The sequence below is a fragment of the Populus alba genome, chromosome 5 (genome assembly GCF_005239225.2).
Source record: "Populus alba chromosome 5, ASM523922v2, whole genome shotgun sequence".
Lineage (NCBI taxonomy): Eukaryota > Viridiplantae > Streptophyta > Magnoliopsida > Malpighiales > Salicaceae > Populus > Populus alba.
Genome location: NC_133288.1, coordinates 4,413,860 through 4,482,986, shown reverse-complemented (window position 1 = coordinate 4,482,986; position 69,127 = coordinate 4,413,860). Strand labels below are relative to the sequence as shown.

Sequence of the window (69,127 nt, the reverse complement as noted above, 5' to 3'; positions counted from 1 at the left end):
TTTTTTTAATCAATTTCATTTATTTATTTTTTCATTTAATCTTTAAATATTTTTTTGACCTATCTAATCTAATCAATTAAATTATGTCAAGATAACTAGAAAGGAATTTAATTTTAAACCTTAACAAATCTAATCAATTAAATGATGTCAAGATAATAGAAAATAATTTAATTTCAAATCAAAAGATTGATTTGATATAATGATACTGTAAAAAAAAACCTTTATTCTCTTAACATTTTTCTGACAGGCAGCTGAGCACAGACAAATGTAGTGTTGTTTTCATCCTCAAACACTCTATATATATATATATATTTTTATTTTTTTTCAAATGCATTAATATCTAATTTGTTAAATTTGTTATGAATGGGCAAAATGAAAAGACAGGGAACTAGGCGGCTGTTTACACTTTGGGCGAAAAGTTCACTTCTGTTCTCCACCTCGAGAAGGACAAACAAGGAGAGGGGTTTTCACCAACTTGTTATAGATGAGGAAGGAAGGCTATTTGAAGATGTTCACCATACAGAACAAACAAAGATCTTTAATTGGAAACGATGCGTACACTTTCATCACAGTTTCTGTACAAAAATACCAGCTAGCTCTTTCTTCTACGACCAACAAATCTGGCAGGACTAAACCCAGCAAGATCAACAATGGTGGACTGCCCATCTACTATAAGCTCAGCCATTGCAGCCCCAGTAGCCGGACCGTTTAAAATACCCCAACAGTTGTGCCCAGTGGCAACATAACAGCCCTTTACCCCGGGAATCTCCCCGATTACGGGAACACTATCGTCAGTGCATGGCAAGAAGCATGCTTGCTCCGCCTTCAACCGTGCCTCTCCTTCTACCAAATGGCTCGACACCGTACTGGCTACTCTCTTTAGCACCTCTAATGACTCTGGGTCGCCCACTATCTGCTCTGGATCCTCCGGCACCTCAACCTCGGATGACATTCCGCACAAGTACACCTCCCCTATCATTCAAGTCATTTATTTTACTGCTAACTGGCATCATTTATTATTCCCCAAAAAACATAAGAAGTTAAAATGGAGTAAGAAAAATACCTGAGGGCCGAGGATACACTTCAGGGTCCATGGGCTTTCCACCTTGGGCCGGATAATAACTCAGAAAAAGAGCATGAGGGGTTATGGCATCAGGCTCTTTAGGCTCCAAAACAATACTATGGGCTCTAAGCCCATAAACTCTAAACAAAGAACTCAGCATCTCAAACTTCCCAGACCATGGCCCAAGTGCCAAAACAACTGAGTCTGACTCAATAACTCGCCCCCCTTCAAGCACCACTGAGTCTACTCGCCCTCCCTCAACCCCAACACTCTCCACTTTCCCTATCACCACTTCCACTCCGTATTTCTCCACCGCTTTTGATAAAAGAGTTTTTGTGAACATCTGGGGGTGGACTTGCGCCGTTGTTTCAGTTGACCCAATGGCCCTAAGGTCTCGGGCAGGCCCATCAACCCAAGAAGGCAAATTTTGAACACGCGAGGATTGACCCTGTTTTCCTGATTCGGTGATTGTGAGGCTTAGGGTAGTGAGTGGACGGTAGCCGTAGGATTCAGTGCCGTTAAGTTCTTCAGCAAGTGAACGGTGAAGATTGAAGCTGGCACGGGCAAGAGAAGATAGAGGCCCGCCGTCGCACCAATCTAAGGCGAGGAATCCTCCGGACTTTCCTGATGCGGCGCAAGCGACGGATGATTTCTCAATTAGCGTGACGGCGGCTCCCTTCTTGGCAAGGAAATACGCCGTGCAAACCCCGATTACGCCACCGCCGCAGACGGCTACGCGTTTTGGTTGCGGGTCCATGAATGATGGTGATGGTGGCGGTGGCGGAGAGGAGCAGTGAACTGGGGTTGTTTTGGTCTTTTTGAAGGTTTGAATAAGTGAAGAGAGAGTGAAAGTTGTTGGTGATGGCAGCGATGTCGCCAACATGGTTGGGTGCCGTTTGTTTTTGTTAGATATGTAGAAGCTTCCTTCATATCTGACACGTGTACTATAACAAAAGAATATTTGATGATTTGTTTTTTATTTTCTTATATTTGAACCTGAGCCCAGTTGAGGTGATTTTGGACCTCGGCCCATAATTTTCTCAGAAATTCTGCAGATGGGATTTTATTTATCATATGCATTTTTTTTTTTGTTGTAATTTGTGATTCGAATATTGAAGTCTTTTTTTCTTCTTCTTATTTTTATAGAATAAATATTAAGAATTTCTACCATGTTTTCAATTAATATTGTTTCAATTGATTACTGTTTCGAGGATAAAAAAAATAAAAATTGTGAGATATAAACATATTTAATTGATTGGTAGAAATAAAAAATAAAAAATAAACATATTTTCGATATATTTTTAGAATGAATTTTATACTTTCAAAACAAAAATTATATAAGTGATATGTTCTTTATTTTTATTATTTCTGTCTTTTTTATTATAAGATAGTGACTAAACTTTACCTAAAATATGTTTTCAGCGTATTTTTAGAATAAATTTTTATATTTTCAAATAACGACATATTAATTTATTATTTTAATTTTTAAAATTTTATTTTTTTAATTTTTTTATTCAAATCCCCCATTCTTTTATTTTATTTTATTTTAGTATATTGTAAGAAGTTTAAACAAAATTTTTCTTAGATTCAACTTGGTTTTCACAATTTATTATATTTGTAATAATAAAGTTATAATTATATTTTGAAAGGTTCCTAATACCACCAAAAATCTAAATTGAAATGTGAGAGAATGAACATTGATCTTGCCACATTATTATATATCTACACCTTTTAGTGTTTGTTAAAGAGCTTTCGCAATCATTGTCGTTCACATGCCAAAGGACAAGCCTTGACAAACAAGTTTGGATCAAAATTAGAAGCAGCATATCAACAAGCTCTTGAAACTTGTTTTAGCCCATAAACATCTTTGTTAAGCACAATACCTGAATGATTTTGAGAAACATACCCAGTTCGCTGCTCTGCATAAATGTTCTTATCAAGCTCAGGAAGACTGCAAAAACTACGTGGATAAATGGAAAAACGAAGACGTACAGGACGTGTGATTATTCTGCATTTGGATATATGCAGAGACAGAATTAGAAAAACACTTGAAGCTTTGATTTATCTGTACATGCCTGAACTGGGAAGCTAATGTGCCATTTACAAAACAAGAAATTTACTGAAAGAAACTAAAACATCACCAACTTTGTTCAAAATTTAACAATCCCAAACATGATTTTATTGTTTTCTTCCCACATTCAGACGGACAAACCAGTCTTCTTTTACTCTTCCATGCGGATGATACACCTGAGACCTTCTCCACTAAGCATGTAGTCAAAAGCCTTGTTGATTTCTGAGAAAGGGACCTCATGGGTGATGAATTTCTCCAGCTCAAGCTCCTGTAACACCACAACTGCTGAGGTTAACAATTGATTGCATCAAAACTGAATAAAGGAATAGCTACTGTTTTGTTTCTTCACACAAGAGTTTCAAGATCCAAGCTATGGTGTTGAGCCTGTGTTTGGTAGTGTGGTGGAACCTACTCTCACATTTACAAAACCATTGGTATATACATTTAGATAGTAGCAGCCAGAGCTATCCCCAGTAATCAATTTCGATCATTTTAGTTGATGTTTTGACCAATTTTACCTTCAAATTTCCACGAAGAAATCTCACAGGAACCATGATTCTACTACATGTACAGAAACAGATTCGTATACTGCATACCGAGTGAGATTAATGGGAGCTCAGATATACCTTGTTCATATACTTTTCAACCACTGAAGGAATGTCGGAGCGCGGTTTGTAGTTGCCAAAGAAGGTACCCTTGAGAGTCTTCTCATTCAGGAAATTCACTGGATGGGTTTTGAAAGAATCATCTTTGTTGGGCACACCAACAAGTACAGCAACACCCCATCCCTGCAGAGCAAGCAAAACGTCAAGAAAGTTAAGCATGTTAACTCGGTGATTCTCCTCTTGACTTTCGATTCAATGACTGAAAAGAATTCATCGGAAATTACATCATGGACACATTCAAAGGCAGAAATCATGGCATTGATACTTCCAGTGCACTCGACACTTCGATCAACTCCTCCGTTGGTCATCTCAGCTATCACCTGAAGACATGGAATCAAATTTAGAACAGACCTGAGAGATCCATACACGCTTGTTTCTCGAAACATTATCCACTGTCTCACTAACCTCTTGAACAGGCTTCTTATAATCTTTTGGGTTTACGAACTCCGTGACACCGAATTTCTTGGCTGTTGGCAAAGAACAAGAATGAGCATCAGAAAGCAGTTACAAATACAACAGAGAGAACGTGATTCAATGGGCAACATTATTACCAAGAATCAACACTCAAGCTACTTAATTCTATCAGTTTCATGTTATAGGCTATTTGACTGTGCTCAATATATATCAGTCAATGTATAATTTTAGAGGAGCACTCAGCAGTGGAAGCATTGCAATTTGATCTCAGTAAATGCTGATCCTCTCACCTTCATTGAACCTATTGGAATTCAAATCGACACCAATGATTCTTGAAGCACCAGCAATTCGAGCCCCTTCAGCAGCCTGTGATATAGAAACAACACGAACAAGTTTTGCATCAGCATCCACATTCTGAATACGAAAATTGCTCGCTAATCTTGTAATGGAAAAGAAACTTACTGCAAGGCCTACAGCTCCTAGTCCAAAAATGGCTACTGACGAGCCTTTCTTCGGTTTGGCAACGTTCAAGGTGGCACCAAGACCTACAGGTCAGAAAAAAAAACAGATCTTTATTACATGAAAGCTACAAATACTTCATCCATAGAAGAAAGATTGAATTGGATTTCGCCCCTAACCTGTAGAAATCCCACAGCTGAGGACACAAACTTTGTCAAGAGGAGCAGCCGGATTGATCTTGGCAAGACAGCCAACATGAACCACAGTGTACTCACTAAAGGTTGAGGTACCAACAAAGTGGTAAATGGGCTGCCCTCTAATTGAAAATCTAGACTTTCCATCATTCAACATCACACCTCTGTCAGTGTTGATCCTCAGAAGATCACACATATTACTCTCCTCTGATTTGCAATGTCGGCATTCTTTACACTCTCCTGTGAAGACAGGAAGCACATGGTCACCGGGTTTCAGATCTGTCACCCCCTCACCAACACTTTCGACAATCCTACAAGAAAAGAAAATATCAAATTAGTCTCCCCCATTCCTCACTATCAACATAAAATCAGTTTATCGAAGCAGCACAGAAAGTAATGAACTAATGGATCAAATCCATACCCTCCTGCTTCGTGGCCAAATATGCGAGGAAACAATGGGGCTTGCCCCTGCAACATGACAAATTAACCATGATAGTTATATTATCAATCTCTAAGAACACAAGAAGGAACCACCCAGATTATAAAAACAAATCATAATAGAAAGTGCTAATCACCTTGGCTTCCCAGAAGTAAACATCAGTATGGCAGAGGGAAGTGAAGAGGATCTTCAAACGAACCTCCATAGCTTGTGGTGGAGCCACCTCCACTTCCTCCATCACTAATGGCTTTCCAGCTTCCCATGCCACAGCAGCTACAGAAGATTACACGCATCCCATTATTTAAGTGACAAAGGATAACGAGAAATGTTAAAAACAAGAACCAAGTAAAGTGGCTTTTCTCAGTTACCTTTGCAACGAATGACTTGACCAGCAGTGCTTGACATATTATTCTTTCTTGTCTTGAACGAACTTTAAGTTTCTTGTGTTGTGAAGAGAAAGGTTTGTCTCTGTGGGTTCTTATAGTAGCAGAAGCATGTGTGTCTCTGTCATGCTTATGGTCAACCATTGATTTAAAGTATTTTAAAGAGAAAAACCATCAACGATCTCTGCTGTTTTGTTGTGTCCTCTGTATTGGACATGCGGCTCCATGGTCTCTTGATTCCCTGTTTCTGTTTATTCTGGTTTGAGCTAACTACAATTAAGTCCTCTATAGTTTTTGACACTCAAAATATAATTTATATGCTAGGCGTGAGGAAACCTGGCTTTCCCTAGTAATATGCAACCAGGGACTTGATTTTAAGAAATGATAGTTAGATAGTAAGATTTCCATAGTTTTAAATTCAATTTGAAACCTCCATCATCATCGGGGATTCATTTCTATTTAGACTTGGTGGTTTTATATTTCCAGTTGTGGTTTTGTGATTTATTCTTAGTTTATCTTGCGGTTTGTTAACGGCGAGTTGACATATATATATATATGCTAGTGGGCATTGTGCATTGAATACACACACACACACAATGCCCGCTAGCATATATATTAATAATCAATCTGTTTAAGGAGAAGGGTTAGTTTCTAGTGAAGTTGGATTTAAGAACTCATCTTCCCCTTGACTCTTTCCATCCTAATCTTTCCTCCATGAATAAAAAAATCATTCTATCATTGTAACTCCTAATCAAATTGGTTATTTTTTATTATTATTAATGTTGATATCTGGATAAAATTATACGCACCTCAATTAATTCTATAAATTATGAAATTAATGATTATATAAGCTTCTAATAATTATCATATTAGTAATTATATAGTTCGAATATAAAATCATAAGAAAAATAATTTTTTTAATTTTAAATTTTTATCACTAGACAACTTGCTATTTAATTAAAAACAACAAATTAGTTGTATTTTTTTATTGTTATTCTTCAAGGTATCAACAGGTATCGAGATGGGATCTTCTCCCAAGAAAATTTGTTGTATTAACAAGAGACCACTTGCTTAAGCAACCAGAACATTTTCCACTCAGGCCAGCCTTTATTGGGAATCAAATTAGTTCATTTGAAACAACATAATCATATTACCAAAAAACATATAGCATGCAGACAAAATACTGTACAACTAGAGAGATATCACTGTGAATTATAATAATAAATTGAAGATTTTTTCATTCACCAAATAAGCATAGAAAACTAAGCTTAGGGATAAAATGGTATTCTCCACGTGATCCATTTGTCCATATTGTTTTGATTAGGGATACAATGATTTTTTTTTAATACTATTAAATGCAAAAAAATTAGATAGTTAATCTCTAAGGGTTTTTTTGAGATTCCATATTTTTTAGTATTGTGAATTTACTAAAATAACTTTAGTTTTAAGATTTAATAAAGCTTTTTTTTGGGGATATTTTTAAATTTAAATTTTGTTTTTTTATAAAAAGTTGCTTTGAGGAGTGAATTAGTCTTTCATAATAATTAAAAAATATTTAAAAAAACCCTATCAAGTGCATAAGAGAAGCCTCATCACTTCAGCAATGCATACGCTATCATTACAAAGAATAAAAATTTACTTTTATCATGTCATTTAATTTCTCTCAGCATTCTCTTCCTTAAAAGATGGTGGGTGTTTGGTTTTGATAGACGAATTATCACTGGTATTTTTTTTAAAAACTTACAAAAATTTTAAAATTTTAGAGCAATCTTGTTGATTAGGTATATTTAAGTATTAGTTCTTATTCTTTTAATTGTTTAATATTTGTTTTTGGTCTTTTTGTAAGTTTTTTTTTTTGTTATTTTCAATTGTATCATTCAATCTAGGCTTTTTGTTTTTAGATTTTTTAAATTTGGTCTTGATTTTGTTTTCTCATTTGTTCCTTGTTTTTTTTTTTTTTTAATTTGTAAACTTTCAATTGTTTTCAATCTCATCTTTTAATCAAAATTTTTTATTTTTATATGTTTGGTTCTCATTGTCTTTGGTGGTTTATTCTTTAATTATTTTATGAAATTGATTTTTCTTTTCAATTTAACCGTTCAATCTAACATTATTTATTCTCTAATTATTATTTTTTCAAGTGAGAATTCCAAAGTTGACGCAAAATGTTTACTTTAGTCCTTTTACTTTCCAAATCATAACTTTTTGGCCCCTCTAGATTTCAAGTATTTTAATTTTGTACAAAACTTTATTTTCTTTATATTTCAATCATTGGTTTGAGAGATGAGAAAAAGTCTTGTCAAATTTCGGTACTAGAGAGAATATTGATTGATATTGATTTCGACCATAAAAATAATTAATCTTAATGTCAAGGAATGTTATTCGATCAAAAAAGTTTCTTTAAAATGTTTTTTCATATTCGATCAAATTATCTCTTTAATGTCAAATGTTTATTCGATCAAATTATTTAAAGAAAATAAATCTAACATTGGAAAGTTTTTGAATTTAAATTGATTTTTTTTTTGTTATTTGAAGGCATAAACAAACTTATTTAGGGTGTTTTTTTTTAATTTTTTAAAAAATAAATTAAAAAATAAATTTTTTGATTAAAATACTTCTCCCTCGAATTTTTTAGTGACTATTTAATCACTAAAACCAAGGCACTATCTTTTAAAACAAAAACTACTTTTAAAAACAAATAATCAAAGCTTAAGCCCACTTGCTTGAGTTGGCAGACCCACTCCTTTTTATTTATTTATTAAGGCCTAGGTGCTCTACGTCACTTAGGCCTGTACTCTTGGTATTTAATTTTTGGGTGTTTTTTATGTTTGATTAATTTTTTTAATTTTAAATTTTAATTTTATCATTTAATATATTTTTTAAAATTGTTCTTTATGAGTTATTTTATATTAAGTTATTCTAATCTAAATAAACATTTTACTATTTTTATTAGTGTTTTATTTTGTACGTATTTGATTTTATTATTATTGATTGAGTTAATTTTTACACCGTTTACTTAAAAAAAATAAAATTAGCCACGCCTCTTTTGTTTTTTTCATTAAAAAAAGTTGATTTGACCCGCTCGTTATCTAAGAGGCCGTTTGGGATTGAGGTGTGACCTGCTTTTCAAAAAAATTCAAACTTTTTTTTTTTTTTGCTAAAATTGAGTTCGGTTTGTACTTTCTAGATCGTTTTGATGTGCTGATATCAAAAATAATTTTTAAAAAATAAAAAAATATTATTGGCATACTTTTCAGCACGAAAAGCTATTTGAAAAGCAACAGCCACACTCCCAAACACCCTCTAAATAAATAAGAAAGTGGCTGGACCAACTCAATCATTTGTCTCACACGAATGGAGTCAACAGCATCAGCCTCCTCCTTCCTTCTCCTCCTCCTCCTCCACCATTCTTCAGCCACAACACCAACCCTACCTACCTCAAACTCTAGTTTTCCCAATGAAGCACTGCCTACAAAATCTGGGTACCTCCCAGTCAACCCGATAACCAACTCAGCCATTTTCTACACTTTCTATGAAGCTCAACACCCAACTTCACCTCTCTCTCAAACCCCACTTCTCATCTGGCTTCAGGGTGGTCCTGGATGCTCGTCCATGGTTGGGAACTTCCTCGAACTGGGCCCTTATCGTGTTGTTTCTGATTCCGAAGAACAAAACGTTACTCTTCAGCCCAATCTAGGCTCTTGGAACCGCATTTTTGGCCTCAGTTTCCTTGATAATCCTATAGGAACTGGGTTTAGTATTGCTTCTAAGCATGAAGAGATACCAAGAGATCAAAACGCTGTTGCTAAGCATCTCTTTTCTGCAATAACTAAGTTTCTTGAATCAGATCCAGTGTTCAAGACTCGTTCGATCTATATAACTGGTGAGAGTTATGCAGGAAAGTATGTTCCTGCAATAGGACATTACATTTTGAAGAAGAATATGAAGCTGCCTGCGTCAAAGCAAGTGAATCTGAAAGGTGTTGCTATAGGTAATGGGTTAACAGATCCTGTGACACAGGTGAGAACTCATGCTGTGAATGCTTACTTTTCTGGTTTTATCAATGAGAGACAAAAGAGGGAATTAGAGGAAGGTCAAAAGGAGGCAGTTAAGTTAGTTAAAATGGGAAATTGGAGTGCGGCAACGAATGCAAGAAGTCGGGTCTTGAGTTTATTGCAAAACATGACAGGGCTAGCTACGATGTATGACTTTACTAGGAGAATGCCTTACGAGACAAGGTTGGTTACGGAGTATTTGCAATCTGTCGAGGTGAAGAAGGCATTAGGTGCAAATGAATCTATAGTTTTTGAGCACTGTAGTAAATTGGTGAGGGAAGCATTGCATGAAGATCTGATGAAGAGTGTCAAGTACATGGTGGAATTCTTGGTAAAGAATACCAAGGTATTGTTGTATCAAGGGCATCTTGATTTGAGAGTGGGTGTGGTTTCCACTGAAGCTTGGATTAAGACAATGAAATGGGAGGGAATAGGGAAGTTTTTGATGGCTGAAAGAAAGATATGGAAAGTGAACGGAGAGCTTGCTGGGTATGTCCAGAAGTGGGGGAGTTTGAGCCATGCCTTGGTGTTAGGGGCGGGACATCTTGTGCCTACTGACCAGGCAATAAACTCTCAGGCTATGGTAGAGGACTGGGTTTTGGAAAGAGGAGTCTTTACTCATGAGCAAGAGGAGGATTCTGCATCAGGATTGTTGGACGCACTCTGAAATTAGTATTTGAATCAAATTCGCATGGATTTTTGAGGCTTTCAGGCAATTGTTTGTAGTGAATATCAAGTGAGAATCTTTGTTTCCTCGAAGCCTTTTCAACTAGATCGAGGAAATAGATGAACATTGAGAACAATGTTCATCTATGATTTAATGTGTCCAGAGTAATGGACTATCATGCTGGAAATATATAGTGATAAATACAAGTCGGACTATGATTTATTAATGCCAGAAATAGGCAGTTCTTGTACAAGAAAATCAAAAGCGAAAGTAAAGTTCTAACAGCCTTGTTTAATTCGCAATCTGAAACTTGAATTTCTTGGCTCGTCTCACACTAAGAACAGACCATTCTTATGCATCCATCCGGATGATACACCTGAGGCTAGCTCCACTGAGCATGTACTCAAAAGCCTTGTTGATTTCAGAGAAGGGGACTTCATGGGTGATAAATTTCTCTAGCTCCAGCTCCTGCACATATTACAACTAGCGAGGATAACAGACTGTTTTGCGTTGTGATATAATGCTTCAAAACCAGAGGAGGAATGGCTGCTTTATTGCTCATGTTCATGTTCTTTATATTAAAGCAATTCACTGTTAAAGATCATTCTAGCTGATAGTTTGAGAAACTTCACATACAGATTTGCTTCCGATCTACACTAATAGAAACCACAATTCTGCTGGCTGTGGAGAGATGATTGGGAACTGAATTTGATTAGTGGGGACTGAAGTTACCTTGTTCATATATTTTTCTACGACTGAAGGAAGGTCGGAGCGCGGCTTGTAGTTTCCAAAGAAAGTACCCTTGAGAGTCCTCTCATTCAATATATTCATTGGATGGGTTTTGAAAGCGTCATCTTTGTTCGGCACGCCAACTAGAACAGCAACACCCCAACCCTGCAAAGAAATCCAAAATGTGAAACAGATTTAGGTGTTTTTGATGTCTTTCGGTTTTTTATTTCTTCTCAATCGGCTAATGGCTAGAACAGTTTTCACAGGAACTTACATCATGGACGCATTCAAATGCGGAAACCATGGCACTGATACTTCCTGTGCACTCAACACTTCGATCAACTCCTCCACTAGTCATCTCAGCTATCACCTAAAGACAGAAAAATCAAAATTAGAGCTGAAGCAATAGGTTTGCATGAACCCTTTCCCACGAACATGATTTATCTTCTTACAAACCTCGTGGACAGGCTTGTCATGATCTTTTGGATTTACAAACTCGGTCACACCAAACTTCTTGGCTGTTGAGAGAAACAACAGAAATGAACATCAGAAATCAGCTGTTGGATAGCATATTAAGCACTTCTTATTAGAATATGTCAGCACTATCACCAAGGAACAACGGCAAAGATACTCGATGATATGCATCTCAGTTACTTGACAGTGCTAAAGTCCTCTGTGCAACATCGTGTGTTTACTATTATGAACATCATTTTCATCCTCCCTCTCTCTCTGTTTTTTTTACGTCTTTGCAGTAATTGAGTAGATTTAGATACACCATATGTCTGCTACATAATTAATTAAGTAATGCAGCCAACAAGTTAAGCCAGGAATGGATAAAGAACCCAAAAAGCAAATGAAACAAGAATAGGATTGAACTAAATGTTTGGTTTACCTTCTTCAAATCTGTTGGAATTCAAATCAACACCAATAATCCTTGAAGCGCCAGAAATCCGAGCCCCTTCTGCAGCCTGATCATGTCAAATAATAGAACCAGTTTTAACATAAGCAGCGGCCTAGCATCTGAATTCAGAAATGGATAGAAAAAATTCCCTAGTTTAGTGCTTTGGAAAAGAAACTTACAGCAAGGCCAACGGCTCCCAGTCCAAAAATGGCCACAGAAGAGCCTTTCTTTGGCTTAGCAACATTCAAAGTGGCACCAAGACCTACAGCACAATACCAAATCCTCATTTAAAGAAGGTAACAAATTCTTTATTCATATAAGAACAATTGAATTGCTGTTTTAACCCAACCTGTAGAAATTCCACAGCTGAGGACACATACTTTGTCAAGTGGAGCAGCTGGATTGATCTTGGCAGCACAGCCAGCGTGAACCACGGTGTACTCACTGAAGGTGGAGGTACCGACAAAATGGTAAATTGGTTGCCCTCTAATTGAAAATCTAGACTTGCCATCATTCAGCATCACACCCCTGTCAGTGTTGATCCTAAGAAGATCACACATATTACTCTCCTCTGATTTGCAATGTCGGCATTCCTTACACTCTCCTGTGAAGACAGGAAGCACATGGTCACCAGGCTTGAGGTCTGTCACACCGTCACCAACACTCTCAACAATCCTACACCACCCCAAAAGAAAAGTGGAGACGTGAGCAAAAATTATCAAATTAGTCACCCCAATTCATCACTATCAAAATAAACAAAAGCATAATCCAAGTTCAGCAAGCAATGACTAATGGCTCAAATTCATACGCTCCAGCTTCATGACCAAATATGCGAGGAAATAATGGGGTTTGCCCCTGCAATTTTAAAACCAATGTTATAGTATCAATCTCTGCAAGCACAACTAGAAACGCTAGCCCATAAACAAGATCACATGCATGGTTAAGTAGCAATCACATACCTTGGCTTCCCAGAAGTAAACATCAGTATGGCAGAGAGAAGTGAAGAGAATCTTCAAACGAACCTCCATAGCCTGAGGTGGTGCCACCTCCACTTCCTCTATCACTAGTGGCTTTCCAGCTTCCCATGCTACAGCAGCTACAATACAAACATTCAATCATTTATTAAAAAAAAATTGGAATACATTGACGTATTAAAGCATAGTTCAAAAAAATTGTATCATATTTTTAAAGGACAAAATTACAGTTAAATCAATCAAATTCATAATCCAGTTTTCTTCTTCTTCTTCTTCTTTTTTAAAAAATAGTAATTATGATCGAGTTCTCTAATTCTCCACACAATTTGATCTCACCGTCTGGTTGAAAACAAGATTTTCCATAAACAAAAACGAATCTAGCACTGTCAAACACGCAAAAACAATCTCATTTCCAAGATTTAAGAAGGCAGAAGGAAACATGCTCTGTAATGGCAGTTTGTCTATTACCTTTACAACGTATGACCTGACCAGCAGTGCTTGCCATTCTTCGCATAACCTGACCAACAGTGCTTGCCATTCTTCCTCGTTATTCTCTTGACGCAACAAACTTTGTTTTCTTTGATTACTTTCCTCTGTTTCTTGAGTTCTGAAGTAGCTCTGTGGGGTATTTAACTATTTATAGCGGCAGAATCTAGTACTCCAGTTGGCTTTAATTTTCTAACAGCTATATTCTTATGAGAAATTCCAAATACATTTTAAAGATGTTCGACAACCAATGGTAAATGGCTGAAATCCTCCATAACATCTGTGCAACAGAAAATGAATGCAGCACATATCATGGAGAATCATTCGATTCTTCCTCATCACATTTTCGCTAGAATCTCCTTTTCTGCGTGCCTACATGATTTTTATTCTTTTCCAAAATACGTATGTGTGCTATTTCCATAGTTTTAAGACCCGGCCCGGTGGTCGACCCGGTCCAAGGCCCGGGTTCCGGGTTTTGATCGGGTCACCGGGTCTCGGCCGGGTCGGCTGGGTCAAAAAAAAATTTTAATTTTTTTAAAAAAAAATCAAAACGACGTCGTTTTAGCAAAAAAAAAAAACAAAAAAAAATAAAAGTCAACGGGTTTGGGGCTAGATGTTGACCGGGTCTTGCCGGGTCAACCGGGTCGACCCACCGGGTCCCGGGTCGACCCACCGGGTCGACCGGGTCTGGCCGGGCCAATTCCCAAACGGGTTTTGGCCTTCACCCGGACCGGTCCCATGCCCGGGTCGGCCGGGTCCCGGGTCGACCCGCCGGGCCGGGCCGGGTTTTAAAACTATGGCTATTTCTCCTGTTAAACATCAAAAAAAAGAAAATTGTTTCCTGAATTGCTCAACCCACATATCAAAAATAAATTTTAGACAAATATTTTAGCAAAGGATGGATGAGGGCACGAGATTGATTCTCTTAATAAAAACAGAGCTTGTGTGGGCTTGTGATTACCAGTCAGTGATCACCGCTAGTTTCGTTTGCTGTAAAGGGAAAAGAGATGTAGGGTGTGATGAATAGATGGAAGCAAGCAAATCCAGGGTCTCCATTGTATGTTTTGGCTCCCATGGAACACGCATGATTGTTCCCTGGTTTTCCATTTTAAAGAGATTCGAGGCTTCACTACAGATAAAAAGGTGGCGTAACTCATAAAGCGGCATCCAAAGAAGATGGTTCTTGTCATAATTTTAGGATGTGGCTCTATCTAATTAAATAAAATGTTGCATAAATTAAAGGGTTTTTTTTTTTTTTTTCAACTAAAGCAAAAGCTTATAGAGAAAGACGAATATGTATGTCCGAACGAGTTCTTTATAGATTAAGTCAAATTAGATTTTCGTCCAATTGGTACAAACCACACGCCTCTTATGTGTATTTATTTTATCTAGTAAGATGGAAACCTAATCTTACTAAAAAAAGACCCCATTAAAGTTTAATTCGCGTTAAATTTTTAATTAAATTAAATAAGATATTAACTTAGTCAAACTTGATTTATCTTTGACTAGATCAACATTAAAAAAAAAAAACATAATATTATTTTAATAAAAAATAATTAATTTTAGTTTATCCAATAATTGATCTCATAGCTTAATAATTTGGGTCCTTTTTTTAATTTGTTTTCATGCCAAGTCTAACCACTATTATAAGTAGTAAATACCATTTGCATGGAGTCTCAAATGGGATATTGATGAACAAACTTGGAATAGGTTTAATATAATATTGTGATAACTTTTATGATTATAATTTTTTTTTTAAAAATAAATTTAAATAAAATACTTTTAGTTATGAATTTAAAAAAGGGGGGGGGGTTTAAAAGACATGTTTAATTAAAAGTGTTGTAAAATGGGTTTTTGTATGTAAAATAAATAAAAAAAACAGATCTTAGTAATTTTAACTTATATAAAATAAGAATCTAAAAAGTAATTATTTATAAATTTCAATATAAAAAAACAAAAATTATTTAACTAATCGGACTTTTTTTTTTTTCTCAAAACCTACTTAGCCTACTCTTAAGAGCGTGTTTGAGAGTGTGGTAGCTATTACTTTTCAAAGTGTTTTTCACTTAGAAAAGCATGCCAATCATAGTTTTAAGACCCGGCCCGGTGGTCGACCCGGTCCAAGGCCCGGGTTCCGGGTTTTGATCGGGTCACCGGGTCTCGGCCGGGTCGCCGGGTCGGCTGGGTCAAAAAAAAATTTTAATTTTTTTTTAAAAAAAATCAAAACGACGTCGTTTTTAGCAAAAAAAAAAAAACAAAAAAAAATAAAAGTCAACGGGTTTGGGGCTAGATGTTGACTGGGTCTTGCCGGGTCAACCGGGTCCCGGGTCGACCCACCGGGTCGACCGGGTCTGGCCGGGCCAATTCCCAAACGGGTTTTGGCCTTCACCCGGACCGGTCCCATGCCCGGGTCGGCCGGGTCGACCCGCCCCGGGTCGGGTTTTAAAACTATGATGCCAATAATATTTTTTTAATTTTTAAAAATTATTTTTTAGATCAGCACATCAAAATGATTTGAAAACATCAAAAACATATTATTTTAAAGCAAAAAAAAAATTCAAATTTTTTGAAAAACATTTTTCCACCGCAATGCCAAACGCCTTCTTAGAGCCCCACTTTTGTTTTCTTGAAAGAAAAACTCAAAGGGCCCAAATTTTGGGCCGTGTGCTGTGAGTGAGAGTGGGAGTGGAGTGGAGGCATAGTGAATAGACCCACCCAAGAGAATATAAAACAAGTCGATCCAAAATTATACTGTGTCTCGCCTTAAATCCACTCCAACTTTAAATTTAAAAAACCGGTTAATCTAAGAATTGATTGATTCAGAGTCTGTATGGTAACTCGGTTGTTCCTAGTAAAAAACTTAGGTTGATTTAGGGCTAAAATGATTAAAATTTAATCCTCAACCTGTTAATTTTTTTTTTTTTTTAAATTATGGTTTATATGAAATCATCTTGATATTATTTTTAAAAGAAATTTTTTTAGGATCAATTTTCCTGACCCATGATTCTTTGTCTAGAGTCAACCTTGAGTCAGATTTTAAAACTATAATAAAAAAATATGTCTAATTAAAAAATATAAAGATAAAAATATAAAATAAATATGTCTCTAGAACAATTTTAAAATCAATTTTTGAAATCTCAAAACATGGAGTACATAAATATATATTTTCTTTGTTTTCACTATCTTTATTTTTTTTTTTTAATTTCGAGACAGCAACCAAACACTATCAATAATACTTTATCTCTTTAAATAATAAAAATTGAAATCTTAAATCACAATTTAAGAAATAAAACTATTATGAATTCTCTGATTTTAACTTAGATGATATATCTTTGATTAGAATGGAGATGGATTTAAATTAGATGAAAAAAATATATGTTTAATATCCTAATGCAAAATTTCAAATTTTTAGTCTCATTTCTAATAAATATAAATTTAATTGGCTCAAAACATCAAAAAAACACAAATTTAACAAGCTCAAAAAATCCTATTAAATGGAATCTACATAAGTTATTGCACGAGCTCAACATGAACGGGTCTAGACAACCTTCTTAGGCCCATTTCCCTTAGATATAGTGATTCCTCTAATATTTTATATTATTCTAATACATATTATTTTGAGTGAAATACAACTTGAAATACCATATTAATTTATAGAGGTGAAATTACTCTTCAGCCTCTCTTCTTCATAAAAAAGATAAGATTCATAGGTTATAAATATTTCATGAATCCACAAAGTTCAAGATTCATAATCTTTTTATTCTTAATATTTTTAGCACATGTATTTCAGAGTTTATTTCTCTAAAATATTTTTACACTTTCTCTTTCAAAAAATTTATTTACAGCATATGAGAGTCTCTACATTCACCAAATAACACATTTTGAAGGGAGAACATAAATGCCAGGTGGAAGTTAATTTGTTAATATGGTATAGGGTTTTTTTTAATTAAAAATATATTAAAATGATATATTTTTTTTAATATTAACATATCAAAATTATATAGAAAAAGATACTTAAAAATATCAATTTAATAATTTTTTATATAAAAAGCAATTTAAAAATTACTTAAAAAAACATTTTCAACCATGCAAACAAACACTCAATAAAAGTTGACAAGTAAATCTAGTACATATATTTCAAGAAATTAATGACAACGTACGATCAATTGTATATTCTTTCTATAAACTATACATGATTTCTATGATTATACTTAATCAATGTTTCAAGATAAAAAGAAAAGATATAAAAAATAAAAATATGCTTGGCTGGAATAATAAAAATAAAAATATATATAAAATAATAAATTTTCATAAATTTGTCTTTTATTAAAATAAAGAGACAAGCAACATATCTCATCAAATATTGTTTTTGTCTTTTATATTTCGATACAGGCAACATAACTTTTGATATTTTCAAACATTTACTATTGAATTATCAGAAGAATCCAACACTACGTCTGTTGCGAAATTGGACTTTGTAATAGAAAAGCTCCCTGTGATCGAAACCTTAGTTAATCAATGGGTGTCACCATTTCTAATTCTCTGTCCATGACAACTTTCTAATGGTTTACATCAATGGTATTTAGTGGTTAGAAACCATTCAAAGGGTGTCATAATTACTACTTCTATCCATGGCAACTTGCCTGATCAGTTGCCTTCATGACTATTCAACTCCATTGCCTTGGACGAAAACATCCTTTTTTTCCCTGACTCCTAGGTAATGACTCGGCATAGCAGTGTATAAAGTTTGTGTCATAAAATTATATAAATTATATTTTGATATTTTATCTAAAAATTTATATTATTGGGTTGAAATAATATTTGATATGGTATGATCAGAGCTTTAATAACCAAGCAGTCATGAATTCAAATCTCACCACTCTCATTCTATCTAATAAAAATTAAACATAAGATAGTGTGAGTTTGTACAAGTTCAAGCTCAAAGAGATTTTACTTGAGAGAATGTGTTAGAAAATTATATAAATCATATATTAAGGTCTCACCTAACCATTCAAAGAGTGTCACCGTTACTACTTCTGTCCATGGCAACTTGCTAATTAATGGTTTACATCAATGGTATTTAGTGGATCGAAACCATTTAAAGGGTGTCACCATTACTACTTCTGTCCATGGCAACTTGCCTGATCAGTTGCTACCGTGAACGATGATTCAACTCTATTGTCTTGGACGAAAACATCCTTTTTTTCCCTGACTCCTAGACAATGACCCGGCATAGTAGTGTATAAAGTTTGTGTTATAAAATTATATAAATTATATCTTGATATTTTATCTAAAAACTTATATTATTGGGTTGAAATAGTATTTGACATGGTATGATCAGAGCTTTAATAACCAAGCAGTCACGAATTCGAATCTCACCACTCTCATTCTATCTAATAAAAATTAAACATAAGATAGTGTGAGTTTGTACAAGTTCAAGCTTAAAAAGATTTTACTTGAGAAAATGTGTTAGAAAATTATATAAATCATATATTAAGGTCTCACCTAACCATTCAAAGAGTGTCACCATTACTACTTATGTCCATAGCAACTTGCTAATTAATGGTTTACATCAATGGTATTTAGTGGATCGAAACCATTTAAAGGGTGTCACCATTACTACTTCTGTCCATGACAACTTGCCTGATCAGTTGCTACCGTGAACGATGATTCAACTCCATTGCCTTGGACGAAAACATCCTTTTTTTTCTTGAGTGACTTCGACAAGGATCAATATTTGGGTTTATAAAGTTCGTGTTAGAAAACTATATAAATCATGTTTTAATGTTTTATCTAAGAGTTTATATTATTGAATTGATATAGTTCCTTGAAATGATATCAGAACTTTAATGACCAAACGATCATGAATTTGAATTTCACCACTCTCATTTATTTAATAAAAATTAAGCACAAGATAGTGTGAGTTTGTATAAGTTCAAGCCCAAAAAGATTTTACTTGAGAGAATGTGTTAGAAAATTATATAAATCATATATTGAGATCTTAAGATGTTAAGTTCGGATGATTCTTTGATATATTGAAGGGGATCGTTGGGTAAATTTAAACCAAGTGGACATGATATCTTGTGCATGTTTATGTAAGGTAAGAAGAAATTATTTATAAGACTTATTGTTCATTGGTATTTAAAAAAAAAAAGGATGGATTCTTGAATTGCAATTTCATCCTATGTTTGCTGATTAATATGATTTATTCTTAAATATCAGACTATTTTTCTTGATAAGGAGTGGAGTTGAAGACCCATTACCATAGTTTTTAAACTCGGCCCGGTTCAAGACTAGGATTCCAAGTTTTGACCGGGTCGCCCTCAATCCTTATTTTAAAAAAAAATCAAAACGACGTCGTTTTAGTAAAAAAAAAAAACAAAAGTCAACGGGTTGCAACCGGGTTTTGCCAGGTCAACAGGGTCATGACTTTTCCTATTTTTTCTTCAACCCAGCCCAGTTCCAGCCCCGAGTTGGCTAGCTCTCGGGTCGACCCGCCGGGCCGTTCCAGGTTTCAAAACTATGCCTATTACCCAGTGATGGATCCTAAATAATATTTTAATGAGAACAATATCATGGTTAAGCATATAGTTTCATACCTATTGTTAGCACTCAATTCTAGCCACGTTGATATTGAATAATAAATTGATTCTATCCATCAAGGTGTATATAATAAGTTAAATGTTTGAATTTTTTTTTAATTTTGATAGTTTCTAATGTGGCGAGCATAATAATAATACTATTACTTTTAGATTTTATTTTGAAAATTCTTTTTTAAGAATATGTATTGTGTTGCTTGAAACTACATGGAGGAAAAGAACCTTATAGCTTTGGAAAAGAAGAAAAATTCAAAACCAATTTCAGATGCAAAGAATGAAATTCTCTCTTCTTTTTTTCTTTTTTTCTTTTTCAGTCATCTTTCTCTTGCTATATATTCTTTTGGATTCTATGGATGCAAGCTCTGTGGACTCGCCCAACATATTTGAATGCCTTCACTTAGACGGCACATATAAACAAATAATATTCCTTAAGATGCTTTATAGTTGGAGAACAGCTTGTCTCTGTTAAGCAAATCTTCGAGGACCTGTATTTCAAGGTAGTGATTAGCATATTGTTTTTTAATTTATTTTATATTAATACATATATCAAAATATTATATTTTTTATTTTTAAAAATTTATTTTTAATATCAATAAATTAAAATGATCCAAAAATATAAAAATAAAAATAAAAATTTTAAATACAATACATAGCTTTTATGAGAAGAAAATCACAGGTTACTTCATATGTTGAGGGCTTGGATTAGTTGTAGGTTTAGAAGTCCTAGTTAAACACAGTGCTTTTTTTTTTTTTTTTGACGCAATATTAATTAAGTATAAAGCTAGGTGGAGGGAAAACATTGTTTTCTTATATTCATTTGAATTATAATAGTAATCCATGCTATTTCTTTTGTTATTGATTTTTTTTTTTAATTTAGATATGTTTACAGGATTTAGAGTTGATAATTTTAATATTTGTTTTATATGGTTATTATGATATCAAAAAACAAAATATCTCAACATTGCGGTATAGTCTATTTTAAAAATAAATTAAATAAAAAATAATTTTTAAAAAAATTAAGTTATTAAATTTTGTGAAATCAATGATTCATTTTACGAGTTTGACGAGGTAATCTTGATTACTCTGATTGATAGGTTTAGCATATTAAAAAAATATATATATAAATAATTTAAAATAATAAATAAATAAATTTACAAAACCGATGTACCAATAGCATCTGTGATGAGTACCCTTTCATTGATCATAACCCCTTATATTCTCAGTTTTTAAAAATAATAAAGCACCGACCATATTTGAATTGTAACGTGATTTTTTTTTATAATGATAAAGCATTGATTTTATTATATTTTCATTTTTTTAATATAAATTTATGGTTTCATTAAGAAAATATTAAAATGACTTCTTATGATATCATGCACTCATCAGATGACCAATCATAGTTCAACAAGAAATTATATTGAGCTAAAAATATCCAAGCCGAGAAAAGAAAAAAACAATCCAAAACATTTATATTTATTTATTTTAGCCGGAGTGGGAAGGTAACTGATTCCGGGAAGTCACAAGGCAACTTTTGAAATATTTTTATATAACAATAAAGTAAAAAAAAAATAAAATTGGTTTAAGGCACACGGGTTATGCTTTAATTAAAAGTGGGCTACCTCCTGATTTTGAACACAAGCGTTTCGAGCGAGTTTGTGACGTGGCGCTCGCGAGTTTGCCCTATCAAAAGCCTTGTTCTTCTTCTTCAAAGACTAATGAGTTCGCCTTTTTAATTCTCTCCCTTACAATCTGCTGGCGTTTTAGGATAATTTTTACATAAATAAATAAAAAAATCTAAAATTTTATAAATAATATTTTTTCCCAGAAATACATTATAATAATATATTTTTAATTTTTTTTATATTAATACATCAAAATGATCTGAGAATACTACAAAAATATAAATTTAAAATAAAAAAATATTTTTTAAAACGTAAAAATAAATAAGTATTTAATATCCAAAATACCATTATAAATTTTAGTTGAAAAAAGAAGAAGAGAGACATGAGTAATTAATATACATGGATATTTTTATAGTTTTATTAAAATAAAAAATTGGGTTGATCCTAATGTAAAAAATAAATTGCTCAACATAAAAAAGAAAAATATTATCGCGTTAAAAAAATTTCCATGTAATTATTCCTGTGATAAAGATCCGGAGTATTTGAATCCGAATGACAATAAAAGGAGCAGAATTTATTGGCCATCATAATTAATTAGAATTCGAGATATTAAATATGGGGCTCCGAACAAAAAGATTAACGGAGACTGAAGCAACATTTCAAGGCGCGTGGTTTTTCTCTCCCTTTCGGTTGACAATACAGAGGGTCGTAGACCGCGGGCTGGCCACGTGTGGAATTGACGCCCAGAAGCCAGTTGAATTAGTTAGCTTTTGCCGCCACGTTTAACCCACAGGAAAAAATATTAATATTTCTCTATAACTACTCTATAATTTTCGAGCATTCTCCAGATAAATAATCCATTTATCATCATCGGATCTTCTTCTTCTTCCTCTTTCATCAAACTCTTGTTCATCATCAACCCAGTTACCATTCACACATCATCGTCTAGCTCCAGCTTCTAGTTCTGTAACATGGAGATGGAGCTTGAGCAATCCATGCAGAGGGACACCACTCCTAGCGCTCAAGCTATGCCCTCGAAAAATACTTGGACTTCTACCATCTTGGCAGACGACGTCTCACCGTCAGCTACAGCTACTGGTACCAGTAGTTCTTCATCTTCTTTGATATCATCTTCTGCTAAAGATCTTTTCCGGTGCTCGAAATCGTTCAGGACACTAGATATCGGTGCTCCGAAGAGCAACGCCACTGATAAAAAGCTAGCATGGTTGCGCTCTCAGATCATTGGTGATGGTGTAGAGTTTGATTCTCCCTTTGGAAAGAGGAGACTTACCTATGCCGATCATACTGCCTCCGGGAGATCTCTTCGCTATATCGAGAATTTTATCATCAACAACGTCCTCCCTTTTTATGGTAACTTCTTATTATTGCTTTCTGTGTTTCTTTTTTTCTTTTTTTTTTGCTATATATAGACTTGATAGTTCTTCGTCTTTCCATTTTCAAGTCAGCAAGAGTAGGATTCACGCTTGAAACCAGCTTCCATAATCCTATTTGAATATGCAAGATTTAAGACCATCGTAGTTTTTTAACATAAAACCCAAGTCCCTGATCATAGATAGATAGGTTGAAACCAGTTTAATTAATTTTTTTATTTTATATAAAAAAATTAAACTAAATTTAACTGGATATTTTTACTGGATGAACAAGTTGCGAGTCAACCGAATTTTATTTTATTTTTAATTATATTATGTTAAATCAATTCTTTTTTTTTTTTTGTTGAAAGTATGTCAAATCACTCTCTAAAATAATAAAAAATGTATGTGGATAAAGAATGTTGAGTTTCTTCAAGCACAGTTTGACCAGAACTTTTGTCAAGTAAAGAAAGTATATTCACATGATGTTAATCGGGAGATTTTGTATCTTTTCCTTCTTTTTCTTGCAGCCATTTGCATAAAATAAATCTTTTTTTTTTTTTAAACGATTATGAAGATCTTTCGTCAGCAAAGACGCTGCCACAATTATTTTCTTTTTTGGTCTAGATAGTTGTTTATAGTATCTTCTTTTGGGTGCGCGCGCCCATATTATCCTAAATATTAAAGAACGTGGGAATTTCCTGTAGTGGTTGACATTGTACATCCACCCACAAAAGAGTGTGGGTCACGTTATATATTTTTTAAAATTTTATTTTGATTCTCAAGATTTTATTTTGTGTAATTTAATTCTAATTGAAAAAAATTATTTCTGATTTTTTAGTCAATTATGAAATTAAAAAAAATGAATTTTAATAAAAAGACACCAAACATAATGGCATGTGAAAAGTTTTAGAAAAAAATACATTTTAGTCTTTTAACTTTAAAAATTACATAAAATTTTAAAATTTTGGTACCTCATTTTCTCTAATTTAATTTTGATATAAAAGTTTATTTTTATTATTTTTTTAGTTTTTAGTTAAGAAAGAAGAAAGAGAAGTTGCCTGATTTCAGCAGTAACAAATAAAAACATTGTTGACATTGATTTAGACCACCAAAACAGTTGGTTTCATTTGATTAGAAGAGTTCATTTTAGATGTTTTTTTTATCTTGAAAGTTCATGAAAAACAAGATCTAATATAAGGTAGATTTTTTTATATCCCAGCTTGTGAGATTAAATATCATGATCCGTATTTGCCTTTTAATTTTTCTAATTTTATAGTTTTTTTCATTTATAAAATATATATTTCTCAATTTATTTGATTGCGTGTATACCTAAAATTTTTTATTTTCACTTAAAAATTTATTAGATATCAAAACATGTATATATTTTTTTTTTTTTGAAAAAAAAATTCTAGATCGCAAGTATCTAGTGTACATATTTATATACAGAGCCCTGAAATATATATCTCTAAATTAATGTCAACAGATTGGTTTTGAATTTAATTTATGTGCAAACATAATTTAATGACACTTGGATTTCTACCATTCACTTGAAAACAAACAGTTTTATAACTTTCTTAATTAGCTTTCTTGTTAAAATAAATTTATTTTCCGGTCGTTAATTATTAGGGATTAATGTGTACAGGTAATACACATACCAGTGACAGTCAAGTGGGGCATAAGACCACAAAAATGTTGCATGAAGCTGCCGAATATATCAAAAAGTGCTTAGGCGGTGGCCAAGACGACGCCGTCATGTTTTGTGGCTCAGGCACAACCGCAGCCATTAAGAGATTACAAGAAGTAATGGCCATTGCTGTGCCATCAACTTTGAGAGATAGGCTAATTAAATGCCTGAGCAACGAAGAGAGGTGGTTGGTTTTTGTTGGTCCTTACGAGCACCACTCGAATCTGCTCTCGTGGAGGCAAAGCTTGGCAGAAGTCATAGAGATAGGTTTAGACGACAATGGCTTGATAGACATTGAAGATCTAAGGCGACGACTTGAATCATATAAACATGCAAACAGGCCTATTTTGGGTTCCTTTTCAGCTTGTAGTAATGTGACTGGGATTTTCTCGGATACTCGAGGAATTGCTCAACTTCTTCATCAACATGGTGGTTTTGCTTGTTTTGATTTTGCTGCAAGGTAACAACAAATTTATTCTTGTTTTTCCTTCTCCTTTTTTAACCATTTATGCCTGAAATGCACTTATATTGTGTAATTGTTTATTGCATCATCAAGCACTAACTTCCTGGTTTATACATGTATATATTTATGTAGTGGTCCATACGTGAAAATTGATATGAGATCCGGAGAGATTGATGGTTATGATGCGATTTTCCTTAGCCCACACAAATTCCTAGGCGGGCCCGGATCACCGGGAATACTTCTGATGAGCAAAGCCCTTTATCAGCTAGGATCCTCAGCTCCATCAACTTGTGGAGGTGGAACTGTTGATTTTGTAAATGGCTTCTGTGAAAAGGTAAGCCTTGCATGCTTCCTCTATTTGCTTCATATATATCAATGGGATAAAAAGTGGGATGTCAGCCTAAATTGAAGTTTCTTCATCAATTGCAGCACACATTGTACTTGAATGAAATAGAGGAGAGAGAGAACGGAGGAACTCCTCAGATAATTCAAACCATTAGAGCAGCGTTAGCTTTCTGGGTTAAGGAATACATTAGCTACAGAGCGATTGAAGAGCAAGAGAATACGTACATCGCAAAGGCACTCGACAGGCTTCTCCCAAACAAGAATATATGGGTTTTAGGTAACACAACTGCTAAGCGACAAGCTATACTGTCCTTCCTCATATACTCCACCACAAACTCTTCGTCACCTCGTATGATCCATGAGAGCAGCACAACTGATAGAAAAAACACCAACGATGAGGTTCTTTACATGTGGGGAGAGGTGGGAAACAAAAGAGACAAGCCTCTTCATGGACCTTTCGTCGCAGCACTCCTTAACGATCTATTTGGTATTCAAGCTAGAGGTGGCTGTGCTTGTGCTGGTCCCTACGGTCATAGCTTGCTCCTTGTCGACGAGCCACGCTCCCTAGCCTTCAGATCTTCCATAAATAAGGTAGATAGTTCTTTTAACATTTCTCGACAATATTCAATCAACTGCTGCTAAAGCACCGATGATTGCTGTGATTTCACTAAATGTCAACGTTTGATTCCATTAATGTAATTCTGATGCTTCAATTGCAGGGTTATGTTGGAGTAAAGCCAGGTTGGACAAGAGTTAGCTTCCCCTACTACATGTCCAGTGAGGAATTTGAGTTCATTCTTGCAGCGATTGAGTTTACAGCCATTTACGGCCAGCGATTCCTTCCTCTGTATCACTTCAATTGGAAAACAGGTAGCTGGACGTTCAGAAACAAGGAATTCAAGAACCCAGTAGACAAAGAAAACAATAATGGTACCAACAAGTTTGCGTCATATTTTACGAGGGCTCAACACATTGCGAATCTGCTTCCCAAATTCCCTTCCCAACGAAAGATTCCTCGGGAAATAGACCTTGACCTCTTGTATTTCCGAGTCTAGTACTACTCCACCTCCTGCTGTTGGCTACTACTGATTGTTCCTGTGTGGAGTCATGCTGGCATGCCAATTTTTCTTCTATTGAGGTATTAATTAGTATCACATTGATATATATATATATATCAAGAAAATATACACATTTTTTTTTTAATTCTTTTTATAGTTTATTGTTGCTTGCTGCTGTCTATCAATAATATTTCTCTCTCAACTATGTACTCAAATAAATGCATGTTTAGAATTATAGTGTAGGTTCACGGGTTTGAGTCCGTGAGATTAATCAAAAAACACTGGCTATCAACAACGTTAATAACAAATAAATAAATAAATAACTCATTTAACTTCCAATCTCGATACAACAATGATTCATTAGAAATCCTCCATCTTAACATACTTTCATCGCGAAATCTTAACTATCTCTTAACATCCACAATCCTTACCTGGTTTTTTACCAGTACTAACAAAATTCGGATTTTGAAACAACAAGAGGAAACATGATTTTTTTTGTTTTGGTTTAAAAATAAAGTGAGTGGGATGCTAACCAAAAAGGTCAAGAAAAGTGAGCAGTTGATTTGGAAGAAAAAAGATACTGGAAAAAAAAAAAAGAATGTGGGGGAATAATGGGTTTGCTAGCCTGGGAAGAGGCAAATGGAAGAATTGATTGAAAGGGAAATTTGGAGGCCAAAAGGGAGAAGAAGAAGACGACGACGACGACGACGGCGACCGAAGGTAAAGGAAGTGGGTGTTTTGAGAGAAGGAAAACGTGCCGGAGAAGTGAAGAAAGTGACAAAAATAAGAGTTTGGTATTCCAAAAAATAGCAAAGTGGCTTTCAAGTTACAATCACAATCATACCCTTTTAAAAGAGTAACACTATTTTCACGTGGAAAATCAGTGGTGTAAAATGTAAATCATCAAGGTGTTTTACATAGCTTATGTTTTTAAATACTTTTTAAGAATATTTTTAGTTGTACAAAATATTAAATTAATTTTTTAGTATTTTTAATGTGCTGGAATAAAAAAACTAAAAGAATATATTAATATATTTTTAAAAATAAAATTATCTTTAAAAAAATACTATACAATTATCATGATATTAGTAAAAAAATTTATCATTAAATTGATTCCTTCCTCGTATACTCTACTAAAACTATAGTAGGAGTGATAGTAAGGATAGAAGGAATATGGGGTTCTTTACATGTGGGAAGAGACAGGAAACAAGAGAGACAAGCCTCTGTTGCAGCAGTCCTTAATGACTTACTTGGTATTCAAGCTCGTGGCGGGTGTGCTTGTGCTGGTCCTTAATGGTCATACTTTGCTCCATGTCAATGAGAGCTCCTCCCTTGCCATCAGATCTACCATTGAAGAGGTTATAGCTCTCCAAATATTTGCTTTCATTTATAAGATATTCTTGTTTTTCAATCACTTGTAAACAACATTAATATTTGAGAAAATGTCTCTGCAAATCCATGCTAGACATTTACCAGAAAAACGCTATTCAATTATTTTTAATTGCAGTTGTTATAAATATAATGGGATGGTAGCAAATTGAAGATGATTGACTAATTCACCAGTTTTTTTAATTCTGGCAAGCTTTGACTTGCTAAAATTCAAATAATTGATTTGCCTGGATATCTAAACTGATAGCAACCAATTAAAAATCGACCACTGAAAAAAGTCTTTCCATTTCCCACTTCCATGGTGGCCCTTGTGTAGTAATCATAGCATACAACAACAGTTGATACTGAACAAATTGTCTGCTGATGGATTCACAATTAGCACCTGTATCTTTGAGATTGACTGAATTCAACCCTTTCTCAGATTTGACAATCCTGCTTAATCTTGGAAAACTATGATAATAATGCAAGTAAAAGACCTGTTACCATGGAGACATAGCCTTTGTGAGATTGCAAGTCCACCTGCACATAGGAGCTGAGAGTCTCAGACCAACATATTAGTATACAAAAATAATGTGCTGCTACTGTTTCAACAGAAAAGAAGCTTCAATCATATTGTAGAAAAAGATAAACAGCCACAAAGTTAGCGAACAAGACTGGCAGCAGGACCATAAACTGTCACCAAAAAAAGAAAAATGCTCAGCGGATATCATAACAACAAAGTTGTTTCTATACCAACATGCTTTGATTCCTATTCCATGCAACACTTAACTTGGTTTGACAACTTGTCCAGCCCAAGTATGTGCTCACTAATTATGTTCTTGGGGGGAGACAGTGAACCCAACTTCCAGGTTGATCCAGCCTCTGGCAAGCGTGGAGGATTCAAGGGTGGTGGAGCTTGCTGATGATTTTTCAAGACTTTATGCTACTTATCAAAAGGATAAGATTTTACAAAATAAACTCTTAGAAAATGCAAGTGGTTCAAACCAAAATTTCCCACTACAATTACAGAGCAATAATAAATAACAGAAAGTGGTTTAGTTTTATTTCCTCTTCATTTTCCCCTGAAATTTTTGAGGCCCATTCTTCATGGCAAGAAGCAACTGCATCTTGCCTATGGAACAAGTTTATGTAACCGACCAAAAAGGAAAAGGAGACTGTAAGGGAAGGGAAATGTCTTCTATGAGTTGACTGCAATGGACAGTGTGCATCATTTGCTTGTCTTTATGCATTTCATGAAACTCCACCACCCAGAAAGACAATGGAAGAAAGAAAGAAAGAGCATGAGAAGTAACTGAATACAAACAATGAAGAAAAAACCCCCACCTTTTTTATATCTAAGAAAAAACCCATCTGTTTTCAAAGGAAATGGCTGGCCATCAAAAGTTGTGGCCTCTCCTTGTCTTCTTCAATCTCCATTGAAGCTTCAGATCTTATTTCTTGAACCCTTTGATCCCAGATACCATCCATTAGCTTCCAAGTTTCATCACTGACAACTTGTGTCTGTTCACGAAACCATTTGAAAAAGAAACAGTCAGCATTGCTAGCACAACAATGAATTTAATGTGGACTACTGGAATTCACACTACTTCATTACCTCCATAGGGCGGGGTGCACCAAAGGTTGCAAACCCAACATTTCCAGGTGCAAATGTAACCCTCCCAGGAAGGGTAATCCCATGGATCCCCCATCGTCCAGCATAAATTAGGGCTCCATATTCATCAACAGGATTTACAGCGGGCTGAATAATGAGTAATAGAATACAGAAATTAAAATGCTTGAATCATCATAAATATCCCAATCATCAACCCTTTATTATTTAAACATCTAGAAACTGTGGTATGACAAGTTAACTGAACAAGCATGAGAGCAGAGAAGGAGAGGAGCTGCCATGAACCTTGATGTTTTTTGCAACTTCTCCTTCCCTGGTCTACCCTTTTTCCTTTACAGGTTTTCCTTTATCTAAACAAAACTTGTAACCTAATTATTTTCATCACCACTTATTTGAGATATTGCAAGTGCCATCAGAACTTGATGTTGCAGTATAATTTGACCTATCCCCCTTAAAATGTCTACAAGTAAATGTAAGACATCGTCATATAAACATGTTTTTTATACTCTGCAAGCACTTCACAAGTTTAATATTGTGTAACATGTCCCAAATTATTTTTAAATGACACAAGAGAACAACTGGCACAAATTTCTGCAGAACCAGACTATAAAACTAAAATCAAATAAATCAAATCAGGATAGTAACAGTCAAGATAATAGTGTTTTAAGAAAATTCAAAAAGAAATCGTAGACCAATTCTAAACTCAATTTCTGTAATAAGCAACTTGAAATAATCATATTCAAGGATAAGGTCAAGAACTCACTTGAGGTATTCGAGGAGCTCTTTTGTATATGTCCCAAATTTCTGACGCTTCTATCTGTCCCTTCTCAAGTAAAATGTCTGCACAGAATGAAGGAATGAGGCCAACAGATATCAAGCATTTCACATATAGAACTGCCTCAAATGACCAAGTTTCAACAAATAAAATATTAACAAATTGATAAAGCCAAAAATGTAACCTGTAATTGTTTCTACAGCTGAATGATACTCTCTCAGGACAGATGAACATTTGTCCACAGCGTATCGCATGTATTCATCTCGCAGAGCTTCAAGTTTAGCTGCAAGCTGTTGTGAAAAATAAAAAATAAAAAAAATTACAAATGCAATATATGCATTCAGAAAATCTATTCAAAAATGTGCATAAAGCTCTAACAGATTTGGCAATTGGTTCCCAGAAATATACATTGGGCACAAGATCATTATGTTTCCTGTAGAATGCTTTCCCAAATGCTGTCATCCCAGTTTGGAGAATAAGAAATTCTGCATGGCGTGAAGCTTCCAAGGTAGCCTTTGCGGAGATCCAACACATGTTGTTTATCCCAAACATCTCCTCCTCAATCACTCTAGCTGCATCAAATTACCAGTAAAACTCCTTATATGCTTCAAGGGGAAAAAAAATACAAAGACAAGGAAAGGAAAGAAGAAACAACAATAAAGCCTTTTAATACACAGTCCATGAGTATGATTCAGTGATGAGACCTGATTCAGAAGACTGCTAAATAGGAGTTAAAGCATAAATTACAATCAAGGCCAACAGTCAGAAGGTGCCTAAAAGATGAAGTATGCGGGAGACTCTTTCTAATTGTTTTGTGATTAAAATCTTTCCCCAATAAGACTCCACATGCAGTTCCTTGGTGTTTTTCCATTTGTTTTTGTTTGGCACTTTTTCTTTATCTAGTGAAATTATGTAAATGTAAGACTGTTATATTAAATAATTGTTGAGGAGAATTCTTGGAAGTTAAAGCAAATCCTTAGGTCAGTATTTTCCAGATGATAAACTCCCCCAAAACTTGAAGCTTAAAGAAAATGTTAACAGAAATTAAAAAAAAAAAGAAGAAAAAAAAAGAGGATATTTAGGATTTAAACTCAGAGCTCGATAATTAAACCAAAATTTAAACCTTGAGTTTTTTAAAGCAAAATATGATCCAATTATGCAGGGAAACAAAGATTGCTTGATGGGATGCTTGATTTAAATGCTCTAGGTAGGAAGAATAAAAATTCATTTATTTGCTTTCAAAACAGATTTCCTTTTATAAAATGATAGAAAAACAAACAAAAACATATCCAAAAGTCCACAGCATTGATCCATAAAACAGACTACATTAATCTGTTTTAAAACAAATGCTAAACATAAATGCATGTAACAATGATATTTTAAGACTAGAACAAGATTCATGTAACCTACGAGCACATGCACGCACTATAGAGTTCACATAATCTGATTTCCTTGCAAAAATCCTTCCTGCAGTTTCTGCATAACGCATATTAGGCTGGCTGGTGATAGAGTTTATATCAGTCTGCAGGAGAAGATACATTCAAAAACATAACTGTCAGATATCTCAACACTTGATCACAAAATACAACCCTGGAGCATATTCTTCAATTACCTCTGTGAAAGGGCGGAAGGGATCCGGAAGGTAGCATGCAAGAATAGCAACAGCTGCTTCTCTGTATGCCAATCTTAATTTCAATTCCTCAGGAATTTCAGTACTATCTTCTTGTCCTGTTTCAAATGTGCCTTTTTGCTGCACAATCACATAGCAAATGAATTGAGAAAAAGAGAATGTTGGAAGTGGAAGTAAACATGGTTTTCACATTTATTTTAAGAAAAAAATTGTTATTTTGTGCAAAAAGAGATACAGAAAAAGAGCAGCCCTAACCCTCTTCAAGGCCTCTAAAAGTTCTTCTCGCCCAATATAGTCTAAATCCTTCCTGGCAGTCAAAATTCCAGCTTCATTCCTGTCATTCAGTTTATGAAGAAATTAGCATCTCCTTTTACTGATATTCAATCAGAAGTAGAACTGTGCATAGTCAATATGTAGAACTATGCGTTAGGCATTACGCACAGTATGTTCTGCAGCTCTGCCCCAGTAAAATCTTCTGTAAGCTCAGCAATTTCCTGCAGTAGAGTGTCCCTTTCCTTTTCTGACTGAAAAAATTTATTTCTAGCATGCACCTGCACAAGTTAAGTCCCAGTGATGATGTCAACACAAATTTAGAGATCTTGAATTTTTTATCATTTTGAAGAAATACCTTCAATATTGCCAATCTGCCATCCTTAGATGGCAAACCAACTCTCACAATCTTGTCAAAACGTCCTTTTCTCAAGAGAGCAGGATCAAGAATATCAAGTCTATTTGTTGCTCCTATAACCAGCACCTGACAAACCCAAGATTAGCTGTTTATCAAAAAATTTCAATGTCACCAGCCCAAATAAATAATACAAGCACACCTGTGATGTAAATTCCTTAAATCCATCCATCTCAGTCAGTATCTGAAGCAGACCTTGCTCTCTCTCTGCACCACCCTACACAAACAATTGCATGGATGCACTGAATTCAGGGAGAGGGAGAGGGAGAGATAAAAGAATTATGTTCCAGTTTGTGTGCAGAAGTCACTGATATATCAACAAAGGCTTATAAAATGTTAATTGCTGTGCTGCTCGACCAAACTTCAACTGCTGGATATCACAATGAATAAGTAAATAAAACAAATACACTGCAATATTTCCAGTTTTTTTCCTGGTCATTTATTGGTCTTGTGGCAGGAAGGTTGAGAGACTAATTTGTTAAGTTCTGCTGTGAATTTTATTGCATGTTGCTATTAAAGTCAGTATGACTTTAAAAACTAAATGGAAGCTCCTTAATTTCCTTTGCAGCTGTATAATTGCCACTGAAGCTCCTGTATGTTTTTGTTCATATCATTTCATTAGTGAAACTTAATGAATGCAGGCAATAGTACATACTATCTTACCCCACCAATATCAGGTCCACCACGCTTGCTACCAATGGCATCAATTTCATCAATAAAGATGATGGAAGGAGCGAATGATCTGGCACTAGCAAAAAGATCCTTGACACGAGATGCTGCCACTCCTACAAACATCTAGAAAGTCAACTTCGTTAGTTAGACAATTTTCTTTTAGTTCAAAGAGTTCAAAATGACTAAAATGGGAAAATGGAAGAGATTTAATAAGAGTGAAAGTCAAGAATAAGAAGCAATGCCAATCACAATTGCCAGGCAGTTGTTACAAACGAGTAGCACAGAATTTATCAAACTTGTGAAGTAGTTACATAAGCAAAAATAAGTGGTGCTTCATGAAAAAGATAATTAGCTACTAAGGAAGCATCGTGAACTTTATCCTATCAGCAGAGGCTGACAACAGAAAACAACCAAAACCATGAAACAAAAGAAATGGCTATTCCTTTTAGATGTAAAGTATGTCCACACCTCTACAAAATCTGTGCCATTTGCAGCAAAGAAAGGCAGTCCTGCTTCACCAGCAATGGCTTTAGCGAGCAGTGTTTTACCAGTTCCTGGAGGCCCATGGAGAAGGACACCTTTTGGGCAATAGATACCTTTATCTTGAAACTCTTCATCATTCTTCAAAATGCGTACAATCTCTTGCAGTTCCCTCTTTATATATTCCTGGCCAGCAAAATCATCAAAGGTAACACCGGTGGTTTCTTCTGCTGATATAAACTTTGCCCTGGTGGAAAGGAAGTCAGAAATTAGACCCCAAGTGCATCATTGCAGGGGGGAAAAAAACCAAAATGCCCACAAAACCATCTAAAGTTGTCATGATTTAATTGCAAAACTGTAATAATGTTAAGACATGCAATAGTAACCATTAAATAAATCCCTTTTCCGGAAACAACAATATTTGAAACAATTAACACAGAAACCATAGAGAATACATGCATGAACAGAAGTTTCAAGGGAGCTTGGAAGATCTAATCAAATTTGAATTAATTTCCATAAACAGAATAATGATTCTTTTGAAAACAACTAGTAAGAGATTTCTAGATAACACATGCAAGCCTGTGGACCATATAGTAGATGAAAATGATCACTGGATTGTAGTCCATCAATTAACTTTAGTGTTACCAAAGTTCTAAACTGGCAATGGATAATAGATAACAATTATTAGGACACCAACTCTCCACACTATTATTTTCTTGATTTTAAATTAAATATAGTTTAAGCAAAGCTTCTAAATTCTGACAATTTTCCACTTACCTACTCTTGCCTAATGACCCAAGTGCGCGACGCTTGAGTGGCTGCCTAACTGTTTCGCTCGGCTTTCCCAAGTCACAAGGTATTAACTTCGCATAAATAGGTCTTGTCATATTATCAATCCAGAGATATAACACAATAGAAAGAGCAAGTCGCATTGCCCATATGACAGCAGTTGCAACAGTGGAGTAGACTTCTGCAGGGACTGCATTCACATTATGGACATCAACATTGACTATTTGCTGGTGCAACTTTTGCCAAACATCATTCCAACAATCAATTGGCATACGGTCAACCACATGGCGCCGGAAAATGATTTCTTTGTTTGAATTTCCTTCTGATCCTTCCTTTTTTGCCTCTTTGTAGTATGGAAGAATCACTGTTCATATGAGCAATAAATTTTCAGCTGAAAATCTCAAATGAACACACGATGAGTAAGGTGTAGGCCTCGTTCAGAATATAGATCTATTATAAGGTGATGAGGTAAAAGGCAAACTATGCCTTCAGGAAGTCTACGATTAAATAACAATAAAATCAGCATTACAAAAGACCAGAAGATTCACTTGGATGATGCATCTGAACTTTAGCATCAATAGCAGGGACTGCAATATGAGAAAGAAATTTGCAATGGGAAACACATTTGTTCATAAGGAATAAATAAACGGAACATCATTGCCTTAATCCAGGGGCCAGAAAAAAGAAAAGGCTGCATTGTATGTTACATGATGAAATCCAAGGAGATATTTTATAAAGATTATGATTCTAATATATTAACTTCTACTCAATTATGCAGAACATTAGTTTTTGTAATGGAATTCGAAAAACGACTCATGTGGCCAACTTGATTAGGCTTGCATTTGAGGCTTGACTGGGATAAGTTTAATCAGATATTTTTCTGGCAACATTCTTAATCTCATTGAGAATTCCATTTGCACACTAATCAATTATTTTAAAAAGAAAGAACATCATTTCCTATAATGTCTCTAATAAATGGACTAAGAGAATGCACGAAGCAATGTACTCGACCCAGTTGCTGCAAAAACAATCCCAGCAAACGCAAGTACACATAAAAAGCACTAATTATTCATTAACCACTAAAAACAGTTAAAAGAACTAAAACCCAGAAAAAAATATATATACAGCAGCAAAGATTAAAAAGAACAACTTTCCAACCTGAAACATTCTGGCCGTAATTTGCGTACTCCATAAACTGGACATTATTGGAGTTAACAAGTCTCAAAAAATCACTAAAATCAATCCTATGAGAATTCTCAGGATCCCATTCCGTTCCTTTTAACTTTCCTCGCATCATCAACAATGCCCTGCTCCAGTCTGAAGCCATTACTAGATTCCTCTCTAATTGTATATCTGCCTTTCTGTCCAATTCTTCCAATTTATTAATTCTTTTTCTTTCTGCTTCTTTCAGTTTCTAAAAAGTTACACAGAAATAAAGTTACAATCTTTGAGAGGTTTTATAAATAAAAATTTTAAAAAATGTACTTTATTGTTACCAAATCATAGAAATACAAAGATAGCCCTTCTATTTTCTTCTCACTTTCTGAGAGACCAAACAGTGGTTCATTTTCGGAATAAAATAAAATAAAATATTTCAGAACTTGGGGATAGATAAATATGAATTCAGGACCGTGTAGCTACATTTTCTTTCCGCACTTTCTCAGTATCCAAACAAAACTTAATTTTTTTTGGAAAATAAATAAATCAAGTATATATATATATATATAAACTGAAATTTCCAGTTTCCTAACAAATGAAATGAAAAACAGCGTAATATTAAAACAAAAATAGAGAATTCACTTCAGTTTTTTTTTTTTTTTTTCCAATGAACTTTTCCTGTAACCAAACAGAACCCAACTTTGTTATAAATAAAATAAAAAATAAAAATGCTAATGCATAAAAAGAAGAGAGGAAAAGATAAATAAAAACCTCGAATAACTGTGTGGACTCGGGGTCTTCTTCAGCTACTTGTGCTGAGTTAGATGAAGAAGTAACCGAGTTAGAAGAAGAAGCAGCAAAGGCAGTGAATTTAAGTGACTTGTGATTCCTAAAGAGAAGTGAGTGACGATCTCTGAAGCTTAATTTGGTTTTGAAAACAAGCTTATGAGGGAATTGAATGGCTAGAGATGAATTTGGGATTTGAAGAATTGAATTCGAAACGAGGGATTTCATTTCTCTACTACTAGTATTTATTATTAGAATACTATCAGTTTGAAGAGGAAAGGAAAAGAAATTGGATTCCTCTCTCTCTCGGGAATTAGTTTGATGAATAGCAGCGAATGTGGGTTTGGATTGGAAAGGGATATTTTGGATTTTTGTTTTATTTGTTGCCCATTTCCTTCTCTGGGTTTTTGTGCAGGGGTTTTGGGATGAGAAGAAGGTGATGATCCATGATAAACCTTCCAACGGTGCCGTTTTAAATGGTAGGGATATAGGAGGATGCAAATGTGTTAGCAACTATTAAATAATATTATTTCCTTATACCTCAATGTTTATTTTCTTAATATGATATTTGAAATCATTTTTAATATTATTCATAAAGTTAAGAAATTATAGCTTAAAAAAACCTTAATATGATAATTGAATTCATTTAAAAAAAGACTTAAATATAAAAACTTAATATATAAACTATCATATTATTAGCTTGATTAAAAGAACATAACAAATTTTCCAAACATTTCAACAATTTACAAATTCATCAAGCCAAAACAACAGTTCTAGTTATGAAACCTGGATCAACACCGTAAATTAACTTAATGTCCCAACAAGCTGAAACTTAAACTAATTTAAATTAAAAAATAAAAGCAATTTAACCACAAAAATTTTAGGTCAATCCAAGATAAAAATCTAATCAAAACTTTACCATCAATTCATTGATTTTTTTAAAAAGAATAAATTGTCAAAACAATATTATTAAAAAAAATTCAAATCTAATTAACCTTTGCCTTGGATATAAAACCATTAAAAACTATATTATTAAAGTGTTGTGTGACAGAAAGGAAGGTTTCACAAATCCTTTTTTTTTTTTTTCTTTCATGCCATAATACCTCATGTCAAAAATAGTAGAAACATGGAATTTATTGTTAAATTAAAATTTTAAAAAGCAAATCTCATGGCCCCAGGGCAAAAAGAATCCCAATGGGCTCTATTTCAAAATAATAATAATAAAAAAAGATATTTCTTTCTTTACTTTCTGTCCCAACAAAATGGATAATTGAATGAAATGCTCTCAGGATCACAGTGGCCAGACGGGCAAAAGGGCGGGCTGATAATTTTCGGTCAGCACTCACATGAGATACACTGTTTTACATACCAAACCATAATATAAGTATATGAGTGATACAACAACGAAATCTGGGTTTTCTGCTAGTGGCCATGCAAGTCCTTCTCCCCTCCTCTAACTCTGCTAATGTTAAGAACTAAAAGAATGAATGCTGGCTAGGCTCCATCGATTTTGGTTCGGACAACCAGCTAGCTTCTTGTTGATTTTAGTCACCGCCATACACTGTCGGATACAAAACTTGGAAATCTGATGTAACGTCTAACTTGAGGGTATTAACTTCATTTCAAACTGCTGTCTTTGATCGGCAGATACACTCTGGATATGGATTCTCATAGAAAGATTCTTCAGTCCTCAAACGTGCTCGGCCTTTTATTCCTGGCAAGGGACCATGTCTTTTTCTTGGAGCTCCTTGCCTGCAATTTCGATTAAAACAGAGTGAGTCCCTGCAGTTACTTGAGTATGTTTAATCGAAACGTCTTACCGCTGCATAAGCAATTTGTATGTTTACAAATCATGATAAACAAAATGCAACAATTTCAATTATCAAAACTACAAGCAGTGGTACAGAATGGTTTGAGATTACACGATGCAATTGAGTACAAAAAATTGATAGAGATGCACAACAAAAACGAAAACACAAAAACAGAGAAAAAAAGAAGCAGAAATAGACAGTATAAACTTTCAATAGAGTTACCTGTTCTTGTGCATTTCTTGAACAAGGTGAGAAAATGAGGACCCTAATTTCAGCTCTCCACTTTCTAGCTTATCAAATAGTTCAACAAGTCCTTTCCTGGATCACATTATTCACACAAGGGACAGGAGATAGTCAGAAGGAATTATATACAGAATGCAGTGCGTGCGTGTGCAAGCATGTGTTATGTATTCCCACACAAACAAACAAAAAAAAAAAAAGAAGAAGAAGAAAAGGAAACTAATTTATATCAACATCCATCTTCAACCACAATTCCAAAAACAGAGGGTGCCCATGCAAATCCACATTCGATTTTGTGCCAGCATTTGATTCTTGATTCTTCTCATCAAAAGGCGTATAAGAAGTGGGTTACTCAAATAAGACCTAATTTTCAGTTCCCATGCAACCCTAGTTGAATTCAATAACACAACACCGTGACTGGGTCCATACCTGTCTGGGTTGATTGTCCTGCGGTGTCCTAAGAATCTTCTGTGGCCCTCAACAGCTCTGGCCATATTACCTGAATGAGAGGGAACAAAGACATTGCTCTCTATAGAAATAATATAATCAAGTGCTGCAGTTTGACTGCCATGATTGGCAAATGGTTCTAACTCCTTTGCTGTAGCCAATGCTTCCTGATATCAACCCGACAACCACTTCATTGTTACTGGCAGTTTTGATGGCATCAAACCATGTCAATGAAATTAAATCATAAAATTATCATCAAACCTTGGAAACTATATTTGGGAAGCGAGACTTAAGTTCTGAAAGGCGAGCTTCACCACCATAAATTTCCCCCGATGCAATATAAATTGTTGTTATTGGAGGATACCCAAGAGATTCAAGAAATATTCCCACCTCTTTCGGAGTTAGAGGGCAAAAGCCTCCCACCCTCTGTTCTGTTGAGTTTATCTTTTTAACCTTCCAATGGTTAGTATTCTCCCTGAGAAAAATGACAAGATAAGCATAAGTTATTGATAAACAAATATATCTGACAGCAAAAGAAACACTTGAAGACTTTGGCATTCTCTAGTCAACTGCGTCAACATAATAGAAAACAAGACCCATCTTCTCTAATTTTCAGACATTAAACCAATTGAATTTTCTAGTACACTGTTCAACAACAATCTCGATAATGAAGTTCTCATGGATATCTCTTGATATAGCAGGAATGCATCCTCAAACAGCACTCAAAATTTGAGAGAGTCCTGAGAGCATATCATCATTTCATATTTATTATTATGATCTTGAAGTTGAGGACAATTAGAAAATGCTAATGATTGCTCTCAGCATTTCAGATTTATTACTTGGATGTTGAAGTTAAGGACAACTAGAAAATGTTAATATGAGGAAGCAAGGTTGCTTCTCTCCCTAACTGCTCTATCCTTGGCTGATATATATGGATTATATGTCTATCTATCACACTTGTATTTCAGAGACATACCCACGCACAAACACATCCTTACCTCATTATTCGCAGCTCTTCAGATTCTGCCTCAGTCAGCCCATATGTACAGCCAGTAAAAGAGAGCATGTCCTTCTCATATCTCAGATGGAGAGCAATGTATCTTCCGCTGTGTGATCTCAGACGCTCCACAAGCTTCTGTGGTGTCATCGTCATGCATTCTCAGAACCTAATTTAGCAGGAATCCCCATAGGAGACCTCAATGCATCAATACTGAAAATGAATGTAAATTCAAGATCATGCACATTGAGTTTTAATCTTTTAAATCATGAGCATCTAAAATGGTAATGGGTAATGCCTTTCAAAGTTCAGTGTTGAAAATTCTTGGAGACTTCAGCCATTTCAATAGGCATAATTCACCGGAATCCAGTTTAAACTTGAGCAAAAGTTACAGAGGTGCTAATAGAAGAGGACAAGTGTTCCAAACCTTTCCTAGCCTTTCAATTGAAGGAGAAAAACGGAGAGCACGGTATAGAGCACGACATCTCAACCTCTGTATATCAAGAGGCAAATCATTGTTTGCCAGCCGGGAATCTGACTTCGCAACATGAATTACCTGCAGAGATTAAGATATTGCCATGATCAAACATTTTAATAATAGCAGAAGGCCCCAGAACTAATGTGCAGGGCTTATGCAATGAAAAGTGCTTATTCACACACCTAAAGTACAAAACTTGACACTTTCATGAATTGTTTTTTGAAGTGACTAGACATCTTCATGAAGATAAAATAAACCCATATGACATCGAACATATTGCAAACATGTTTATGGACTAGATAGACAAGGCCAAATCTGAAAAGAAATCCATGAAGAAGCTCAGACGCATCAGATATGAAGCTTGACAAAAACATCAATAACATAAGATCGGATTGTTGGATTAGACTCAAATGGTCATATAATTCAATGGGCCGAGTTCTTATAGAGACCCACTTTGCCGTTCATCAAACCATATAATCTTTCAAATAGAATCTTCCAAAATTAGGCTCAGAAGTTGTTGTTTTTTCTATTTTAATTATTTTCCCAGTTAATTTCAGATTTTAATTATTTGTTTCTTACTTAGCTTAGGTTTCTTGTTTAGGTCGGTTTTAGGATCTATTTAAATAGTTGTGATGTTGTTTTAACATCAGATTATTATTCATATATTTTTTAATAAAATATAAGAGATTTTCTCTATTCCTTTATAGTGTTTAAGGTCGTAAGTTTAGGGCTTGAGAACCCTAACTTTTATCTTTGCTATCTGCTGCGTCAATATGCACCCTATTAGAAAATGCAGTAACTTTCCGCAGACTGTACCAAACTTCATATATAACTACCATGCAATTACTTGACACCTTTCTCACATGCAAACACAAAAAAATCACACAAAATTAGCATGCATGGGAATGGCAATTTGTGGTGATCTAGAATGTGGGGGAAGCAGCAACAACAATGAAATACAAGATATGACAGTAGGTTCTTCAACACTGCAAACATCCAAAACAAAATCTTAAGTTATTAGATGGCAACACGCACATTAAATCAGAGAAGATCACAATTACAACCAACACGAATCGATCAACACCTTCTCACAAAGTTGTCCTTTCTGAAGCAAAAGGGAAAAAGAAAAAGGAACTCCAAAACAATGATTTTGGAGACGGGAAAAAAAGGGGTTGAAGCAGACTGCACACAAGCAGTTTTCCCATTTCAACTATGTTCATAAGATGTGAAACAAATGAACTAAGTGCATATAGCATGTAAAGAGGGTTCATCCTAGTGTTTGCATAAAGCAAGTTGGATTAGATAAAAACACCTATAAAGCAAGTTGGATTAGATCAAAACACCTAGTTTCAATTTCTGCTTAGTTTTATAACAAGCATGCACCAGCTGCTCTTCTAATTTCACTGTACTTGAAATCTGAAATTCACAGTTCTAAATTAGACGATTATATATGCAAAGCAATAATTTCATATACATGTCAATCATTACCACCATTTGTACTCAAGACTACTAGAGGTTGAAAAAATTAATCTCCTTTACCTGATAGTCCTTCCATAGTCGAGCCATCTCTTCGTAGTAACCCATGCCAGACCAGGAGGTGAAGTGTTTCCTAGCCCGAGGAATTGACTCCAATTCCTTCGGAAGCGCCTTAACAATCCTTACATCATCTTGTAAGGTTGTAATGAAATGAAGCTCATCAAATATGTCTGAAAATGTGCTATACATTTGGGTCACGTTAAGTGAACAATTTAGTAGGAGAAAGAAGAAAACTTGAAAAGAAACAGGGGATGTGAACTGAAACATTTCAAAAGAACACCATATATGATTGCTAAAAGAACACCTCGTGTCTTGCCAGAATGACCGTTTATCCAGTTGAGGGATGACTAAGGTAGCGTTCATAATGTGTGCCACAGCCACCATGTCTGAGATCTGCAGGAAGACAAGGTTATTGAGTTTATATAGATGAAATTTTTCGGCCAGAATTAGGTTGTACTCTAGCAGAAATGTGAAGCCCCGTTCACATATTCACCAGTTACCAGTAGTTCACAACACTATCCTGTGGTTATATTACATTTTTATCTTGCATGTGCTCATCCAAGACGTATATGAAACAATGGACAGCATACTTCAAGCATCTTCACATGCATTTGCAATGAGTTAACTATTCACAAAATATTCATTCATTGAATAAACCTTCATTACTATACTTCATAATGAATAAGGGAGATGTATGATTGCATAAAAGATACTTTGAAAATTCATAAATGATACTTATTCAGAACCTTTTTGGCATCTTGCTATCAAATGAAAAAGCCGTTTTGGTACTTTGAAATTATGGACAGGATTTTTAACACCCAATAACATAAACCATGAAGAGAATGAATGCAGAAAACAGTAAGCAAAATACAGATGGTATTGAACTTACACCAGTGCGCATTTGATTTAGTCCTCCGTTGCTTCTCACAGTTATATAGTGATCTGATCCTTGGGCAGCTGACATTTGCAAGTTGAATTTAGAAAAGACTAGAGAGAGAGAGAGAGAAAGCCAAAGAAAAATGAAAAAAGAATTCATACATGTACAAGGTTCCAGGCTAGTGCATTACTCAACAACCACACATGATACACCTAGTATCCTTTAATTTAAAGGGGAAAAAACTATATAAAAAAAACAAAAAACAAAAACAAAACTACTGAATAAAAAAGAAAGCAGGTTCATGTAAATGTTAATTACAAATTAAAACTTGGGACAGATGGAAAGACCCATACAAACAGAAAAGGAAGGCACAAGTATATGTTTATTTTTTAAACCTTTATGTCTAGCTGTTGGCTTGATACATGGGTGCAAACCATGGCTTAGAGAAGCACCCCAAAGGTTTTCATCTGACACCTGCAAAATTAGAAGCAGAGCAGCCTTACTTTCTTTAAAATATTAATACCAGTTATTTTCTAAAAAGGATGTGAGCTCTCTAAAGCTTTATCAAACATAGAATGATATTTTTCTGTTGTATTTTAAAAATGAAAGGTGTAAGAAGAATTTTGTGACATGTTTTGATAAGCCACTTTACATGAAACAATCTTTATTTGTCATAATAACCAAGCACAAAACAAATTCAATGCATTCAATATTGACATGAAAGTAGGTCCATCTCACAGTGGCCCTCCCACATTAATGCCTTTCAACAGCCTTCCCAAAATGCTCAAAAGATAAAACCATGTCTTCAAAAGTTTGCAATTACAAGGATACTGACCCCTGTTTCTAATTTGACATTCACAGAAACTTTTGCTGTCAATTTATGCTCCCTCCCACTTGGATTCATTCCATTCTTAACTACTATGTTTATCATTTGTCTGTTCAATCTACATTTAGCTTCAAGCCTTTTTCAAAGTTAAAGGGAATTCAAGTGACATTTTTTACTTTACTTGGGATAAATTCTTGACAGAAGCATGTACAACTTCCTCCAAGGTGAACCCAGAAAAGTTCAGGTTCAGGTTCAGGTTGATTTGGTGTAGTTGGAACATTCTAACTTCCCCATGATCCAATCAGCAATCTCTCAAGTGATTTTTATCCCGAAAAAACCACAAGAAAACTCAAGCACACAAGTACAGTTTCCTGGACGAAACCATTACTACTCAACAACAATCATGAAAAAAACACCTGATTATCCAAGGCCAAAAGCTCAAAACTCCTCGCATTAAAACAAAAAAAATATGAAAGAGAGACATTTAACATTTCCCTTTGAATTAATAATTCTCAAATATCAATCACTACAAGAAACTCCATAAAGAGTTCCCCAGTTCTCCAATTGATAAGAAATTCAATCTCCCTAACATCACTGAATCAGCAAATCCAAAAAAAACTAATCATCATAATCTCATAAACGCAACTAAAAACAATTCAAGATGAAAATAACTAACATTAACAAACAAAAAAAGCGCAATTCTCCAGATAACAAAAGGAACCAGTAAGACTAAAAAGAAAAAATCAAATAGCAAAACCCTTTTCTCAAAGTTAAGAAAAGGGAACCGTAACAGTACCTGCTGCTGCACAGATTGAGATTGTTGGGGTTCTTCAAGTCTTGTATCATCTTTCAATATGTCATCCTCCTTTGGGGCAAATCCAAAAAGTAGAAGGAAAATAGAAAAAACAAAAGCAAAGATTGTGAAGAGAGCTATTGTAAGAATAGATTGTCTTCTTGAGAGAAATCTTCTGCAATGGGGATATCCTCTGTTGTTTGCCATTTTCTTCCACGATTGCCGGGAGTAGCAGCAGCAGTTAAGGTAGATCTCTCTTTCACAGGCACTTTGGAAATCAGAATGTACCAGAGAATTCAATGGGCTTGGTTTTCCTTTTTTTTTTTTTTTAATGTCCATATAGGAAAATTACAGCATATGGGAGAGAATTTAAATTTAGAAGCACGAGCCCAAATGTGTTAACAACCTGAAGAATGGGCCTATGAATCTTGGGCCACATCACTAGTTGATTGGTAAACCATATTGAATCTCATAATTCTGGAGTAGCAACCTCGAAAGTGAGAAACCCTATAATCTTCATCACTTCATGCCTAATTTCAATCTCTTTTTATATGAAATCATTTTATTTTATTTTTCCAAAACCTGAAGATCTTAATTAAATTCATATGAGAACATATATATATATATAAAAGGTGTTGAATACTTAACTTGTAAATTTTATAAACATCATTTCAAATAATTCTAAAACTTATAAGACATCATTTTAAATAACCCTATATCAATCTTTCTTTTAATAAAAGAACTCAAAATAAGCTGGTAGCATGTGAGGAGGTGAAAAACACTTAAAGTGTTTTGTAATATGGTGAGAAAAATAAGAAGTTTGCTTTACAAATAAGAGGAAGGAACACAAAAAGAAACATAGTAGAAAAGAGGAACCGAATAGTGTATGTATTTATTTATATATGAATATCATCTGCACCATGAATAAAATCGTTACCCCAGCATAGCTTAAATTAGATTCATTATAAATATGAAGTCATTCTTCAATTTATTTTTATTTGTATTCTTATATAAATAAACAAAAATATTTTCATGTGAAAAAACTTAAACCTAACCTGTCAAAAAAATTAGAAGAATGATATTTTTTCTCAAATCTATTTTTCAAAAAAAATCAAATTAATTTAGGTTAGGGGTTAAGTTATTTAGAGAAAAAAATAGAATTTTAAAAAAATATATTGATTTGAAGGGGTTAACTAACTAAGAAACAAAAAAAAAGAGTTTTTAAAGATTAATTGAGTTTTGAAACTGAACAAAATTTAAAAAAAATAAAAAACATCAATATTTTTGCAATGTGTTTACTCGATCAATATTCCTTTTTCATCATCCATTGCTAGCTCTTCATTAGTAGTGCTTAACTTTCTGTCTGTGCTTCTCTGACAATCCAATGTATATCTTTCTTTTCCGTATTGGATAACTTTTAGTTGTTTCTTTGGTTAGCTTTATCTGAGTATTGCATTCACCAGTGTTTCCATTTAGCAAAAGAGAGGAACCCTAGCTCTAGTTTTCTCTCTCCCTCCCCCGTCTGAAGGCGACAGTTAGGGTTTTATACTAGCAACTGGAAAGAAGTTTTTCCATGGCGATGGCCCCTGACTCGAAAAACCCTTTCAAGAGACTATGCCTGGTTTTCTATTCAAGGACCCCCTTGTTTTATATAGGAAATCATTTCAAATCAAATTATTGTAGTTGTTATTTAAAATTAACATCTTGTTTTTTTATTTTCAAGGCATAGAAGATTTATTCGATAATTGGGATTTGAGTTGATTTATCTGGTGGTTAATTTAGTAAAATATATACTTTTCTTTGTTAAAAGACCTGATTTTTTTAATGGATATAATTAGATTCCTTTATAAATGAGACGTTTGAAATTGAAATCTCTTAGAGAAAAAAGAGACACTGGTACTTGTTGAATTACAACTCATTGGCATTAATTAAATTTCTTTTTTTAATCCACAATTAAAGACTTTTTAATTGTTAACTTGGAAGTTCTTCGAAGAGTTCAAGTAATTCTATGTTTCAAAATATTCTATGGTGTATAAAGGATAAAAACCGATCAACAACCCTCTACAAATCAACTTAAACCTTGGGTTAGGATCTAAATTTATCCTTCAATCATTTTTGAGATGGAAAAAGCTGATGATCTTGATATCTTTATTGCTTTAGGGATGAGTATGTATATCATCACTCATTTATTGCTCGTCTTTATTGCTGTGCAAGCAACTTTCTCCGTGCTTGTTTAAAGCTCGCAAACCAATCTATATCTTTCCTTTTCCCTATCGGATCACCTTTAGTGGTTGATCTGGTTAGCTTTCTCGAGTACAGTTTCCATTTAGACATAGACAGCAAGAAAGAGGAATCCCAGTCCCATTTTCCTCTCCTCCGGCCTCCCGTACGTAAAAGCCATATTCTTAGGGTTCTTGGACTGAAATTCTGCAAGCCCTCTTCGAGAGCACCGAGGGACGGGTGGATACAAGTTTTCCAAAGGAAATGGACCCTTGCTAAAAACACATTCAGAGAGCATGCATAATGCTTGGCTTCCTTTTCAATGACTCCCACCACTAGTACAATCATAATCCTGCTTTTTCTTCGATGATAAACCCGGATTCATGTATGCGTGCAATGCATGCAGAGCGATATAAAGCGATCCTCCTCCCCCTTTTGATCATGTATGATTTTATTTTCTATTATTTCTTAGAAGATATTGATGTACAGATCTGCAGATGATAGCTACCAGTTTTCAGAAGATATTGTTTTTCTTGTAAGAACTTAAAATCAACTGTTTTTAAGGATTTCCAAACTGATGCATGGAGTTGGGATCGTCGTAAACACCAGGGATCAACTTATTCAATTCATCTTCTTCCAAAACAATTTAGTCGATTCCTGCGCTCACAATTAATGGAAAATATTTTATACTTCGTAAAAACTAAAAAATCATCATCAAAGCAAGTTTAGCGTATGCTTTGAGTATATGATAGCTTTTTTTGAAGTAAAATGAGATTTAAACTGGATATGGAAGTGTTAATTACCAATGTTTTAAATCTTGAGGGATCTAGTGCTTCACATTTCAGGGTATATCATCTGTTTGGCCGATCGTCAGAATGTGCATGGATATCCATGCAGATGCAATCTTTTCGCGTTTTAATGCAATACTTTAGTTATCAAATAAATAAATAAATACCAAAAGCTACTTTGTTAAGTTGTTGTCGCCCCACCGAAAAAAGTTTTGGCCACCGAAGAAAAGCAATTCAGGAAAAGGCTGTATATATCAAACAAAACAGGAATGCACATTTTGTTGAATTAAACTCAACCTCTAGATGGTCAAGGAAGGCAACCACCAGCTGCCACCGACCAGCCACCAACCGACCAGCCGCCAGCCACCAGCCGCAGCCGCCAGCCGCCCCCACAGCCGCCAGCCGCCTTCACACTTGAAGGTTGAATTTTCTTATTCTGTTTTTGTGTATAAATAGAGTGCCCAGCTTATGTTATATGTGTGGAGAGAATTGAGAGGAACACTAGTAAGAGAAAGAGAGAGAGGGCGTGTAATTGTTAAGCTTTTGTGTTGATTTGTAAGCTTCGGTTTTGTGTAATAAAACAGTGTGTTTTATCCCCTCTGAGTGTTTCAAAGCCACCACCAGTGGTTTCTCCCACCAACAATTGGTATCAGAGCCCCGTTCGTCGGAAAACAGAAGTGTTTTGGGGTATATCCGAATTTTCAAAATTGTCAAAAACAAGTTTTGATCATTCCACAGTGTAGAGCTCATCAAGACGAACTCACTGCCGCAAAAATCAGCCAAATCGGAGTTCGGGGTAGCCCACACGCGCCTCCTGAATATTCAGCCAGATCGCCCACGCGCATCCCACGCGCCCCGAGGTTGAAGACGACTGAGCCACACGCGCGCCATATTTGAGTCGCGCCGAGCCGTATACGCCGAGTCCTAGCCGAGTCATAAGCCGAGTCCAGCCGAGCCACAAGCCGAGCCGTATCCCGAGCCGAGCCGCTTTCAAAGCCTCAGCCGAGCCGACGGAATATTCCCCGAATATTCCACAGAATATTCCCAGAATATTCCACAGAATATTCCCGGTTCAACCCAGCGAACCGCCCGCCGTACAGAAGTGATTTTTTGACCGGTTCACCCATTTTCTGACCCGATTTCAACAAAGTCAGACCGGTTCCCTACTATTTGGACCATTCCGGATCGATCTACAGTGTCCGTTTGGCCAAATTCGGCTTCAAAAGAGGTGATATAGTCATTTCAAGAGTAAAATGACTACAGAAGGTACACATACACTCATCCCGAAGCTGACTAAAGACAACTATGATAGTTGGTGCATCAGATTGAAGGCATTTCTTGGGTCACAAGAGTGTTTGGATATTGTACAAACTGGTTATGATGAACCAGAGTCCAAAGAAAGAGAAGATGCTTTACAAGAGGCACAAAAGCAAGCCTTGAAAGTCAACAGAAAGAAGAACAACAAAGCCAAGACCATCATCTACCAAGGTCTTGATGAAGATACGTTCGAGATCATAGCTTCCGCTGAAACGTCACATGATATATGGGAGGCTCTCCAACAGAAATACAAAGGTGCTGACAGAATCAAGAAGATTCGTCTTCAATCTTTGCGAGGTGAATTTGAGTTATTGCAAATGAAGTCCTCGGAGTCTATTTCTGATTATCACACAAGGATTATGGTGATAGTCAACCAGATGAGGAGAAATGGAGAAGCCATCATCGATGCTCGAATTACTGAAAAAATTTTGAGATCCCTAGATCCAAAATTCGATTTTGTTGTTGTCGCAATTGAAGAGTCCAAAGATGTGGACAAGTTGACGGTTGATGAGCTTATGAGTTCTTTGCAAGCTCATGAGCAGAAGATTGTAAAGCGAAATGGAGATAAGGCAATTGAGCATGCCTTACAAGCAAAGCTGTCCCTTAAGGACAGATATGAGCAAGGGGAGACTTCATCAAGTGGATACACCACTCAAGCAGGAAGTCAACAATCCAGAGGAGGATTCCAGCAATTCCAAAGAAGAGGTTCTTGGAATACAAGTTTTAGAGGAAGAGGTGACAAAAACACCACCAGAGGAGGCCGAGGACAACAAGCATTCACTCCCAGAGGAAGAGGAGGCGGTTACAATAACCGTGACAAGAGGAATATCAAATGTTATAGTTGCAATCAATTTGGGCACTATAGCACTGAATGCAGAAGAAAAGCTCCGTTGGAGATACGTGAGCAAGCTAACTATGTAGAGAAGGATGACAGAGAAGAAACTGCATTTCTTGTCCAACAAGGACTTGATAAGAAAAAGGAGGACATATGGTATCTAGATACTGGAGCCAGCAATCACATGTGCGGCTACCGAGAGTTATTTGGTGATTTAGATGAGACCAAGCAAGGTCTAGTTACTTTTGGAGATACCACAAAGGTTCCATTCAAAGGTAAAGGCAACATCCCAGTCAAGATGAAGAATGGCGATTCCAGCTACATCGCCGATGTCTATTATGTCCCAGCCATAAAACAGAACCTAATCAGCTTAGGTCAACTTTTGGAGAGAGGCTATACTTTTTACTCGGAGAATTGTCATCTAGCAATTAGAGACAACAATTGGAGATTAATGGCCTACGTGAAAATGTCCAAGAATAGGATGTTTCCTTTGAACATCCAGTATGATGCAGCAAGGTGTTTGAGCGCCATCACCAACAGTGAAGAATGGCTTTGGCACCTGAGACTTGGACATCTGAATTTCACAAGTCTGAAGATGCTAGCAAGCAAGAAGATGGTCAAAGGTTTGCCTCACATTGATCATCCAGATGAAGTCTGTGAGAGTTGTGTCCTCAGCAAACATCACAGATCCAGTTTTGCCAAAGAAGTCAACTGGAGAGCAAAGAGGCCACTGGAGTTAGTACACACAGATGTGTGTGGCCCAATCACGCCTATGTCAACTGGACAAAATAGGTACTTCCTCACTTTTACTGATGATTTTAGTAGAAAGACGTGGATATACTTTCTGAAGAGGAAGTCAGAAGTATTCAATTGTTTTAAAGATTTTAAAGCAATTGTGGAGAAGCAAACTGGTTATACGATCAGAACAGTAAGATCTGATCAAGGAGGAGAATATACAGCCAACGACTTTGAAGCCTATTGTACACAACAAGGCATCAGACATCAGACGACGCCAGCTTATACACCACAGCTGAACGGTGTAGCAGAAAGGAAGAATCGCACGATTCTTGACATGGCTAGAAGTTTGCTCAAAGCAAAGAAGCTGCCCAAGCAATACTGGGCTGAAGCTGTATCATGTGCAGTGTATCTGTTGAATCGCTGCCCAACCAGAAGTTTGCAAGGTGTTACTCCAGAAGAAGCATGGAGTGGTCACAAACCAAGTGTTACTCATCTACGAGTCTTTGGTTGTGTGGCATATGCAAAGATCCCAGATGCAAGAAGGAGAAAGCTCGATGATAAGAGTGAGAAATGCATCTTTGTCGGATATGGTGAAAGAAGGATGGGATACAGGCTGTATAATCCCATCACAAAGAAGGTGATTACAAGTAGAGATGTTATCTTTGAAGAAGATAAATCTTGGGAATGGAATGGTGATGACCAAGAAGCAATCAAATGGATCAATCTTGATTTGATCCTTGAAGGTGAAGAAGTACCAACAGTACTTGTCGAAGAATCAATTGTGCCAGCAGCTGAACCACAAAGTCCAGTGTTTATACCAGCAGCTGAACCACAAAGTCCGGTACACAGATTCCCTGTATTCAACAGGAGGAACACACCAGGAGCATCATCATCAACACCACCATCAGCATCCTCGTCAGAAGGACCAAGAAAGATGCGAAACCTTGAAGAGTTGTACGATACCACTCAGGTCATGGAAGATACAACTTTGTTTTGTTTCCATGCAGATAAGGACCCACCAGAAAAGAAGAAAGCAATAGGTGTCAAAAGGGTCTACAAGCAGAGAGAAGGCATTGAAGAGAGAAGTGTTCATGCTTGGCATGATATCTCTCGATTGAGTTTAAAGGGGAGATTTGTTGAATTAAACTCAACCTCTAGATGGTCAAGGAAGGCAACCACCAGCTGCCACCGACCAGCCACCAACCGACCAGCCGCCAGCCACCAGCCGCAGCCGCCAGCCGCCCCCACAGCCGCCAGCCGCCTTCACACTTGAAGGTTGAATTTTCTTATTCTGTTTTTGTGTATAAATAGAGTGCCCAGCTTATGTTATATGTGTGGAGAGAATTGAGAGGAACACTAGTAAGAGAAAGAGAGAGAGGGCGTGTAATTGTTAAGCTTTTGTGTTGATTTGTAAGCTTCGGTTTTGTGTAATAAAACAGTGTGTTTTATCCCCTCTGAGTGTTTCAAAGCCACCACCAGTGGTTTCTCCCACCAACACATTTCACGTGTAGATTATAATCTCCACTGTTAGAGCCTCTATATAAAGGGTTTGATCATAAGAACTTAAACCACAGAGCCTTTGAACAATAATCACACTTAGCAGAAATGGCTATCAGAGAGATGTCTCTTCTTTTAGGGTTCTTAGTGTTGCTTAGCTCATTGGCTCCTACCATGCCAATGACATATGTTAACTGCACAATCCCATATGATCCTACATTTAGCAGAAATTCCTTCCCAGATGGCTTTGTTTTTGGGACTGGCTCAGCTGCCTACCAGGTAGCTAGAATACATGAACTTATCCTTCATGGGATCCAGTCCTAGCAATATGTTTTGTTTGTTACTATATAGTTTATATTTTAATCTTGATTTCTTCATGCATGTTTGTTACTATACAGTTTATATTTTAATCTTGATTTCTCTCTTTTTTTATATGTAGTTTTAATATTCCTATATAGGTCAGTGTTGATGGCCGAATCTTATGACAGTAGAGGAAGAAACTATACATCGATCCCTTTTTAAAGGGCGGGCATGGAATATATAGTTCCTCTCAATCATAATATTCAGAAAAACATCTTTGTATTTCTAGATAAATCAAAGATAATACTCATATATTAAGGAGATTAAGATATCCTCTAAAGCATTACAAGCTAGCTTGCATCTATACGTTATTACTTTATTTATTTGTATAATAATAAAAATATAATTTATTTATTATTCTATGTTATTTGTCTAATTATTTCTCTATCCTCATTTGAATGATAAATTAAATTTCTCTTTTTCCCTCTATCATTAGGTCTGAAAAAAAGAGAAAAAAAATGGTATGGAAAAGAGAGTGTTCATTCAGCTTAAAATGTGGACTAAACACATGCCTAATAATGAATAAATCATTGTAATTATTACTCTTATTAACTTTTGGTCCAACTGGAAGCTCCATCAAGGCCTTCGGCTATGGTGGGAGTTGCCATCTTCAGATCTAATCCCACCCCTTCAAGGGTCCAAAACCTTAAATTCTTTAAGTGGTGAGGACTTTGCTGGTAATTTATGATTAAATGACAAATGTAGGATCTGATCTTCTTACTGATCAGGTCAGAGAATATTCTGTAATATCTAATAATCATACAGATCAAATAGTTATTGATCAATTAATCCAAAAATTGCTTCATAAAAAAAACCCCAAAATTTAAGATTTGAGGTAAATTAGCAAACGTAAATTCCTATAGTTTTAGTTAGCAGATATTGTTCGTATATATTTTGATAAAACCACGATATAGAGTAATTTTTCAGTATTTATTGTTGTGTAAATTGGCAATTAGGTTTTCATATCTAGCTAATGTTGAAACTATCTGTGTGCATGGTGTATATTCAGTACGAAGGTCATGCAAACAAAAGTAACAGAGGGCCGAGCATATGGGACACATTTACTCATGACTATCCAGGTATCTCAAGCATAAAAAGTCTATGTGAGGAAGGGAGACTATGATTATGCAATACCATGGGCTATTATAGGCGGTTCTTAATCTATTATTATTTATTATAATTTAGGGGGCAAATTGGCTATTTTTGTTCTCCAGTAAATTATATACAGACTCTCAAACAAATTAATTTGAAATGTTATTTGCATGAAACTTTGCAGCCAGAATAAAAGATCATAGCACCGGTGATGTTGCAATTGATTTCTACGATCTCTACAAAGTAAGGAGTGCTTGACAATGTTTTTGTTACAAATGCTTTCTTGGTTCAGCACTTGGTAACAATGATTATGGCAGGATGATATTCGGAAGATGAAGGACATGCATATGGATGCCTTTAGATTCTCCATCTCTTGGACGAGAGTGATACCTAGTAAGTTTCTTATGGCCTAGATTAGTGGCATGAGGCGTCATTTAGGTATACAATGTTTGCTTAATTTTTTTTTAATTAATCACATTTTACTGTAATGATATATCTTTCTATATATGTGTGTGTTTGAAATAGGTGGGCAGGTGCAATGGGGAATAAATGATGAGGGAATCGAGTTCTACAACAACCTCATTGATGAAATCATATTGAATGGTTAGCACATATTAACTCTTATTTCAAAATAGTGTTCGGATTATATATATATTTATATAGTTTTATAATTAATTTCTTCAGATCTACTTCATATATACAGGACTTGTGCCTTATGTGACTCTTTTTCATTGGGACACTCCTCAAGCATTGTTTGATATGTATGGAGGTTTTCTGAGCGAAAACATTGTGTAAGTTTCAGATTTAATTTTTCATTAAAAATATAAACACCATTAGGAGTGTTTTTCAAGCGTATCTGTATTCGAATGAAGTCAAGGATTTTAACTTGCATGATGATGAGTTTTTATATATTATCCAATCGACAGCAATGATTTTCGAGATTTTGCCGACTTGTGCTTTCAAAAGTTCGGTGATCGGGTGAAGCACTGGTTTACTTTAAATGAGCCAGACACTTACAGTGTTCATGGCTTTGATTCGGGCGTCGGTGCACCGGGACGATGCTCGGCGTGGGTGGATAAAGCATGCCAAGCTGGAGACTCTGCTACTGAACCTTACATCGTCACTCATAATTTGCTTCGTTCTCATGCAGCAGCTGTCAAATGGTATCGGCAAAATTACCAGGTACGTTCGTAATATAACAAAACTGATGAACCAAAAAGATTAATCCATGAAACAATTACTGCTTATCCACAGCAGTCGAGTGAGATCTTCTTCCTCGTGTTGTCTTCTGTTGAGTCTTGTAATAATGGATGTACGTAGGAGCAACAAAATGGCAAGATCGGCATCACACTCTGTTCCTTTTGGTACGAACCTTATTCAGAGACCACAGCAGATTATGAGGCAGCTCAAAGAATACTTGATTTCAATCTTGGATGGTGAGTATTTTCTTACACTACTATTGTTGAAGTCTTGATACAAACACAAAATAAAAATTGTCCAAAAAACTAAAAGAGATTTTGATGTTTCTAGGCACTTGAGCCCGATCACTTATGGTGACTATCCAAGGAGCATGAGAAGTTTAGTCGGAGATCGATTGCCGAATTTCACTGCCAATGAAATCTTAGATCTTCGAGGATCTTATGACATTCTTGGATTAAATTACTATGGTGCATACTATGCACAAAATCTTACCCATGTTGATCCTGATCCAACTCACCTTCGTTATGCAACAGATTCTCATGTCTATCTTACTGGTAAACTCACAATTAAATTCATAATAATTTATGAAATTTGAAGATAGAATATGGAAAGATAATGAATTAGCGAACTTAAAACTCTCTGAGTAAGAGACGAGATGAATTCTTCACATGGTTTTTAATTTTTCTTTATGTCTTTTCGCTTGGCCTGACTGTACTATAAGCGCAAGCCAATCAATGCCCTGATGGCTTGATTCATTACTTAAAATTTAATCAACTTTCATTTAAGAAAAAGATCTCAAAGTAAGAGAAGTGTTTGACAAATGTGTTTTTGATAGAAAAGAGAACCTGGACAGAAGTTTTATGTTCAAATTTTATAAAATAATGAAAAGAGAATTAAGAGTTCCTAGGGGAAAACTCAAGAATAAATTAATTATAATTTGAGCTTATTCAAGCTTAGTGCATTACTATTCATCATTTATTTTCCTTCTTGTTTCACAGGAGAGAAAAATGGAAAGCTAATTGGACCGCAGGTTTGTGCGCAGTAAAAACCTTCCTATAAAAATTAACAATCAGATACATTACATTAATATGATTAAATGCTGATTAATTAGTTAATCACTAGAAAAACACATGATTAACACGGTGTTTCTGAACATGTATAGGCTGCTTCACCCTGGCTGTATGTTTATCCAAAAGGGATACGATATCTTCTGAACTACACCAAGGATCAATACAGGAATCCAACAATTTATATAACTGAAAATGGTATGGAAAATGTTATCAAATCTCAATTTAAGTGTAGTTAATTATTATATTGTTAAACTAATCGTGATTTCTTCACTGTTTTGATCATCTATCATCAGGAGTTTCTGATTTCAACAACGGATCCCAGATATCATTGAAGACAGCACTTAATGATACTTGCAGGGCAAAATACTATCATGACCATCTCAAGAATGTTCTACGCTCCATTGAGTGAGTTTAATCTCTCTCTCTCTCTCTCTCTCTCTCTTCTCTCTCGCACACACAGCTAGCAACTGTCTACTAATTTGACAGTCAAAAATCTTGGCAGAAACTATGGGACCATTGTTAAAGGATATTTTGCATGGACATTTGCTGACGATTTTGAATGGCCGAATGGTTATACCATAAGATTTGGTCTCTACTACACTGATTACCAGCATAACTTGCATAGATACCCTAAGAGGTCAGTGCACTGGTTCACAAATTTTTTGAAGGGATACAAGTGGAACAAGGAACCAATGTCGAGCTCTCCACTGCGTTTCTACAGTTCTGCTCCAAGTGATCGTCAGTACCTGGATGAGTGAAAAGTCATTTTTAAATAATCACCTGGATTGCATATCCAGTGAATTATAAGTTTGTGTTTAATTATTGTGCTTGTGTTTGATGCTTCCAGCATGGACTAGGAATTATCTCTTACCTAGTTTACCATGATTGGATTAAAAATGTGATGAGACTTATAATTAAATAAACCTTTATGTTTCCTTATTGTCTAGATCCTGTTTTCCCCTTTTTACATCGATCCTTTGGTATGTATAAGAAAAACGGTTGTTTCGTATTAATGCATGTTCAAATATTTATCAAATTATATATATACAAGAAAATCATCAGGCTAATGTTAGAATTGTTAGACAGTGAGAATTGAAGACGAACACAATCAATGGTATAAGATGACACAGAAATCAACTTTGAATTCTATTTTATTTGATCTTAAGGTGTCCTTATTTAACAGCATTCTTGCGAAACATATTTGAATCACACACTTGTAGAATTGGTCAAGAAAGCTTGGGATTTCCTCTCATAGTAATAGTTATTAGAGGAAGAAGCATCAGCTGAGAAGATCATCACTCCATTGACATCAAATCCAATATTTGCCTCCAGCAGATTTAAAGCATCAGAAAATGCGTCTCCTTGAATGCCCCTTCCATTCACTGCATAGCTAGGTAACAATTTATCCTTATCGAATTGCGTGGCTCGAAGCTGAAAAGCTGCTAAATACCCTTTTGGGCTCCTGACTTTATCGGTATAAAATTGATGATTAACATAGTCAATAACATCTCCGTACTTAATGAAGAGTTCAATATAGGGCAAAACAGTGGTACTGTGAAAAGGTGCGATGGTGGCCACAGAAATGACACTTTGGTTTTTCTGCTAGGTAATGAGCTCGCCTATGCATTGTTTCTAGGGAAGTTTTCGTAATCGATGTCGACACCATCAAGATGATAATCCTCAGCTAAGGATGTAAGAGAGGTGAAAGCATTATCGATCCAAAGTTTAGGGTTTTCAGGGTTGTACCAACGAAGGGCTTCGTCACCTAAACTCCAACCAGAAAGACTCGCCAAGGCTTTCACATTAGGGTGACGCTCCTTGATAGCTTCCACTGAATTTGGGGTTAATGTGTCTGCCCAATATGGTGAGAATTTTCCATTTTGAGGCTTAGCAGATGGATCTGCATCAATGGCAAAACCAAGTATGAAATGGAAGTCAATGTTGTCTTCAACTGGAACAGGATTAAATGTCACGGGTGGCACCAATGTACTCCATCATCACCTTCGCATCTGATCAGAGTTAGAATAACAACGTATAAATCAAGAGTTAGTAGATTTCAGCCGATATGGATTTTCTTTCCAGAGGTGGAGAAATACTCTTGATGATCATTTCCTGTTTTCTTGCAGAAAATCAATTATACAAATAAAAATAATAGATGAAAACTCCTTGTGGTTAGCTCATATTTTGTTTTATCTCTTCCATACTTTGCAGATGAAAGTCTTGATAATTAATATCAGTATGATCGAACTAGCTGATCATATGTGTAGGGAGTGTTAATTTGAAGCTACTATTTTAACTTTTAGAATTAATAAATAAACAAGAAAGGAAACAAATGAATGCCTGGCCCAATCAATATAAATAACCTTTCTTAAAGGAAATACTGGATTCTAAAGCCCTCTTATTTCTTTTCTTTTTTAACAAATAAAAACACGCCGAAGGAGCAGACTGCGTAGGGCCAATTTTTCCTTTTATTGCGAAAATCAAAGGGAAATGGATGCACAGTTTGATGTCCCACAGAAATCGTAAAATTTCTATTGTTTTGACATAATCATATCTTTGAATATCTTGAAATCCAAAAAAAAAAAAAAACAATTATATAAAAGCAAGTATATAATCAACAAATGAATCCATGAACTTTTATTTTATTACAATGGGATACAAAGATTAGTTTTATGTTCTTGAGATATTATTAAAATCTCAAACAAACAAAATGTTATCACATAAAAGCTCAGATATACATACCACAGCATTGGTGACCAAGAAGAGCAACTCCGGCAACACAGAGGAGAAAGAGATGAAGCTTGACCGACCTCATGGTTTTCTGCTGTTTGTGTGATTAATTGTGCAGGTCAAAGGATTAGTACTGCTTGTTAACCTATATATGGTCTCTTTACGAGCTAAGCCATCCGGCCTAGGGAGTAAGGAATTAATCAGAATATGTAAAAAGAAAAGCCTAATATAATAAACTGACAGTAAATTAATCTATTTTTGTGACACTTTCAAGGTATCATTGCAGATTTTTTTCAAGAAAATACTGCAGCATCTTTCTTATATTAGCCGGCCGGAATGAAAGACTTGTTGATTTCAAAGATTTTATGACCAACATGGATTTAAATGATATTGCCGGCCGGATTTTACACTCGATGACAGCTAGAATATTAGTCAGATGGTGGCCGGCCAACTCTCAACCCAGTTAGTTTTTGAATCTGTAATATATATGTAGAATTTTTCTTTTTTCTTCTATCATCGATCAGGAATTTCAATTGATCTTGTACTAGACAATGGAAGCATTCTTTTTCCATCTCTAAATTCCACAATCCCCCTCATAGGATTTGAATTGAGAGATACAAGTTGCTATGCTGTCCATATCTTTCTAGCTGCAAGTAGAACTTGATATGAAAGTTATTTGAAATGATATGTATTTTTATTTTTATTTTGCATGTTATATGATCCACTATTTTTTTTTGTTATGATATTGATGATATCTTAGCTTAAAAATAAGATCTAAGTTGAATAATTAATTAATCCTTATAATTTTACTAGTCAATATTCCTTTTTCATATGGAAAAGGGATGATGAGCTCGTTATTTTTATTGACTCATCCATTGCTCTTCGTTGGTAGTGCTTAACTTTCTGTGTGTGCTTCTCTGACAATCCAATGTATATCTTTCTTTTGCGTTTTGGATAACTACTTTCTGTGTGTGCTAGCTCTTCGTTAGTAGTGCTTAACTAGAGCTAGTTGTTTGTTTGGTTAGCTTTCTCTTAGTATTGCATGCACTAGTGTTTCCATTTAGCAAAAGAGAGGAACCCTAGCTCCAGTTTTCTCTCTCCCTCCCCCGTCTGAAGGCAACAGTTAGGGTTTGATACCACCAACTGGAAAGAAGTTTTTCCATGGCAATGGCCCCCGACTCGAGAAACCTTTTCAAGAGACTATGCCTGGTTTTCTATTCAAGGACCCCCACACCAACACTACTTTTAAGTCCTTAGCCATTTCCACGCTTTTTCTATGATGATATGTAACGCAGAGCCGCTAATATAAAAAGCAATCGATTTTCTTCTTCTTCTCTTTAATTCATCCTCTTAATCACGTCCTCTATATAGTTTCAGGATTAGAGTTGAATTCAAGAAAAAAAAAAAAAGTGTGTGTGTGTATTTTTGGAAGTTAAATTTCAAAAATTAAATGATCAATAACCTTTATGATACTTTATAAAGAACAATAAGATCACTTTCTAAGATCATATTTTGGAATGCGATACAAACACACTCCCTCAAGTTTTTAAATTATTTTTTTTACTAAAAATTAATTTTTTTATGTGTTTTCAAATCATTTTAATGTGCTGATATCAAAAATAATTTTAAAAAAATAAAAAATATATATTATTTTAATGCATTTCTAAATGAAAATCATTTTGAACCGCAATTGTTACCACAATCTCAAACAGGCCACCACAATCCCAAGTTGGGCCATCACCCAACTCCATGTTTGGCCAAAAAGCGCCCATCACCCAACATCAAGTTGGGTCATGATGAATCCACGCCTAACTCCATCCTAGGTCAGGATGTGTCCTTGCCCAACTCCAAAATGGGCCATGACGCGTCCCTACCCGACCACTCTTGGGATCAACACGCAAGCTGAACCCCAGTACTATGATCTCGGGTTTAGCGTATAGCTAGAAAGTAACCTCATACTAAGCCTTCCCTGCTTCGTGCCTCAGCTACTAATTATGATACCTATCACATCTTATTAATTACAAACAAGAAATCAATGCTTCTATTAATGAGATGTGTTGGCACGAATAGTAGAATAATACTATTTTTATGAGATTACATCTCTAACCCTTACATATCATATGAAACAAGTCAAAGACAAGTAATATAAAAGGAAGCTTGAGTACATAGAAAAAAAGGTTCGAAACCTTATGCTCTTAGACATAAACATGTTCCCTCTTCTTCTTCCCTAACTTCTACATTTTCTTTTTCTTCTTCTTCTCTATCTTCATAAAAGCTCATTAATACATTCATTAATGTGTTTTTTCCACATAAAAACATCTTGTACTGATTTGATCTTCGGAGGGTCACCCATCAACACCCTCAGGGGTCTCACAGGGACATTGTTCAAGTTTTTACTCGGGAGAAAATTTACAACCTCTAAAGATATTCATTAAAGAAGAAGTCAATGCAGTCTAAAAGTGAATGTCGTAGAACACACCGTGAATGATCTATAGGGGTCCTCAGGAAAAATTCCTTCAAGAATATTCCTTGTGATTTTTATAGCTTGATCAAGTTACTTAATGATTTTTTTTTTGTTTTTCATAAAATAAAAAAGGAGCTAGTGCGTAAATTTTTTATGTCAAAACTTAACATTCGAAGTAAAAGAACAAATATATAACTACCCCGAGGCCTTATAAGGCTCGGTTAAAATCGCTACAAAGTTGATTGGTAAATAACTTGTATATTAACAACAAAAGGAAAACAAAATTAAAAACTTATACATTGAATTCGTTTAATTTTGTCAATACAAAAAACAAGAAACCCCCTAATTTTTACGTGTTTTTACTGCAAGTCACAAGTCCATGCTGAGATTTTATTTTTTTTTTTTTTTCAAAATACTACTTGGTTGTTTTAAATTTATTTTTCTAAAACTTGAACGAGTTGATTGGATATAATCATAAAAAGTTGGATCATCAAATGGGGAAAATATTTTATATAGGAAATCATTTCAAATCAAATTATTGTAGTTGTTATTTAAAATTAACATCTTGTTTTTTTATTTTCAAGGCATAGAAGATTTATTCGATAATTGGGATTTGAGTTGATTTATCTGGTGGTTAATTTAGTAAAATATATACTTTTCTTTGTTAAAAGACCTGATTTTTTTAATGGATATAATTAGATTCCTTTATAAATGAGACGTTTGAAATTGAAATCTCTTAGAGAAAAAAGAGACACTGGTACTTGTTGAATTACAACTCATTGGCATTAATTAAATTTCTTTTTTTAATCCACAATTAAAGACTTTTTAATTGTTAACTTGGAAGTTCTTCGAAGAGTTCAAGTAATTCTATGTTTCAAAATATTCTATGGTGTATAAAGGATAAAAACCGATCAACAACTCTCTACAAATCAACTTAAACCTTGGGTTAGGATCTAAATTTATCCTTCAATCATTTTTGAGATGGAAAAAGCTGATGATCTTGATATCTTTATTGCTTTAGGGATGAGTATGTATATCATCACTCATTTATTGCTCGTCTTTATTGCTGTGCAAGCAACTTTCTCCGTGCTTGTTTAAAGCTCGCAAACCAATCTATATCTTTCCTTTTCCCTATCGGATCACCTTTAGTGGTTGATCTGGTTAGCTTTCTCGAGTACAGTTTCCATTTAGACATAGACAGCAAGAAAGAGGAATCCCAGTCCCATTTTCCTCTCCTCCGGCCTCCCGTACGTAAAAGCCATATTCTTAGGGTTCTTGGACTGAAATTCTGCAAGCCCTCTTCGAGAGCACCGAGGGACGGGTGGATACAAGTTTTCCAAAGGAAATGGACCCTTGCTAAAAACACATTCAGAGAGCATGCATAATGCTTGGCTTCCTTTTCAATGACTCCCACCACTAGTACAATCATAATCCTGCTTTTTCTTCGATGATAAACCCGGATTCATGTATGCGTGCAATGCATGCAGAGCGATATAAAGCGATCCTCCTCCCCCTTTTGATCATGTATGATTTTATTTTCTATTATTTCTTAGAAGATATTGATGTACAGATCTGCAGATGATAGCTACCAGTTTTCAGAAGATATTGTTTTTCTTGTAAGAACTTAAAATCAACTGTTTTTAAGGATTTCCAAACTGATGCATGGAGTTGGGATCGTCGTAAACACCAGGGATCAACTTATTCAATTCATCTTCTTCCAAAACAATTTAGTCGATTCCTGCGCTCACAATTAATGGAAAATATTTTATACTTCGTAAAAACTAAAAAATCATCATCAAAGCAAGTTTAGCGTATGCTTTGAGTATATGATAGCTTTTTTTGAAGTAAAATGAGATTTAAACTGGATATGGAAGTGTTAATTACCAATGTTTTAAATCTTGAGGGATCTAGTGCTTCACATTTCAGGGTATATCATCTGTTTGGCCGATCGTCAGAATGTGCATGGATATCCATGCAGATGCAATCTTTTCGCGTTTTAATGCAATACTTTAGTTATCAAATAAATAAATAAATACCAAAAGCTACTTTGTTAAGTTGTTGTCGCCCCACCGAAAAAAGTTTTGGCCACCGAAGAAAAGCAATTCAGGAAAAGGCTGTATATATCAAACAAAACAGGAATGCACATTTCACGTGTAGATTATAATCTCCACTGTTAGAGCCTCTATATAAAGGGTTTGATCATAAGAACTTAAACCACAGAGCCTTTGAACAATAATCACACTTAGCAGAAATGGCTATCAGAGAGATGTCTCTTCTTTTAGGGTTCTTAGTGTTGCTTAGCTCATTGGCTCCTACCATGCCAATGACATATGTTAACTGCACAATCCCATATGATCCTACATTTAGCAGAAATTCCTTCCCAGATGGCTTTGTTTTTGGGACTGGCTCAGCTGCCTACCAGGTAGCTAGAATACATGAACTTATCCTTCATGGGATCCAGTCCTAGCAATATGTTTTGTTTGTTACTATATAGTTTATATTTTAATCTTGATTTCTTCATGCATGTTTGTTACTATACAGTTTATATTTTAATCTTGATTTCTCTCTTTTTTTATATGTAGTTTTAATATTCCTATATAGGTCAGTGTTGATGGCCGAATCTTATGACAGTAGAGGAAGAAACTATACATCGATCCCTTTTTAAAGGGCGGGCATGGAATATATAGTTCCTCTCAATCATAATATTCAGAAAAACATCTTTGTATTTCTAGATAAATCAAAGATAATACTCATATATTAAGGAGATTAAGATATCCTCTAAAGCATTACAAGCTAGCTTGCATCTATACGTTATTACTTTATTTATTTGTATAATAATAAAAATATAATTTATTTATTATTCTATGTTATTTGTCTAATTATTTCTCTATCCTCATTTGAATGATAAATTAAATTTCTCTTTTTCCCTCTATCATTAGGTCTGAAAAAAAGAGAAAAAAAAATGGTATGGAAAAGAGAGTGTTCATTCAGCTTAAAATGTGGACTAAACACATGCCTAATAATGAATAAATCATTGTAATTATTACTCTTATTAACTTTTGGTCCAACTGGAAGCTCCATCAAGGCCTTCGGCTATGGTGGAGTTGCCATCTTCAGATCTAATCCCACCCCTTCAAGGGTCCAAAACCTTAAATTCTTTAAGTGGTGAGGACTTTGCTGGTAATTTATGATTAAATGACAAATGTAGGATCTGATCTTCTTACTGATCAGGTCAGAGAATATTCTGTAATATCTAATAATCATACAGATCAAATAGTTATTGATCAATTAATCCAAAAATTGCTTCATAAAAAAAACCCCAAAATTTAAGATTTGAGGTAAATTAGCAAACGTAAATTCCTATAGTTTTTAGTTAGCAGATATTGTTCGTATATATTTTGATAAAACCACGATATAGAGTAATTTTTCAGTATTTATTGTTGTGTAAATTGGCAATTAGGTTTTCATATCTAGCTAATGTTGAAACTATCTGTGTGCATGGTGTATATTCAGTACGAAGGTCATGCAAACAAAAGTAACAGAGGGCCGAGCATATGGGACACATTTACTCATGACTATCCAGGTATCTCAAGCATAAAAAGTCTATGTGAGGAAGGGAGACTATGATTATGCAATACCATGGGCTATTATAGGCGGTTCTTAATCTATTATTATTTATTATAATTTAGGGGGCAAATTGGCTATTTTTGTTCTCCAGTAAATTATATACAGACTCTCAAACAAATTAATTTGAAATGTTATTTGCATGAAACTTTGCAGCCAGAATAAAAGATCATAGCACCGGTGATGTTGCAATTGATTTCTACGATCTCTACAAAGTAAGGAGTGCTTGACAATGTTTTTGTTACAAATGCTTTCTTGGTTCAGCACTTGGTAACAATGATTATGGCAGGATGATATTCGGAAGATGAAGGACATGCATATGGATGCCTTTAGATTCTCCATCTCTTGGACGAGAGTGATACCTAGTAAGTTTCTTATGGCCTAGATTAGTGGCATGAGGCGTCATTTAGGTATACAATGTTTGCTTAATTTTTTTTTAATTAATCACATTTTACTGTAATGATATATCTTTCTATATATGTGTGTGTTTGAAATAGGTGGGCAGGTGCAATGGGGAATAAATGATGAGGGAATCGAGTTCTACAACAACCTCATTGATGAAATCATATTGAATGGTTAGCACATATTAACTCTTATTTCAAAATAGTGTTCGGATTATATATATATTTATATAGTTTTATAATTAATTTCTTCAGATCTACTTCATATATACAGGACTTGTGCCTTATGTGACTCTTTTTCATTGGGACACTCCTCAAGCATTGTTTGATATGTATGGAGGTTTTCTGAGCGAAAACATTGTGTAAGTTTCAGATTTAATTTTTCATTAAAAATATAAACACCATTAGGAGTGTTTTTCAAGCGTATCTGTATTCGAATGAAGTCAAGGATTTTAACTTGCATGATGATGAGTTTTTATATATTATCCAATCGACAGCAATGATTTTCGAGATTTTGCCGACTTGTGCTTTCAAAAGTTCGGTGATCGGGTGAAGCACTGGTTTACTTTAAATGAGCCAGACACTTACAGTGTTCATGGCTTTGATTCGGGCGTCGGTGCACCGGGACGATGCTCGGCGTGGGTGGATAAAGCATGCCAAGCTGGAGACTCTGCTACTGAACCTTACATCGTCACTCATAATTTGCTTCGTTCTCATGCAGCAGCTGTCAAATGGTATCGGCAAAATTACCAGGTACGTTCGTAATATAACAAAACTGATGAACCAAAAAGATTAATCCATGAAACAATTACTGCTTATCCACAGCAGTCGAGTGAGATCTTCTTCCTCGTGTTGTCTTCTGTTGAGTCTTGTAATAATGGATGTACGTAGGAGCAACAAAATGGCAAGATCGGCATCACACTCTGTTCCTTTTGGTACGAACCTTATTCAGAGACCACAGCAGATTATGAGGCAGCTCAAAGAATACTTGATTTCAATCTTGGATGGTGAGTATTTCTTACACTACTATTGTTGAAGTCTTGATACAAACACAAAATAAAAATTGTCCAAAAAACTAAAAGAGATTTTGATGTTTCTAGGCACTTGAGCCCGATCACTTATGGTGACTATCCAAGGAGCATGAGAAGTTTAGTCGGAGATCGATTGCCGAATTTCACTGCCAATGAAATCTTAGATCTTCGAGGATCTTATGACATTCTTGGATTAAATTACTATGGTGCATACTATGCACAAAATCTTACCCATGTTGATCCTGATCCAACTCACCTTCGTTATGCAACAGATTCTCATGTCTATCTTACTGGTAAACTCACAATTAAATTCATAATAATTTATGAAATTTGAAGATAGAATATGGAAAGATAATGAATTAGCGAACTTAAAACTCTCTGAGTAAGAGACGAGATGAATTCTTCACATGGTTTTTAATTTTTCTTTATGTCTTTTCGCTTGGCCTGACTGTACTATAAGCGCAAGCCAATCAATGCCCTGATGGCTTGATTCATTACTTAAAATTTAATCAACTTTCATTTAAGAAAAAGATCTCAAAGTAAGAGAAGTGTTTGACAAATGTGTTTTTGATAGAAAAGAGAACCTGGACAGAAGTTTTATGTTCAAATTTTATAAAATAATGAAAAGAGAATTAAGAGTTCCTAGGGGAAAACTCAAGAATAAATTAATTATAATTTGAGCTTATTCAAGCTTAGTGCATTACTATTCATCATTTATTTTCCTTCTTGTTTCACAGGAGAGAAAAATGGAAAGCTAATTGGACCGCAGGTTTGTGCGCAGTAAAACCTTCCTATAAAAATTAACAATCAGATACATTACATTAATATGATTAAATGCTGATTAATTAGTTAATCACTAGAAAAACACATGATTAACACGGTGTTTCTGAACATGTATAGGCTGCTTCACCCTGGCTGTATGTTTATCCAAAAGGGATACGATATCTTCTGAACTACACCAAGGATCAATACAGGAATCCAACAATTTATATAACTGAAAATGGTATGGAAAATGTTATCAAATCTCAATTTAAGTGTAGTTAATTATTATATTGTTAAACTAATCGTGATTTCTTCACTGTTTTGATCATCTATCATCAGGAGTTTCTGATTTCAACAACGGATCCCAGATATCATTGAAGACAGCACTTAATGATACTTGCAGGGCAAAATACTATCATGACCATCTCAAGAATGTTCTACGCTCCATTGAGTGAGTTTAATCTCTCTCTCTCTCTCTCTCTCTCTCTTCTCTCTCGCACACACAGCTAGCAACTGTCTACTAATTTGACAGTCAAAAATCTTGGCAGAAACTATGGGACCATTGTTAAAGGATATTTTGCATGGACATTTGCTGACGATTTTGAATGGCCGAATGGTTATACCATAAGATTTGGTCTCTACTACACTGATTACCAGCATAACTTGCATAGATACCCTAAGAGGTCAGTGCACTGGTTCACAAATTTTTTGAAGGGATACAAGTGGAACAAGGAACCAATGTCGAGCTCTCCACTGCGTTTCTACAGTTCTGCTCCAAGTGATCGTCAGTACCTGGATGAGTGAAAAGTCATTTTTAAATAATCACCTGGATTGCATATCCAGTGAATTATAAGTTTGTGTTTAATTATTGTGCTTGTGTTTGATGCTTCCAGCATGGACTAGGAATTATCTCTTACCTAGTTTACCATGATTGGATTAAAAATGTGATGAGACTTATAATTAAATAAACCTTTATGTTTCCTTATTGTCTAGATCCTGTTTTCCCCTTTTTACATCGATCCTTTGGTATGTATAAGAAAAACGGTTGTTTCGTATTAATGCATGTTCAAATATTTATCAAATTATATATATACAAGAAAATCATCAGGCTAATGTTAGAATTGTTAGACAGTGAGAATTGAAGACGAACACAATCAATGGTATAAGATGACACAGAAATCAACTTTGAATTCTATTTTATTTGATCTTAAGGTGTCCTTATTTAACAGCATTCTTGCGAAACATATTTGAATCACACACTTGTAGAATTGGTCAAGAAAGCTTGGGATTTCCTCTCATAGTAATAGTTATTAGAGGAAGAAGCATCAGCTGAGAAGATCATCACTCCATTGACATCAAATCCAATTTTGCCTCCAGCAGATTTAAAGCATCAGAAAATGCGTCTCCTTGAATGCCCCTTCCATTCACTTCATAGCTAGGTAACAATTTATCCTTATCGAATTGCGTGGCTCGAAGCTGAAAAGCTGCTAAATACCCTTTTGGGCTCCTAACTTTATCGGTATAAAATTGGTGATTAACATAGTCAATAACATCTCCGTACTTAATGAAGAGCTCAATATAGGGCAAAACAGTTGTACTGTGAAAAGGTGCGATGGTGGCCACAGAAATGACACTTTGGTTTTTCAGCAAGGTAATGAGCTCGCCTATGCATTGTTTCTAGGGAAGTTTTCGTAATCGATGTCGACACCATCAAGATGATATTCCTCAGCTAAGGATGTAAGAGAGGTGAAAGCATTATCGATCCAAAGTTTAGGGTTTTCAGGGTTGTACCAACGAAGGACTTCGTCACCTAAACTCCAACCAGAAAGACTTGCCAAGGCTTTCACATTAGGGTGACGCTCCTTGATAGCTTCCACTGATTGTGGGGTTTAAGTGTCTGCCCAATATGGTGAGAATTTTCCATTTTGAGGCTTAGCAGATGGATCTGCATCAATGGCAAAACCAAGTATGAAATGGAAGTCAATGCTGTCTTCAACTGGAACAGGATTGAATGTCACGGGTGGCACCAATGTACTCCATCATCACCTTCGCATCTGATCAGAGTTAGAATAACAATGTATAAATCAAGAGTTTGTGGATTTCAGCCGATATAGATTTTATTTCCAGAGGTGGAGAAATACTCTTGATGATCATTTCCTGTTTTCTTGTGGAAAATCAATTATACAAATAAAAATAATAGATGAAAACTCCTGGCCCAATCAATATAAATAACCTTTGATCTTAAAGGAAATACTGGATTCTAATGCCCTCTTATTTCTTTTCTTTTTTTAACAAAGAAAAACACGCCGAAGGAGCAGACTGCGTAGGGCCAATTTTTCCTTTTATTGCGAAAATCGAAGGGAAATAGATGCACAG

At 35.1% G+C, this 69,127-nt stretch overlaps 9 protein-coding genes and 2 pseudogenes across 13 annotated transcripts; 4 read left to right on the top strand and 7 right to left on the bottom strand.

Annotated features, from left to right (window-relative positions):
• Nucleotides 1-518: 518 nt before the first annotated feature.
• On the bottom strand, nt 519-2,010 carry LOC118032343 (D-amino-acid oxidase). Its single transcript, XM_035037028.2, has 2 exons — nt 1,064-2,010; nt 519-972 (listed from the first exon to the last, which is right to left on the bottom strand). The coding sequence occupies exons 1-2, from the start codon at nt 1,944-1,946 to the stop codon at nt 593-595; spliced, it is 1,263 nt and encodes a 420-aa protein (XP_034892919.1). The 5' UTR covers nt 1,947-2,010; the 3' UTR covers nt 519-592.
• Nucleotides 2,011-3,012: 1,002 nt separating this feature from the next.
• LOC118032329 (alcohol dehydrogenase) lies at nt 3,013-5,831 on the bottom strand. Its single transcript, XM_035037015.2, has 10 exons — nt 5,674-5,831; nt 5,442-5,578; nt 5,288-5,334; nt 4,852-5,177; nt 4,676-4,758; nt 4,504-4,579; nt 4,205-4,266; nt 4,024-4,119; nt 3,761-3,922; nt 3,013-3,402 (listed from the first exon to the last, which is right to left on the bottom strand). The coding sequence occupies exons 1-10, from the start codon at nt 5,708-5,710 to the stop codon at nt 3,286-3,288; spliced, it is 1,143 nt and encodes a 380-aa protein (XP_034892906.1). The 5' UTR covers nt 5,711-5,831; the 3' UTR covers nt 3,013-3,285.
• Nucleotides 5,832-9,035: 3,204 nt separating this feature from the next.
• LOC118032310 (serine carboxypeptidase-like 50) lies at nt 9,036-10,496 on the top strand. Its single transcript, XM_035036991.2, has one exon. It carries the CDS (start codon nt 9,043-9,045, stop codon nt 10,408-10,410), a length of 1,368 nt encoding a protein of 455 aa, XP_034892882.1. The 5' UTR covers nt 9,036-9,042; the 3' UTR covers nt 10,411-10,496.
• A 105-nt stretch (nt 10,497-10,601) lies between these two features.
• Nucleotides 10,602-13,891, bottom strand: LOC118032318 (alcohol dehydrogenase-like). Its single transcript, XM_035037001.2, has 10 exons — nt 13,483-13,891; nt 13,000-13,136; nt 12,849-12,895; nt 12,390-12,715; nt 12,220-12,302; nt 12,032-12,107; nt 11,596-11,657; nt 11,414-11,509; nt 11,143-11,304; nt 10,602-10,878 (listed from the first exon to the last, which is right to left on the bottom strand). Exons 1-10 carry the CDS (start codon nt 13,550-13,552, stop codon nt 10,762-10,764), a joined length of 1,176 nt encoding a protein of 391 aa, XP_034892892.1. The 5' UTR covers nt 13,553-13,891; the 3' UTR covers nt 10,602-10,761.
• An 8,675-nt stretch (nt 13,892-22,566) lies between these two features.
• LOC118032302 (uncharacterized) lies at nt 22,567-26,867 on the top strand. Its single transcript, XM_035036981.2, has 5 exons — nt 22,567-23,092; nt 24,737-25,238; nt 25,374-25,575; nt 25,671-26,177; nt 26,306-26,867. Exons 1-5 carry the CDS (start codon nt 22,693-22,695, stop codon nt 26,639-26,641), a joined length of 1,947 nt encoding a protein of 648 aa, XP_034892872.1. The 5' UTR covers nt 22,567-22,692; the 3' UTR covers nt 26,642-26,867.
• A 1,329-nt stretch (nt 26,868-28,196) lies between these two features.
• Nucleotides 28,197-37,069, bottom strand: LOC118032296 (probable inactive ATP-dependent zinc metalloprotease FTSHI 4, chloroplastic). Of its 3 annotated transcripts, XR_012169920.1 has the most exons (18): nt 36,603-37,069; nt 35,832-36,087; nt 34,662-35,037; nt 33,873-34,131; nt 33,396-33,527; nt 32,875-32,949; nt 32,676-32,801; nt 32,489-32,598; nt 32,303-32,381; nt 32,030-32,167; nt 31,828-31,939; nt 30,826-30,989; nt 30,602-30,707; nt 30,406-30,482; nt 29,628-29,771; nt 29,357-29,533; nt 28,803-28,955; nt 28,646-28,705 (listed from the first exon to the last, which is right to left on the bottom strand). XR_012169920.1 is itself a non-coding variant. In XM_035036968.2 (17 exons), exons 1-16 carry the CDS (start codon nt 36,843-36,845, stop codon nt 29,390-29,392), a joined length of 2,541 nt encoding a protein of 846 aa, XP_034892859.1. In that variant the 5' UTR covers nt 36,846-37,069; the 3' UTR covers nt 28,197-28,552; nt 29,357-29,389. The 3 variants fall into 3 exon arrangements, 2 of the variants coding, with proteins under 2 accessions (XP_034892859.1, XP_073265440.1); XM_035036968.2 differs by lacking the exons at nt 28,646-28,705; nt 28,803-28,955 and adding an exon at nt 28,197-28,552; XM_073409339.1 differs by having other exon boundaries at nt 28,646-28,955.
• A 763-nt stretch (nt 37,070-37,832) lies between these two features.
• Nucleotides 37,833-44,947, bottom strand: LOC118032273 (O-fucosyltransferase 38). Of its 3 annotated transcripts, none has more exons than XM_035036941.2 (11): nt 44,626-44,947; nt 43,399-43,477; nt 43,016-43,113; nt 42,431-42,519; nt 42,130-42,307; nt 40,540-40,668; nt 40,114-40,250; nt 39,377-39,590; nt 39,098-39,282; nt 38,651-38,746; nt 37,833-38,369 (listed from the first exon to the last, which is right to left on the bottom strand). In XM_035036941.2, exons 1-11 carry the CDS (start codon nt 44,827-44,829, stop codon nt 38,240-38,242), a joined length of 1,539 nt encoding a protein of 512 aa, XP_034892832.1. In that variant the 5' UTR covers nt 44,830-44,947; the 3' UTR covers nt 37,833-38,239. The 3 variants fall into 3 exon arrangements, with proteins under 3 accessions (XP_034892832.1, XP_034892839.1, XP_034892849.1); XM_035036948.2 differs by having other exon boundaries at nt 43,016-43,083; XM_035036958.2 differs by lacking the exon at nt 43,399-43,477 and having other exon boundaries at nt 43,016-43,083; nt 44,626-44,765.
• A 7,144-nt stretch (nt 44,948-52,091) lies between these two features.
• LOC118032269 (beta-glucosidase 12) lies at nt 52,092-56,678 on the top strand. The gene is made up of 13 exons (XM_035036920.2): nt 52,092-52,296; nt 53,387-53,456; nt 53,654-53,712; nt 53,787-53,862; nt 53,995-54,072; nt 54,173-54,260; nt 54,396-54,651; nt 54,790-54,905; nt 55,000-55,223; nt 55,668-55,699; nt 55,832-55,934; nt 56,033-56,144; nt 56,242-56,678. Exons 1-13 carry the CDS (start codon nt 52,126-52,128, stop codon nt 56,495-56,497), a joined length of 1,641 nt encoding a protein of 546 aa, XP_034892811.1. The 5' UTR covers nt 52,092-52,125; the 3' UTR covers nt 56,498-56,678.
• A 267-nt stretch (nt 56,679-56,945) lies between these two features.
• LOC118031824 (chitinase 2-like) lies at nt 56,946-57,737 on the bottom strand (annotated as a pseudogene).
• A 5,413-nt stretch (nt 57,738-63,150) lies between these two features.
• On the top strand, nt 63,151-67,736 carry LOC118032261 (beta-glucosidase 12). The gene is made up of 13 exons (XM_035036908.2): nt 63,151-63,355; nt 64,447-64,516; nt 64,714-64,772; nt 64,847-64,922; nt 65,055-65,132; nt 65,233-65,320; nt 65,456-65,711; nt 65,850-65,965; nt 66,059-66,282; nt 66,727-66,758; nt 66,890-66,992; nt 67,091-67,202; nt 67,300-67,736. Exons 1-13 carry the CDS (start codon nt 63,185-63,187, stop codon nt 67,553-67,555), a joined length of 1,641 nt encoding a protein of 546 aa, XP_034892799.1. The 5' UTR covers nt 63,151-63,184; the 3' UTR covers nt 67,556-67,736.
• A 267-nt stretch (nt 67,737-68,003) lies between these two features.
• LOC118031816 (chitinase 2-like) lies at nt 68,004-68,794 on the bottom strand (annotated as a pseudogene).
• Between the last annotated feature and the right edge of the window lie 333 nt (nt 68,795-69,127).

Coding starts and splice junctions, on each gene's coding strand:
- LOC118032302 (XM_035036981.2), top strand. CDS start 22,693: ATGGAGATGGAGCTTGAGCAATCCATGCAGAGGGACACCACTCCTAGC. Junction 23,093..24,736: donor CAACGTCCTCCCTTTTTATG/GTAACTTCTTAT, acceptor TAATGTGTACAG/GTAATACACATACCAGTGAC. Junction 25,239..25,373: donor TGTTTTGATTTTGCTGCAAG/GTAACAACAAAT, acceptor ATATTTATGTAG/TGGTCCATACGTGAAAATTG.
- LOC118032329 (XM_035037015.2), bottom strand. CDS start 5,710: ATGTCAAGCACTGCTGGTCAAGTCATTCGTTGCAAAG. Junction 5,579..5,673: donor TCAAGTCATTCGTTGCAAAG/GTAACTGAGAAA, acceptor AATCTTCTGTAG/CTGCTGTGGCATGGGAAGCT. Junction 3,403..3,760: donor TTGAAAAGTATATGAACAAG/GTATATCTGAGC, acceptor GTGGTGTTACAG/GAGCTTGAGCTGGAGAAATT.
- LOC118032318 (XM_035037001.2), bottom strand. CDS start 13,552: ATGGCAAGCACTGTTGGTCAGGTTATGCGAAGAATGGCAAGCACTGCT. Junction 11,510..11,595: donor ATGACAAGCCTGTCCACGAG/GTTTGTAAGAAG, acceptor TTCTGTCTTTAG/GTGATAGCTGAGATGACTAG. Junction 10,879..11,142: donor TAGAAAAATATATGAACAAG/GTAACTTCAGTC, acceptor TAATATGTGCAG/GAGCTGGAGCTAGAGAAATT.
- LOC118032343 (XM_035037028.2), bottom strand. CDS start 1,946: ATGTTGGCGACATCGCTGCCATCACCAACAACTTTCACTCTCTCTTCA. Junction 973..1,063: donor AGTGTATCCTCGGCCCTCAG/GTATTTTTCTTA, acceptor CTTGAATGATAG/GGGAGGTGTACTTGTGCGGA.
- LOC118032261 (XM_035036908.2), top strand. CDS start 63,185: ATGGCTATCAGAGAGATGTCTCTTCTTTTAGGGTTCTTAGTGTTGCTT. Junction 63,356..64,446: donor CTGGCTCAGCTGCCTACCAG/GTAGCTAGAATA, acceptor GTGTATATTCAG/TACGAAGGTCATGCAAACAA. Junction 66,993..67,090: donor AATTTATATAACTGAAAATG/GTATGGAAAATG, acceptor ATCTATCATCAG/GAGTTTCTGATTTCAACAAC.
- LOC118032296 (XM_035036968.2), bottom strand. CDS start 36,845: ATGAAATCCCTCGTTTCGAATTCAATTCTTCAAATCCCAAATTCATCT. Junction 31,940..32,029: donor CCTTCCGCCCTTTCACAGAG/GTAATTGAAGAA, acceptor CTTCTCCTGCAG/ACTGATATAAACTCTATCAC. Junction 30,708..30,825: donor ATAATGATCTTGTGCCCAAT/GTATATTTCTGG, acceptor TTTTCACAACAG/CTTGCAGCTAAACTTGAAGC.
- LOC118032310 (XM_035036991.2), top strand. CDS start 9,043: ATGGAGTCAACAGCATCAGCCTCCTCCTTCCTTCTCCTCCTCCTCCTC.
- LOC118032273 (XM_035036941.2), bottom strand. CDS start 44,829: ATGGCAAACAACAGAGGATATCCCCATTGCAGAAGATTTCTCTCAAGA. Junction 42,520..43,015: donor TAAATCAAATGCGCACTGGT/GTAAGTTCAATA, acceptor GTCTTCCTGCAG/ATCTCAGACATGGTGGCTGT. Junction 38,370..38,650: donor CAAGAAATGCACAAGAACAG/GTAACTCTATTG, acceptor TCGAAATTGCAG/GCAAGGAGCTCCAAGAAAAA.
- LOC118032269 (XM_035036920.2), top strand. CDS start 52,126: ATGGCTATCAGAGAGATGTCTCTTCTTTTAGGGTTCTTAGTGTTGCTT. Junction 52,297..53,386: donor CTGGCTCAGCTGCCTACCAG/GTAGCTAGAATA, acceptor GTGTATATTCAG/TACGAAGGTCATGCAAACAA. Junction 53,457..53,653: donor ATTTACTCATGACTATCCAG/GTATCTCAAGCA, acceptor GAAACTTTGCAG/CCAGAATAAAAGATCATAGC.